Below are 72,089 nucleotides of genomic sequence, written 5' to 3'. Positions count from 1 at the left end.
AGCTTTGTCTTGAGACTTGTTTAAAAATAATGGTTACTAGAGAGTGGAAGGCTGTTTAGATAGTTGTCTTGGGTTGGTTTAAGTGGACTTGCATGTATGTGCAAGTGAATGGAAATAAGCCATTCTAAATTTAAATGTGAATCTGTATAGAAATTTAAGTGAAACCACTCTCACTTTTGTAAGCAGTACTTAGAAACTTCTATGTCTTCTTCCTTTTGGTTCCCATTCTCCCTGCATGTGTAGCCTTTTGAACCATTTTCCAACTGTGATCCCTGTCATTTTTTTTTTTTAAGTGCAGCTGAAGCTTCTTCTTGGTGTAAGCTATGATGACATTACATGATAGGTGGCAAAATCTTTACATCTATAAACTAAGTTGCAGATCTCTAATCATATCATTACTGCTCTAATCCTCACGTACACAGCAACACACTTGCTGCAATCATGTAGGCAAACTCCCGGTACTGGAAGGACACACAGTTAGAGGGCCATAAATTAAATGTTTATTCTTTCTGACAGCATTTAGAGAATTATCCCCACGTCATAGACAAGTGTCAAAGCTTGCTCTTCTCCCAAGTGAATCTTCTTTTAGCAGAAGCGTTAATGTGATGATGTTATGCAAACCTAACACATTTGCTACCCATTTCCACAGCCATGTGTAGGTGCATCAGGGAGTACATTTTTACACTAAACACCGTTTATGCTGTGATGTATCTAAAAGGAGCTCTTTATTTACTGTTTATTATGGGCCCCAGTCAAATATAAACAGTCCATTTGGCTTAGCTTGAAAAAAATTTCTACCCCAGTTTGTAGAGTATAATGCTACAAAATAGAGCTGCTCTACTCAGCAGACTGTGGATCTTACATGTACAGAAAACAGTCATGACTTTAATTGTGTAATTAAATTTCAAGAAAGAGCCCTTTACAAGTGAGAAACAAATATTTCTAACACCCTGACTGTCACTGCTGCTAGCAGCTTTTTTTGTTTGCCTATTAGTGACAGCTTCCAAATGTCGATTCTTGCGCTCACTGACTTATCCCTGTTTACCCACTCTCTCACCTTTCCCATCTTTCACATATCAAGTATTTTACTTTCTAATGAAAAGGAGATGAAACAATTGCAATACAGAGGTAAGATCATTGCCAGGCAGTTTGTTGTGTGTGTTTATTTTATGAATGGCATGCATGGTTACTGTGTAGAGGCTACTATTGATTCTCTGGCTTCCTCCTTGTTATTCTTTCTGCTCTGATTTTTTCCTGCTATTGGTAGCCACATGTCTTCCAGTTTTGTCAGATTTATAGTTAAGTGTTGATGACACTTGGAGCAAACTGCTGTGAGAAGAAAGGAGGTGCAATACACCTTTGTAGGAGTTGCCAGCACACTGTTTTGACAGCTAGAATAACCGTATCCTGAGGAATGTCTCTTGGCTATCTGTGTGACCCTAGTTTCAACCATGTGCAGTTGGTGCTAACCTCACGCCTGCCAAGGCACACTGTGACTGACTGTCATACTTAACCTGAGGTGTTTTGGAAAGGGAAGTGCAAACCTTGCTCCACAAACCTGACTACAGTCAGACAGGAAGAAATGCAAGGCCATTTTTGAAATCTGCTATCCTTGTACATGGGCAAGGTGAAGGAAACCCAAAGTCTAATTCAGTATAATTTTTGTAGATGAAAAATTGGGCATGAGCTGACAATGTGTGCTTGTAGCCTGGAAAGCCAACCATATCCTGGGCTGCATCAAAGGAAGTGGGGCCAGCAGGTCAAGGGAGGTGATTCTCCTCCTCTACTCTGCTCTTATGAGACCCACCTGGTATGCTGCCTCCAGCTCTGGGGTCCCCAGTACAGTAAAGGCATTGACTTGTCAGATTGGGTCCAGAGGAGGGCCACAGGTCAGAAGGCTGAACATCTCTCCTGTGAGGAAAGGCTGAGAGAGTTGGGTTGTTCAGTCTGGAGAAGAGAAGGCTCCTGGGAACACCTTATTGTGGGGTTTCAGTACTTGAAGGGGGCTGGTAGGAAAGACTGGAACATACTTTTTAGTAGTGCCTGTTGTGATAGGAAAAGGAGTAATGATTTTAAACTAAAAAAGGGTTGATTCAGACTAGATATAAGGAAGATTGTTTTTTCGAGAGTGGTGAAACATTAGAACACGTTTCCTGGAGAGGTGGTAGATGCCCCATCCCTGGAAGTGTTCAAGATTACATTGGACAGGGCTCTGAGAAACCTGATCTAGCTGAGGATGTCCCTGCTCATTGCAGGGGGGTTGGACTACATTACCTTTAAAGGTCCCTTCCAACCTAAGCCATTTTGTGTTTCTTCTATGATTCTAATTAAATTGGCAAGGTTTGCTATTTGTCCATCTGAATTGCTCCCATCCAGACTCTCCAAATTAAAATGCTGTTTTTCATCCAGCCACCCTTTTCAAAAAATTCGTGCCAATCAGTTGTGGAGCAGCAGCACTACCATGTGATATAGACAAAACCATTCTTCTAAGAATTAAATGCAACTCTGTATTACTTCATGTTTTCCTTGATGTCCTGGTTTCAGCTGGGATAGAGTTAATTTTCTTCTTAGTAGATAGTACAGTGCTGTGTTTTGGATTTGGTGTGAGAACAATGCTGACAGCACGTGGATGGGTTTGGTTGTTGCTGGATGATGTTTATACCAAGTCAAGGACTTTTCAGTTTCTTGGGCCCTGCCAGCGAGAGGGCTGGAGGGCATGGGACATTGGGAGGGGACACAGCTGGGACAGGTGACCTAAACTAGCCAAAGAGATATTCCATGCCATGGGACGTCACGCTGAATATATAAGCTGGGGGGGCAAGAAGGAACTGGTGAACATGCAGCATTATGGTGTTTGTCTTCCCAAGTAACTGTTATGCATGATGGAGCCTGGCTTTCCTGGGGATGGCTGAACACCTGTCCGCTGAAGGGAAGCAGTGAATGAATTCCTTGTTTTGCTTTGCTTGTGGGCACGGCTTTTGCTTTACTTATTAAATTGTTCTTATCTCAACCCTGGAGTTTTACATTCCTTTCTGATTCTCCTCCACATCCCTCTGGGTGAGGGGGAGTGGGGGATCATCTGCGTGGTGCTTGGTTACCAGCTGGGGTTAAACCACGACACGTGATGTGAACAAATCATATGTATTCTGCCAGTTTTGTAATGTGTGCACACAAACTACCTTTTTCTGAACAATGTGCCATTTTTTTAAGAAGTCTGTCCATTGACAACTTAAAACCAGAAGTATGATTTGAATTTAATGAATGTATATTGCTAGAAATACTCAGGGCTACTACCTCACCACTGTCTCACTTCTTTATTGATACCGTTTATTATTATTATTACTATGTTTTCAGCTCCTGTTTTCTTCAGTGTCTTTGACTACAGTAATGAAATAAAGATTTCATAACTGTTTAACATAGTCACATAGATTGCATTAATCTTTTGAATATCTCAAAACTTCCTTATACAGATGGAAGAAAGACTAGTACTCTATAGTAGGGGAATCTCATTTGAATCCGATTGTACTAAATAGTTTGGTAGATGGCATTGTCAGAACTTTTTCCATATGTACAAAATGCATTGCAAAGCAATTATAACTCTGTACTAACAATATAACTAAACTAGTTTCTATTGAAAAAGAGCACTGATTTCTGCTATACTTTAAACATTATTTTTGGAATTATTTGGTAATTTTGGAGCAATTTGAAAATTGGAGTCTAAGAAAAAATAAGGTGTTGTAAAACCAAAATAAGTGTTGACATGGGAAGCATATTGCTATATTTGTAGAAGTACTATTGGCAGATATTTTCTTATTAAGAATCACAAATCTCTGATGAGGAAGCTATATTGAAGGCTAAATTAAATCCTGATATGGTTATAACATCAATAGATGAAAACTTCCCTATCATCAATGACTTTGTGTCATGTTCTAATTTAACCAGTATCTTAAAAATAGTGAAGACTCTTCTTGGGGCTTGTATAACTTCTGTTCAGCCTGCTGCAATCTTTTTTCCCCGTGTAGTTATTTCATTTGTCATGTATGTGCAAATAGCTTGCTCTGGTGTATCTATATCAAGTGAAACTCAAATTGTACTGGCACCACTGGGCTTAATTAATCTTCTTTCTTCTCTTTTAAAGAAGATGAAGAGCAGTAATATGGGAAATAAATATTGTGGAAGCAGATTTATTTCCCAAGTGAGAGAAAATAGACTAGCTATCTCTAAGGGAGGAGTTAAGTCTGTGGTCTGTAAAACTTGCAAGCGAGGTGATGGCCATGGACAAAATAAAAACAAGGTACAGGAGGAAAAATAGAAAAGCCAGGCTCAGTATAAAAATACTTAATTATACTTCTTTACTCCTCCCTAGTCAGTGCCTCTTTTTATAGTCATCAGTTTAATACAGGATGCAGAAGTGACAGTTATGCCAAGCAAGCAGAAAAAAGCAGAAAGGGGTGGAATCTTAACAAAATCCACATAGGTTGGATTGACTGAAGGGAAACCTGAAATGTGCTTTAGAATGTTACACTGTCCTAGGCAGCCTGTAGGAACTAGTAAGAGGAAAAACAATAGATAAAGTTGCACCATGGTCACTGCAGGGCTTGAATGAGAATCCATCACTTTGGGGTCATAGTGTCTTGCTTGTTTGGCATTCTGCTAGCCAGAACTTTATCATTTTAATCTATTCTAAACTAGTAGAGAAAGGAACTTCTCTGCAAACTTCTATATGATAGTTTTAGATTGTCTTGGGTTTGTATTTTAGATTTAATCAGAAGTCCACATTTTATAATAACTTCCTTATGTCTGTTGCTCTAATTTGCTGTTTCCTATGGGCAAGTGAAAAAAACATAGTTTTAATTTCCCTCTTTTAAAAATTAAGATTTAATGAAGCATATATTGTTAGTACTATAAAACTATACATGATGGAATTTTATTAGCTCATATGGTAATGCCCAGATTTTTTACCTTTTTTATAGAAAAGTATATATTTTTATGTATGTTGAAGGTTATACACTGGGTTAAAGGAGGAAGTGAAAGGTTGTTTCAAACAAAAAGGAAACATTTAAGTATTATGTATTTTGTGTGTAGGAGAATGGTAAAATGTGCTGGTAACACTTGAAAAGAATGAAATTCACATGTCATTATATCATCCAATGGATTCTAATGACAACAGAAAATGCACTCGTTGTGGGTTAACCCCAGCAGGGAGCCAAACCTCACCCAGCTGCTTGCTCAACACCACTGCAAACAGCAGCATGGGGGTGTGAATCGGAAGGGTGAAAGTGTGAAAACTCATAGGTTGAGAAAAAAGACACTTTAATAGGGAAAGAAAAAGCTCTGTGCACAAGCAAAGCAAAATAAGGAATTCATTCACTACTTCCCATGGACAAGCAGGTGTTCAGCCATTTCCAGGAAAGCAGGGCTCCATCATGGGTAGCTTTTACTTGGGAAGACAAATGCTGTAACTCCAAATGTCCTGCCTACCTTTTTCTTCCCTGTGGCTTTTATTGTTGAGCATGATGTCATATGGTGTGGGATGTCCCTTAGGTCAGTTGTGTTCAGCTGTCCCAGCTGTGTCACCTTCCAGCTTCTTGTGCACCCCCAGCCTCCACACACCCCACTACTACTGGTGGGGTGGGGTGAGAAGTGGGAAGGGCTTTGATGGTGTGCAAGCACTGCTCAGCTGTAACTAGAACATCAGTGTGTTAACAACACTGTTTTGGTTGCAAATCCAAAACAAAGCACCACACTATGAAGAAAACTAATGCTGTTCCAGCCAAACACACTACAACACTTCTGTGTATTTTTCTTTTCACAGTTCTGGCAAATGTTATGCATTCAGGTCTTCAAGCTGCATACCCTGCGCTTTGATAGTGCACTGAAAATGGATCCTAAATGAGACCTTTAGGCCTCACCTAAATATGGGTATTGAATAGCAGTGATAAATTATAAAACTGAGGAGCCCACTTTGATTTGCAGGCAGTTATTAATACTTGTATGTAAATAGGAAAAGAACAAAAATCTGAGGAACAAAGCTTCTGTCGTCTGGAGGATCTGGTATGCCCAAGAACTTTTCATGGATGTGATTTGTTGAGTAGCCATAGACAATTACAATCACAAAGGACTTGGCTCAAAGTCATTTTATGTAAATGTGGGTGGGTGGGTGCTGAGGCTGGGGTTTTTTCTCTTTTTTTTCCCCTAGAGGCTTCTATCATCAGTTACACAGTGCAAACTGGATGAAGGATGCTGCCCTGGGGACACGCTGCACTAAGTTTGTCCAGCACAGTAACCAGGGTGATGTAGAATCAGACCTGCATACCTCAATGAGCAGAGTCTAAATCTGAAGATTAATGAACTTTGGCATTTACTATGGAAGCTTACAACTTTTCTCTGCTTCCTGTAATAGGCTGAATTAGAAGTGTGTATCCACGTAGCTAGAAGTGTTAGGGAAATTTCATTTCAGACCTGAATTTTACAGTTAAGTGTTATCCGTAATGTATGTGCCACAAGGTTCTCAGTGTCCAGTAAGCCCACACGTTCATAAATCTTCAGAACAATTCAGAACTGATCCCTTTTAGCCATCTTTGCTTTAATGAATCCTTAGGCTGTGAAATTCACCTAAATTGTGAGGACTAAGTTTATTTAAGAAGCTTTTTTAGTTTCTCCCCAGCAAACAAAATGTGATTAAAGTTTTTTAAAAGCTTTCCAAGACACTTCTCTAAGGGGCACATAGGAGAAGAAAAAAAAAAGTATTTTAGTGCCTAAAAATATATAAAATGGATATACTGTTCTCCACCAAGAATGGTTTTCAGGCTGCCTGATTGGTGGGCTGTTCTGGTAGTGGAAATGGTTGATGTCTTGTATTCAGGATGCCTGAAGGGATATCTTGAAATTAGAGCTGATGCAGCCCTGAATAGCCAAGGATCTGTGAGGTCCACTGTGAAGCAAGACATATGATCTAAATATAGCTTAAAGCCAAGTCTATTATTTTACCACACAGTGTCAAAAGGAAAAAAAATAAAACCACAAAGAAAATGATCGTAGTCATGTAAAAATTAAAACAGATGTATCGTTTTGGTCTAGTGACCCAAGGAGAGTACTAATGAGGCAAACTCTGAATAAGAATCACCAATAAAAACCTTTTTATAAGGTGATTGATTTAATTTGCCTATAGAACTTAGCTAGTAACCACACTATTAACACTTGAAATTCAAATTGTTCAACAAAATTTTTAAGCCCATACATGAGCTGCATGGCATTCTAAGGGACAAAGCTTGCCTGTAAGCTGCTTCTGGAATAGAAAAAGGTGAAAGCAGTTTTGGGCAAATATTGAATGGTTTTGTTCCATTGCTATTCTCACTGAAGAGAGAATCTTTGCTTGAATTCCAAGTTGCTGGTTAGTTAAAAAAATATGATTTCTTCCCAAATTCAGACAACATTTTTAAGTATACAGCTTTTTCTTTCACTAATGATATTTTCATTTTTTTTAATATTAGAATTACTTACACATTTTAAATAGTTAAAGAGGACCTTTAGCAGCCTAAATTGTGTACAGCTGTATTATTTTAGGTGCATGAGACACATGTCTTATAAAACTGTCTCTTATGTCTTAGGGCACCAAAATAGTCTGGTCAACTAGTACATGTAAATTTATGATATAGGTACTTACCTTAAGAAGATCAGAGATGTTGAAAAGCTGAATATGAGCCTATTTAGGAAAAGGACCATATGAACATCTTAATAAGAATACTCAATAAACTGTAAGTATTATGATTAATATTAATTTTTGCCATTGATATTAAAGGGAGAAAAAGAACTTTAAATGGATTTAAGGGGAAATTCCAAATGAAAGAAAAACATACTAGTAAAGTGTGGAATATGACCTGTAATCTTCAGTGGTCATCCACATTGCTTTCCTTTTTGACAGTCCTTCCTCTTGCTTCTGCTTTGTTTTTATGCTGCAAACTCTTTAGAAAGAGGAATCTTAAGTTCACACCTGTCTCTATTTCTGCCACTGTATTTAAACAAAACAAAAAAAAAAAAAGAAAAGAAAAAGGAAAAACTGATATTAAGTTGCAATGCAAGTATGTATTTTATTATCTGAAGTGATTACTACCTTTAGAAGAAGGACTTATGTTACTAGAGAAACCAAAAGTTTAAGGCTGATTTTTTTTGAAGACAACATTATTGAATTTCTCTGTGCTGAGGAACTGATCCATTAATCACTACTGTTAGTACATCATCTTTTTTTATAATAGTAATTCTACTGACTCAAATTAAGTATTTTGGGTATGCTGTTCTTGTACTGGAAACTTAGAGTGAGCCTGTTCCTTTATTTATCTGTTTATTGTCCCCCTTGCAGTGGACCAAAATTTTTCTAGACTGTGTAGGCATAAGACATTTGCTACCCTACTGTAGTGGGAAATTTAACTGGCGATTCTATCAGTTTAAGTAGGTATTACATTTGAAATATTCTTCCTTTAAATAACCAAATTATTCCAATTTTCATGCTTATAGTCATGTTGTACTGTTTGATTTCAAGATGTTAATTAATCTGTCAGAAATGTCAGACAGTGCTGCTGCCACCATTGTTTGCCAGCCTGTGTCTGTGCTGGGCTGCACGAATGCATGATTTGTAAGGAGGTGGGAGTTGTGGGGGAAGGTAGCATGACTGCTTTGTGCATTGTGAATGGGACTTGTAATTTGTAATGTCAACTAATTTAATATTTGTAGATTTGACTCAGCAACTGATGAGGAGAGTGACTTGAAAGACAAATAATGGTGTTTACGTTCTTGTAGCTTCAACATTGCCGTCAGAGTCCCATGAGTTCAAGCGTATAGGATTATCTAACCTCAGAAGCTGGACTTCTTAACTATGTCAGTAAAAAAGAAGCGGTACAACCTCTCATTCATTTAAGAAGTGTTTAAAAAGGTGTTTTGTGTTTGCACAGCTTCGGTAATACAAGTTACCTTCAGGATAAATGAATGATTCTGTTGGAACTAAAAGCAAATGGGATCAAAGATGCCCTTTGCCTGCTTCCTCTTGCCATTTCTGTAACTCTTGCAGGGGTTTCTATTCCCACACTTCTGCTGATGTATCTACATATTGCATTGCTTATTGAAATGAATTTGTGAAATGAAATGATATGTGTAGAAAGCAACAAGTATTTAGGTGGGGTTTTTTTAAACAGTTTTTGTTTCCCTTAACCTAGATCATTTCACAGATCTGGCTTAGGGAAGGGTTATACAGTTGTGTCAGTGTAACTGGCAGGAGAGAAGTGCAGGAACAAACAGTTGACAGTGGGTGAGAGATGGTAATGATTTAAACCAGACCTGCTGCTGAGAAGTCTCTAATGTAAGTCCTTGATGTAACCAGACTGCTGTATTCCAAAGAAGGGAAAATAAAAAATTTTGGAGATGATGTCAGTATTCAATAAAACTAGAATTTCATATTTATACAAGCTCAGTAGCAAACTGAGTTTAGTTAGCCTGAAATCCACTGAAGTCAATTGTATGGAGTAGTCAATAGATACTTTCTGCCTTTTTAGTATCAGATACTACATTATACCTTATGTGGTGTAAATGTGAACTGTGTTAAAGGACACTACCTCCCTTCTTCCACTCCTGCCTTTTGGCTGCATCTGCATGTCCATGTATTTCCCTTGAGTCAGATTCAGTTACAGAAATCTAGCCCACCACTAAAAGTATAAACCCAAACCAAAAAAACCCTACTTTTCCATTAGACTGAGTTGCTCAAGTGACTCATCCTGCAGCTGTGGATTATTATGGATGTTACAGCTGATGCAAGGGACTGAAACAGCATCTGAGGCTGGGAAAGAGACCACCCTGGTCAGTGACAGCTCATGGTTTCTCCAAACTTGTCATGTTCTCCAAGAAGCCGTCTCACTCTCCTGCCCACTTCCCTCCCCTCCTGTCAGCATGAACATCTCTGCATGGCAATAATGTGGAGCTGAAGAACTGACCAGTGGTATTACTAGCCTGGATCAAGTTTACTAAATAGTGATTCAAACCCAGATATTGCCATAAGGGAAAGAATAGTGCAGAACAGGGTTTAGTGGCCAGGACTAAAGTGAGACTGCTTTTAACAACAGGGATGTTTGCTTAAAGTAAGTGCAAAGCTTTGCATTTAGGATATGCTCTAAGGCATCTTAATCTAATCTCAAACACGCCTTGTGTACTCATGCTGCATCTTCCATTTCTGTCCTTTACATCTGGGGCATTATTCTTGTCATGTGATGATGGCAATCAAGTTCAGAGAAGTACTTGGTCAAAACCTAAATCCATGTTAAAAATGTCTTTTTTTGACCATATGACTTCTCAAATCACCTTGTTGCTTGATCAGGTGAATAGCAATGGAAACAGAAGAAACTCTGGTTGTGGTAGCCCTGATTTTAGACAGCTACTGTATTTCATCCTTAAACGTAGCTACCGTGGGCTGATGCAAGTAAGAAGCAATGCAAATCTGGTGCTTCCCTGATGTCCCAAGTGAGAACAACCCTATGATGTTAGTACTTTCATTAGGGAGAGAAAGAAAGTCTTGACTAGTTTTTTCCCTTTTAGTATTTCTCTTTTTTAGACACAATTTTAGTCCTGTATTGCTGATAGGTGATAATAAAACTGGAACAATGTTAATCATCCTTGTGCTATTTCCAAGACCAACACGGTGGAAAAAAATCAGTGATCAGAATCTACATTAGTGGAAGAAATATTTTTTCTTCCTGGTATGATTTCTTTCTGCAGCCAAGGATAGGGCATAGAAATGGGTTTCCTGATAACAAAGACGATCAAAAGAATGATTCTATTGTAATTGCAGCTGTGAAAAGCTAGTTGTCTATTACAAAAAGGAGGCTTTGTGTTTCTTAATTGTTTGAATTATTTCTGGATAAATTTGTGCAACTCATTTTGGAGGGTAGATGAACTTGTAAATTGGCTGTGAAAATATTCAGTTTGAGCTTTCAGCATGCCACGTGCTTATAAATTCTCTTGCCTTTTCGATCTGCCAAAAAGTTTCAGACCCTCTGAGAGAAAAAAAAAATGCATATATATAAAAATATAATTCCTTTTACTACCACCAATTAAAGACTTTTTGTATCAGGACAATGAATCTGAAGATCCTTACCTTTCTGTATCATGATGATGCAAGGCTTTTTCAAGGAAAAGCCTCCAAAGAATGAGGAGTTCAGACTCTGGGCCTGGCGGCCACAGCCAAAAGGATAGTTCATACTCTGGTTCAGAAATTCTTGGTGGCTGAGAAAGATGGTAGTGTGTTGTCTTTGGTGGAATATATGACTGTGGCTGGTAGGTGTTGCTAACAGTCCCAGAGGGCTGAGGAAGGCTTCCCCTTAGCCAGCAGATCATCATTTTGCTGTCTGTAGGCTGATGCATTTCATTGCCTTTCCTTTTCTCTCTCTTAATGCTTCTCCTGAGATTTTCCTGTCCTATTTTTACAGAAGGCAGAAATACAAAACCGAGTTTGGTGAGAATGGACCATGTGCATGTTGCAGTTCGAAGGCTGAGGTGGCATTGCAGATTGGATTCAGGGTCAAGGGCAAATTAGAAGTAGAAAAGAGCTCCCTATTTAAGAAAATACCATTTACCCCCAGAGCTCCAAGGCAAGGCTGTTTTAACAATGCTAGGGACCCTGACAGGGATCAGTTTTTCCCACGACATGTACCTTGACGTGTCCTGCACTGGTCTAGCTGCACACTGACTGATCGGCCTGGGCAATACTTTCAAACCTGGGGTTAGAGAGTGTGAATGTTTTTTTTCAGAGAAACATCAAAAATAACAAGTTGTATTTAAAAAACTCTACTTGAAATTCTTCCTTTGATCCAAACTGACACATTTTGTTTTGTAGGTATAAGATCGCATTTTAACCTGTATTTTAAATTTCTTTCCTATTTTAAACAAAAATGACTCTTTGAAGCAAAACATGTAAGAATGTGTTTTTATTTGAAATTGCACTCATTCAGAAAATTTTGATAGTAAAAATGTTATACCTATATTTAATTTTTTCCCCCACTGAAACTGTTGCCTAAAATAAATCCAAGTTAATGATTAATTTGAGGTCTCTGAAGCTCTGTTTTTTCAGCAAAATTCATGATTTTCTGCAATTCTCTATACTGTTCCTTAGGTAATTCATGTAGCACAAATATGTAATTGTAGAAAAGCAGGCTGGTCTCCAGTGTGTTTCATCCTTGTTCCAGGAAGAAATGTTTGTGTAGGCATTTGTGGGAATGTAGCTGGGAAACTTCTCCCCCGGTTTCTTTCCTAAGTGATCTTGTGACCGGTTTTTCTTTATGGAGTGGTGAAAATAGGTTTTGTATGTGCAATCGTTAAAATAACAAAACTAAAACTTTCTTCCATGATTTGATGAATTGATTCACAATCAGTATAATGTGCAAGTAAAAATGTATTATGCTGATCTATCTTATAAGTTTATACATTTCTCTCACTGAGAGTTCTAGTCTTCATATTTTACTTTCTTCTGTTATAATCTAAACCAAACATTTTCAAAATATGAAAAATCTCCAATGCCTTTTTGGTGCTCTTTTAGTTACAGAAATGAATTGCATACTAATTTTACTGTCTGCTCCTGGACCTTCACTCAACAAACTCTGGTATCGCATTCCCAAATCTAGGATGTGAATAGATCTATTGAAGTTAATGGCAAGGAGTTTTTCAGAGTTGTTCGTTGTTGACCTGCCTTTGCTCCTGTACTAATTTCAGCTGAAGCAAAGTGAAACTATGCTAAGCATTTTTGGAAATCCTTCCTCTCAGAGGAAGCAAATAGGTAGGTTGAGATAGTAGTGTTTTCATAAAATTGCACATTAAAAAAAAAAAAAAAAAACCCTCATCTGCAAATTCTACTGAATATTTGGTTTTGTGACTCCCCTGAATGGAAGGATGAATAATAACTTCAGGATTTCGCCCTGTGTATTTTTTTTCTTTGATCTTACATTATTACATTCTGGTGATATTTATCCTTTTTTATTTTGGCTTCCTTTGGTAAATGAATATATCTGGAGCTTTTAAAAATTGCTTCAGTGGAGCTAGTAGAAAGGGAATTACACAAAACCATTCTTTCTCCCAAATAACAAACCCCATGAAAGAGCTAATTATTGTCATGATTGTGGGCATCCTCTGCATTAAGACTTTTCTGAACTCCCACGGTTCTAGACTGTCTTGGTTTCGGACCTCCCAAGTAAAAAATCTAGTGGAAATGCAATGTCAAAACACTTTTCCTTGATCTTTCTGAAAAGGACCTTTCTTGTTATAGTTTCAAGTTCCTCAATTGCAAATCTATTAATTACAAAACAGATAATTAGGTCTATATAAAAGCTACTAAAAACCCCAGACTTTGAAATCACCTCAAAACAGCAACAGACACTAGATCTCTTTGTATATTCACTAATGCTAGTAAAGAATTGTTACAAAGTATTCAAGCATAGTATTTATTTTTATCTGGAAAATAAAAAAAAGTATAATTCTATATATTGTCTTTTGGACACTTCATAGTGGCAGAAAGAATTTCTTTTTCTTTTTCTTTTTCTTTTTCTTTTTCTTTTTCTTTTTCTTTTGCTTTTTCTTTTTCTTTTTCTTTTTCTTTTTCTTTTTCTTTTTCTTTTTCTTTTTCTTTTTCTTTTTCTTTTTCTTTTTCTTTTGCTTTTGCTTTTGCTTTTGCTTTTGCTTTTTCTTTTTCTTTTTCTTTTTCTTTTTCTTTTGCTTTTTCTTTTTCTTTTTCTTTTTTCTTTTTCTTTTTCTTTTTCTTTTTCTTTTTCTTTTTCTTTTTCTTCTTTTTCTTTTTCTTTTTCTTTTTCTTTTTGGGGAGGGGGTTGTTGTCTAAAGTTGTAAGGACAGATTTTAAAAATTCCCAGAATGGCTGAAAATACCGCTGAAAAGAGGCTGCCTCTGTCTGTTGTACACCATTCCCTTCAAGTGTTTGTACACATAGATGAGATCTGCCCTGAACCTCCTGCTCTCAGCTCTAAGCTTTCTCAGTCTTTTCTCACAGGACAGATACGCAATCATCTTCATGGCCCTTTGTGGGACTCCCTCCAGTATGTCCACGTCTCTCATACTGGGGAGCCTAGAACTGGACACAGGACTTCCAATGTGGCCTCACCATCTCCCTTCACCTGCTGCTGATACTTTGGTTAATGCAGCCCAGGACATCACTTGCCTTTTCTGCCACAAGGGATAATTGGTGGCTCACGTTCAACTTGGTGTCCACCAGGACTCCCAGGTCCTTTTCTCCAAGCTGCTTTCCAGATGGGTGGCCCTCTGCACACATTGGTACACAAGGTTGTTCCCCCCAAAAGAGCAAGACTTTGCGCTTCTCCTTGTTGAAATTAATGAGGTTCCTGTCAGCCCATTTCTCCAGAAGTTAAGGTCATCCAGCTTTGCATGGCTAATATGATCATTTTGCTCCTCCTCACCTAGTATAATATAAATGATGAGATTATGTTTGCTTCTCTTGAAGCCTGTCTCCAAATCAGAGTATATTTGTTCAGTCAGGATGAGTCTATTGGTCTGTAACCATGTATTTCTTTTTCTTAAGTCAGCTGTGGATATTTAAAGTAAAAAGTAGGTCTTGAGCTCTAATCCTTCTAATTCTAGGATATTTTGTATATTTATTGAAACTACGTATATATAACAGTTTGCAAAGGCAAATTGGCCTACTTTTGCTATGTCTAATATCTTTCTGTCTAATACATTCAATGTCATTAAATGTAAAACTCCATAAGAATAAGAAATAATGATTTTAAACAATCTCTTTCTGGGCAAATACTGGACTAATATCTAAATGATTGTATTCTAGATTACCATAAAGCCATGTGTGTCAGAACAAAGATAAAACCCTATTTCTGTTTTAAAATGGGAACAGTTTATCAGTGTTATGTGATAAATATTATAAGCCTCATTTATTGTATTTCCATGGCTCAACAAATTACATTACTTTTCTTATCCTGTTTTAACAGTCATTTTGAGAATAGGTGTAGTCATTTGCAGAACTAATAAAGGAATTAATTTTTCTGAAAGGCTTTGGTAAGAGTGTCTATTTCAAAACCTTGTATGGGGCTGTTTTGAAAATGTTCCTTCAATAATTTTATTCTGAAACGAAGTCCTAGACTTCTAAATTCACCTTAGTAATTGTGATAAAATAGTACTAAGCGGGCTTTTTAACCTTTGCTTCTAAGGTACATGAAATGCTGGCTTATGGTTGAACATAAATAATGTTATTAGGAATTTATAGTAGTTACCACTGCTGGTGATACTGAAGTGAAAGTTTTTTTAACACTGCAGTCTTTAACATGGCTAGACCACCACGACCCTCTGACCCCTCCTGTACAATCTTTAACCTTGCCAGAGGCCTAATATACTCAATAAAATTCCAAATAATGTAAGGAAAATGAAGTAATGAAAGTCTTTTCAATGGCTATCAACTCCTCTGTTCTTCTGTCTTACTCAGAGTTCACCTGTGTTAGTTTTTCCCCTGAACCCTGTTCCCAGACACTGTCAGGTGCTTCACTCCCTGTAAGAATCCTGTCTTATACATTACAACATGGAGAATAATTCTTCAGTACATCAACACAGATAGATTATTTTTCCTCCTCTTCCCCCCCCCCCTTTTTTTTTGTTTTTGTCTTAAATGGATGTGATTTTCTACAGGATTTTGATTTTTGACTAACATTTCTGCCCATATTTCCAAGCTTTTATACCCATGAATCTGTATGTATAGTCACTGAGTTATTAATATCTATTTTTCTAAAACGTTGGAAAATAGCTATTTTCTCTCTAAAAAAACCAAACAACCCACCCCAAAAAACAACACCCAAACCCCCAAACCCCCAAAAATCGGGGCGGGGGGGGGGGGGGGGACACACGGACGGATGGGGACACGAACGACGACACACAACCCAGCTTCTTTATGAGTAGAGCAAAAACCGATATTTTGAATTGTTATTCTGGATGAGCTTAATAGCTTGAGACACCAGAATGTTCAGTACGGAGTTGTTCTGAAGAGTGCCATCCAAGAATCACAGCCGTTCCCACAGCCCAGGCGGTAGTCAGCTGTTCCCACAGGGTGTATTAGCAAAACCTTTCCATGGCAGGGACGTCTGTAGATCAGATTTCAGTCCTCCAAAAGTTATCTGACACCATGGCTGCAAAACATCTTACATAACTGAGAGTGCATTTGCACGTATAGGGCTGTAATTTGTGTTTTCAGGAAAAGTACATAAAATCTCAATGCACAAAAACAACACACAGTGGCAAAAAAAATAGATGTATCTGAAAGGGGAACACCTTCCTGTGGCTTTCCTCTATCAAAATAAGGCTAAATCTAAACCGACCATGCAAAGATATGTAATGTTTAGGTGAGGATCCAGAATATCAGTTGGTGCAGTTCTCACGGGTATGTACTGGCACCACAAGAACTGAAGGGTGGCTGGGGGGAGGATGAAGGCACTCTGGGCTATCTAAGAAAAAAGTTCTGGAAATAACACCAACACCTTCTCCTCCAGTTTTATATCAAACTTGCTGATCACAACTTATATCCTGTAGAATTTTAAAAAAAAGCTTTTCCTTGTTCAAATCTGGCTTCTTAACAATGCGTGACGTGTGACTCCAGTGACTATGACAGGCCAATTTCTGAATGGAGGTGAAAGGTAGTCATCTATCTGCTTTTGTAATGTACTTGTGTTGCCTAAACTCCTGAATAATTGAACTCTGATTTAGTGTTTAACTATATGTTAAACAAGCATGTGCACAAAGTTTAGGTCAAGCTGACACACCTTCCCAATTCATCAAAACTGGTGAATGAAAGGACTTCCAATCAAGGGACTCAACACTGGGAAACTGGCAATGAAAAGAAACACCCTTATCTAAACTATGCAGAAAGAAGCTTCCAAGTAAGAAAGTTCTGACCATAAGAGGAGACAAGCTGATAAGGTGTTGCAATCCACAGAAAATTAGTTGAAAGTAGGACAAAGTTAATTGTGGTAATGGGAGATCATGACCTCCAACTCAAACAGCCTCTGCCCTGAAAGAGGGCAAAACCCCTCTTGGGGAGCATGTGTACCTAGTAAAAATCTTCAGTAGTGCTGTCTGAGGATGAGCACTAATTTGCATTAAAAGTGAGAAACTTGTAACCAATTCTGTGTGTGAATGAAAATGAGTATGTAATGTATTATGAATATGCAGGTACTCTGCTGTAAATAACGCACCTCAAGTAGCTGGGTGTACGTGTTAGGAGGAAAGATCCCCCATGCACACAACACTGCAAGAAACCAATGTTGGCTTTCTAAACTGTCAGTTGTTAAATTTATTAATTTCTCAGAATTTATACACAAATTAGGTATGCTGTTTGTTTTTTTTTTATCTAATGTAAGTCAAAGGAAGTCCATCAAATTAAACTAAAGTCTTACTTTTTTAAAGACTAAAGTCTTTATTAAAGTGAAGGCTTACTTATTTATCTTCACAGTCCTGTCCAAAATATATATTGCCTCCTGCATGCTTAGCTCATTAAAAAAAAAAAAATATTAAGTAAAATTTATAACACATTACTAGACAAATTCTGTATCATGTCTGCATATTCTGCAGAATGCAGTATGAATTTGTCTTTATTTGTAAATGAGTTTCCATTCTGATATTACCTAAGTTCTCGGGGAATTTGTGTCACCTTGTAACTTGCCATTCCTTGTATCACATTGGTTTTTTTACTGCTGTTTGTTTTTCATTTTCAGTTTAAGCATCACTTATGGTAGGGAAGTGAAATGAAACATTCAGATCTGATAATTCAACAGACTTTGGGTCTGGATATATTAGGCTTGACACAAACCTAAAGCTTTATGTATTCCATAGTATGTCTAGGTCTTCCTTTGTTGTAAATGCCTGTCTGTAGAAGAATGAAGCTGCGTTAATTAGCATTGATAACATACAGCTGTGGTTGGCTTCAGAGGCAGCAGGTTGGCCAATGTAGATAAGGTGCAGGTGTGGCTGGTTCTGTTAAGGGGTTGAGAGCCAGTGAAGGAAGAGCAGCCGAGGAAGAAGAGGTGAGAGAGCAAGAAGCAAGAGAAGGGAGAGCGTGCCCTGAATGAGGTGAGATGAGGAGAAGGCAGCAGAAGGGCTGGTATGAAGAGTATGTTGGTATGAGATGGGAAAAGAACTTGTTGCAGCTTGATAGTTTGGAGAGTGCTGTGACACCTGTCTTCCAGACATTTAATAATTTTGGACTGCAAGTGCTCTTCTGAAAATACAAAACAGTGAAAATGAAAATATGAACCACCATTACTACAGCAGTAGTAATTTGCAAAAAAATACACTGAAACAGTAAGTGTGAGTGGTATCCATTTCTGTATTGTGCTGTTGTTCTGAAACTTTGCAACAGCAAGAGAAATGTCCATCTTGCTTACAGTTTCTGTTCCAAATGTTTGAGCAGAAGATTCCAGCTAGCATGCTTATCTATCAATTGCAAGCTGTTTTCCCTGCTTTTTCAGGTGCCAAAATTTCCAGCTGCCCAATATCCTATGGTGAAAATCTTCAACTTCCCCTGGCAGCTTTTATGAAACAGCGAACATCATCGTTATAAAAACCTTATAGCAGATCTTAAGCTGAAAATGCTGGAGACAATCTAAATCCAACTGAATAAAAACTTAGGGGATGGCTGCTGGTTTGAGTATTCATGTTCTTTCTCATTTAAGGAGAATTCTTTTTTTCCTTAAAAGATCTGTGGTGGGTTTTTGTTTTTTTTTCCAGAGTTGGTAGAATTGCGAAGCCTCAATTGCACTGAGGACGTTTCACTTCAACGGCCCCAGGCTTGGCTGTAAGTATTTGTCTTTAGGAAAAGCGACAACAGAACCCAATGTGGTGGTGTTGGCTTCAGGAATGTTAGGAACTGGGGAATTTACCAAATTTCTCAACTCTAATAATAATAATAATGTAAACAACACCTGTAAAGACAAGGATACAAAATATGCATGGAGGGGTTGTTTGTTTCCTGTTTGGTTGGTTTCTGTTATTTCTAGGCTGCTTGCACAGGGGATTTCTCTCCAGTGGCTGAGCTCATCAGGTTTCTATGCACACAGAACTCCAATTCTGAGTCACTTATGAGCTATTTGAACTAAATAGAAATTGTTTTTTATTACTGACCAAGCAGAACTGTTTCCATTGTCAAATACGCAACATCTAATTGCAGAAAAGCTCTTTGTACTATGCTGTTTATGTGCTTAAACCCCGGCATTTTATTTTATTCTCTGTTACTCACTCTCTCACTTTGATTCTCAAATAACATTTTGAAACACATGAACTTTGGACATATGATGGCACTGTTGTGCCTAAACTAACTCTGATGATTACATGCCCCTTGCCACGTGTGGTTTTAAGAAAACTCCAAAAAGGAGTCTTTATAGATTTTTAAAGACAAGTTTTCCCAATAGTTCTTCTATTTTCACCTCATCAATGACTTCCAACCTCATTTATCAACAAATGGCTTGATCTCTTAATTTTTTAATATTTTCATTCATTTCGGGCACTGCTTTTTCTTATCTGTGTTTTCGAAAGTGTAGGATGAAGTACTTGATATATTTTTTCTTGTTTTTAATTGTTTGCTCTCAGCATAACTTATTTCTGATGACTCATGGAGGCTGATTCCAAAGCCAATATTCCTAAATTTGTTTTAGCAGAACTGTGGGCCTGCAAGTTTGTGTGTACAACCCAGTGAGTCTTTTGTAGCCCCTGGGGGCCCATAAAATTTTCAGTCCATCACTCAAGAACGATAATAGAGGTATATCCTGCAGGAAGCCAGATAGAAGGTTTCCTGCCTCCTATACCGGATCAGTAAATGGGATGCAAAAGGTCAGGGGATCTGGGAAGGACAAGCGAAAGGAAGCTGTGCCTTTTCATTTTCTAGCTAGCTGAAGCTGGAAGAGTTTGAATGGATTGTTTTTGCTTCACAGTCCTTGTTTGAAAATAAAAGCCAGCTTAAAATAAAAAAGTTTGAGGATTAATGGCTCTCAGAAACTTTTGCTCGGTTCTTTGAGTCAGTTCATATGACTTCTGGTTTGCAGAGTCAATGGCAGTAACAGGCAGAGATGACTCAGTTTGCAGCAGTTTGCTGTTTGTTTTGCTCCGGAGAAACAAGAGGCAAGTATAAATAGTGCTTCTTTCCTCTTTAGTTCCTCATTAACTTCATGTAAAACTTTTTTTTATATTATTATTTTTCTACTCATGGAATACCCATCATCCTCTAGAAGCTTATCCTAGTGTTTTAGACATCTATAACTTTCCTGTGTTCCTCCTGTCCCTCCCTCATCACATGTAAAATTGCAGTATATGCCTACCTGGTAGGTTGTTGTGGAAAGTCCAGATCACTAGGATAATTTATATCTGTAACCACTGGAGTGTCATTGTCTGGCCAATGTGTTTTATCTGGTATCACATTGCTTGGCTGTAATATGACACAAACGATTACTCTTATAAAACTATCATGGAATTACAGAATGAGCCAGATATGAGTAACAGCTTCTCAGGAAGCAGTTAAAGTTACAGAGGACTACAAAGCAAACAAGAGTCAGCAATCTCATGATTCTGAAAGATGCCAGAGAACAGGAAGCATAAGTAGAAAAATGGCTTATAAGTGATCCTTCCACTCTTCCGAGCCAAAATACTGTGTCCATGTTTGAGAGCTGTGGTTAAAGGAAGGGAGACCAGCTGCAGGGTATCTAGATAAAAGGCACAGAAGTGATCACAGAGGAGGGATCACTTGTATTGAGTACAAAACAAAAATCTTTGCAGTTGTTTAGCAAAGGCTTACAGAAAAATATAAAAAACCCAGATTCTAGAAAAAGGAAAAGCTCTACATGTTTGGTTTCTGTGGTAGATTATAAACCAATTGGAAATATGGCACTCCCCTCTTGTCACCTGTAGTTTTTTGGTTGTGTCTGTATTCAGCCACTGCTGCCTGCTTGGCCCTCCAATTCTGGTTTCAACCGGGAATGACTGAAGTAGCTGTACACGTGTGATTCTCTGAGAAAAAGACCTGAAATGGAGGGAAAATTGCGTATCACCATCTTAACAACTGTCAACAATTCTCAATGAAGAACAAGGACTGATGCTTTTCAGAAACTGTTGTGACGAAAGACAGACAGTCCCCAACACACAATCCATTCAAGCAGGAGCTTGTGCTGGTCACTTTTATTCTGCAGCTGAGTGGAAAGAAGCAAAGGCAGCACACCTCAGTTGTTCCATCTGGAACATGGTGGAAAGTTCAGTTCCATCAAGTATAGTAATTCTTCCTATGTGTGAATCCATTTTCCACTTTCTTTCATTTTCTGTTTTACTTTTTCTTTTTATCCTCTAATATAGTGCAGTGTTTTAGGTAACCATGACCTTTATTAAAAGAGTAGCATGGCCTCTGTATGGCAGAGATCTGCTTTAATCTTTACTCCCTGAAATATTTTATTACAACAATGACTTCTATTTTGGATAGGAAATTCCCACCCTACAAAATAAAAACACAAAACACCTGTTGTTGAATTACACCACTTTCCTTGAGAATTTTTTTCTTTGTCATCTGTACATGTGCTGTTTCAGTGTGGTGTTAGATTTGCATATCTGTATTGTGGACAGGTTGTAGTCTTTATTTTAAGACTGTGTCTAAGCAGGGTGCACTAGATTCGTTTCTCAGAGATGTGCTGGCAACATTCCTAAATGCATTTCATTTGATATTTAATCTCCTGCAGTTCCTGTGAAATTGAAAGATTTTTGCTCTCTCCACTTATTTTCTTAGTGATATGAGTACCTTTTTCAATATGCTTCAAGCTTTTAGATTTCACTACGTGCAAAGAAGCTATTTTAGTATCCTGTTTAACCTCCTCTATGGAGGATAGCCCTTGCTTCTTAACACAGCCATATCGGTTTTAAGAGCAGCTTTTCTCACTTCTCCAGTTTTGCTTCAATTAACAAGCAATTTAATGGTGCAGAAATGGAAAAGTTAACTCTTCATTAAAGTTAACGCTCATCAAGTGAATTTCTTTTCCTAGGCTTCCCAGCCATGTCAGGTCAAGAGCTCCTCTGTAATACTTATTTTGATTTGACTTGTTTCCTTGTATTGTGTCTGAGCTCTGAGTAAGGCTTCAAAGTCACATTCACAGTATTTCTTTCCATTCAGGTTAAGCTCTGTGATAATCATTCTTAAATGTGTGGAAATGTAACTTTATCTCTCTGCAATGTTTTCTACTTACATGGTGAAAAAGAACACTAACGAGTTTCCTGTAGCTTTCAGAGATTAGTTATCATCTCAAAGCTTATCACTGGATACAAAGTGCCCAAACAATCTTGGCACAGTAGCCTCTATCTCTTTTTCTCAACAACCCAGAATTTCACAAAAAATGTAGTAGTGCAGTAAGAATTGTGAGGCTTTGGCCAAACAATATGAAAAAAAGGCCTTTTCTAATTCTTCCTAAACACGCTGGGATGCCAAGCCAGTATGGAACTGCTCAGTTCATTAAAAAATCTGAAGGAAAATATACCTGTAAGTATCAAGTTATTAAATCTTCTAGCCAAATATTTTTTTCCATTTGGGACCATCACATTGTACTATAACTGAGCTGTGTGGTTTTATTTTCAGCCTGGTTTCCCAAAGAACCAGTGCTTACGGGAATGAACTCTGTGCCTTTTGGTTCTTCATGCTAAGTTTTAAATCTGTTGGCCAATCTTAGGTAATTTATTAGGCAGGTAGTGAGAAAGACATGACATTTCTGCATTGCTATTTTTCGTCTCTGGTACCCCCTTTGGTTGCCATAACACATATCAGAAAATGCAATTTTTTTTTTTTTTTGGGGGTGGGGGAAGTATCTGTTCATTTATTTGGTATACTACCTGATCTTTTGCTCACTTGACAGAGAAATAATGACTACAATGTTCTATAATGACCATAACATTCCAAAGATAAGATTTTAGGCAAACAATGAGTTATTTTGGGGTGTCTGCACTAAAACAGACTTTTGAAAATCACAGTGTTCAGAGGGAACTGAATATCAGCCTTCTGATAGCCAGTCCTCAATAAATGTAACATTTAGAATTGCTAGAAACAATCTAAAAGTCTTAGCCAATGTTTGTAGAATACAATGCTGTAGAAATGTATAGAATTGATCCTTGTAACATTTTGCAAGCCTTTTTATAAAACAAGACTTCAGTGTTTTCAGTATTGCCAGAGCTGTTACCAGGCAGGAGTTCTCTCAGGCTTATTCTTTACCTTTCCTGTTTGCACTGTTAAATTGCTGACCCCGAGATATGAATGATTACAAAATTTTAGGATGGGTTTTGATTATTAATTTTAAGGACCTGTTCTGTCTTAAGTATCTTTCGTGAATGTTTTAGGCAATGCAAATAAGAGCAATAGGATTTAACATTGACTTACCTCTTACTACTTGACGATAGGAAATACTAGGGAATTATTCACAGCAGAATTAGCTCTTTAAAATTCCTAATTAGAGCCTTCTGAGTAAATTTGTAGTCTTTTTATATCTGATCAGTATCCATAATTTTATTCTGTAATTGTGAGGCTAGTTCTAAGATATACATTTTTAATGCAACTACTCTCCTTGTGCTAGATACTTAGTTAAATGTTTTACAAAGACTCAGAAAGGTGACTGGTTTTGATAATTTTTTTCAGGTTTTATACCTATAGTATTTTTTTCTAAATGCTATTTTTCTAGGTTTATATAATGTAAAGAAATGAGTAGAAATCTCATGCATATTGCAAATTCTAATTTAAAAAGTGTCTTTTAACGAGTTTTGTAATCAGAGAGATAAAAGAAGAACCTCAAAATGCCATATTAATGTATTGCTCAGTAGTAGTCTTGCCTGTTTCAGTAAAAGAATAAAAATACTGCCTATTTTTCAATTAAGAGTGATTAGCTAAATAATATTAAAAGAATGGCTTAAATAATGGACAAAATGAATAATTTCTGCTGAAGTAGCTGAAGCTTGAATAAAAAGTCAGGCTAGTTGCAGTAGAGGACTTCTGACTAACATCTTGGTATTGTATCTGACACTTGCACATAATTATCCTGGAAACTCAACAATGTCACTGCACTAAATGAAATTTATAAACTGCAGAGTAGATATAGGTCTATGATCTGATAAGTTCATGGAGGTTTGGGGATTTAGTCTTTAAGGGACACCCAAAAAAGTATTGTGAAAACAACAATGAAACAAAGTGCAAGGCACTCTTAATGTTCAGTTAGAGATGCAGTCTGATGATAAATCTGACAGCTCCTGAAAGATGTGGAAGTATAATGGTTTAGTTTTGAGAGCTGAAATGACCGGAATGTGGTATTTAATAATGTTTCCTTAAAATTTGGCTCAAGCAATAAAAAAATTCTTTCCTATTAAACATTTGTTTGTTTTTTGGTTTTGTTTTCTTTTTTTAATTTATGTTAATGTCATGTTCTAGAGCTTTGAGAACTTTGATCCACAGCACTGCTCTCTTTACCTCCACATTACTAGTCAGTCCTCCTCTTTGGATGGCATATCCAAGTCTGTAGTTTGAAGGCTACTTGTTTTGTCTTAGTATGATACTTTTTTGGTTTTGTATTAGTAGTGTTCTCCAACTCTACTTCTTCCATGACTTGGCGAATGTCTTTATTGGCACTGTACACTCAGGGATTTTTTTTCTTAATATTGTTCATGTTGTGTTTTTCATATATTTCTCTATGCATGACATTTTTGCATTTTAATTATGAACTTGAGTGTTGAATGTTTTTTCTTGACTTACATTTTCAAATAATCTACTTAAATAGTACAGAACACACATTTTGTAAAAAACCAGACAAAATCCCAAACAACATTTTATTTTTCTTTTTGAAGTAAAATATGCTACTACATTGTTACAGATCTGCTAATAAGTTGGGATTAACTTCATTTGATTTTATAAAATCATTTTAATAGAAATATAGAGGAATAAGAAATATATTTTAATGAAACTAGTAGTTGCACGACAAAAGCTGCAATGAAATCCTCTATACAGCCCTGCATCAAGGCTAAAAGAATAGGTCAGGATCACCTAGTAGGAATAATTAGAACTTAGACAATAGACTCAAGATTCAAGATAATTGGATACAGTATTTACAGGTAGACTGGGAGACGACATTGAAATGTCAGAATGTAGAATTAATGGGAACTGGGGAGAGTCAACTGGAACAACTTATAGTTACCTGCCAAGAAACCGTGAACTTTAGTAAAAGGTAATTCCGGCAGGGGGAGATTGCGACCACCGACTCATATACCACCTACCCAAATTGTACCCCAGACCCATTTATAGACTTTTCAAACCTTTACTGCACAGAATCGGATATGGGAGGAGGGTATGTTAATGATTTTCGGGGAATATTATTATTATGCATGAATATTTAATGAATATGAATAAGTTCTATATATGGTATATGATTTTGAAGCTTGGTGTGCGTTGATCGTGAGAGGACTCACTCTCGCACCCGGCCGTCAATAAAGAAGTGTCTGCTTATCTGCATCACATTGGTGTCGATAAGTTCTTCATTCCGAGATTTCGGTAACAACATTACATAGTGTGAACTACTGAAAACACATTTAAACCTAATTTTTGGCTTAGTCCTTTCTTAATAAGCAAAACTAACAGACATCTTCCAGTAAATTAATCCAGCCTCCCTAAACCAGGGTCCCTGCTTCAGCAGAATTCTCAAGTGTCTGCCTAATTCTAAGTGCTGACAATTCACATGTCCTCAGTTATACATCTTGTTATAGACCTACCTGGGTGAGGGGCCAGCTGAGGTCTTGCTGTCGAGTTTTGTCTAGTCTGTTAAAGGCAACAGAAGGGACTACAGTATATGGTTTCTTGAGAAGGAAAAATTCAAGTACCTGCTTGTTCCCCATACAGCATTGGCCAATTTACAGGCTTATGCATCAGAAAGATTTCTGCTTAGTCTTCTGCTTTGGATGATATGATATAAATATGCATTTTTAAATAAGCTGATAACAGTAATTTTGTGACTGAAGTGAACTGAAAAAAATTATGTTTACTTGGTTTAAGGTAATTTTGTAATTGATTATTATATGTTAAAATATTGTATTCCACTCTGCCACATTCACAAATTCTGTCGTTAAAACCTCTTGCAATTATTTATGCAAATATTTTAATAAAAAAAGTAAATTTTGTTAGTCAAATTGTTATTCAAGAACCACATTACCGTTTTAACAATCATTTGTTACAGTCATGAATAACAAGCAGTTTAATCATATGGTGAGTTGGAATACTTACCTACTGTCTTACTTAGTGAACGTGTTTTGTTAGTGTTACTTGATATCTGATACTCCTCAGAAAAAATCAAAGCAAATCAAACTTCTGATTCTATTCTTTGTAAATTATTTGCCTTTCTGCTTCAAGCTAGCTAGCTCTATTCTTAATCTCAGAGTAACTACTGCATAAAAAAAAATAAACCACGAGGAGTCAATATGCTTTGTTGCATATTTGTGGTCACTCTCAAAATAATTTCTTGCAGAAGCATAACCATAATGAAATCCTACGCAATTGCTTACTAATGACTTCCCAGTAAAAACTTCTGGGAAGATCATAAGTGTAAAGGTTATTTCCAGCAAGTATTTCTTTATTTAAAGTTGACATAAGAGACTATTTTTCTTGTTTCCATCCTGCCTTTTTGGTGCATTTTGTTTGTTTGTTTTAACATGTTCTCTGGCTAAGAAAAAATGTTATAATTTTACAGACTGCAAGAAATTCATTTCAATGTGTAAAAGGGCCAGAAGGCCTACTATATATGTCTTAAGCCACACTTTTGTCTTCCTGTGAGTGATTAATGAGGCAGTGAGAGGTAGACTTTCTGCCCTAGCTCCTATGTACAGTGTATTCACCATTAGCAGGTGATTCTATGTAAACAAATCAATGGTTGTTGCAGTATTTACCTAGTCTTGTCCCTAAGCACTTGAAAAGAGGGCTGGGCATGTAGTTTCTGTTGTTTTCTGTGTTAGCCTGTTTCAGAATGATAGAAAAGTAAGCCAGGGAAGGACATTAAGAGGTCATGTAGTTCATGCCAGATGGCAGGATTAAGTATACTTAGGTCATACCACAGTATGTATAACCTTTTGCTAAAAAACTCAAAGAGAGATTTCGTAGTGCCTCTAGAATACCTATTGCTACATTTCAGGGAGGGAAAAATTCTCCATGCTATCTAACATAAATCTTTTTTATTAATAATTATGCTGATTCCTTCTCGTTCTACTTCCAGGTACTTGGAAAACAATTGATTGTCCTTCTCTTAATGACAGCCACTTAGAAGATTGTTTAGTCTATCAAAGAAAAGACTGAGGAAGGAAGGACATTGATAACAAAGTCCTTCAACTTCCTTAGAGGTCATTTTTCTAAAAGTCTAACTGTTCTTCTAATGTCTTCCATGGAATCTTTCCAATTTGCTCTTCTTTGTATTAAAATCCCAAATCTGGAATATAGACCTCAGTTGTTCTCTATAGCCCTATTACTTTACTACCAATTCTCAATTTTATTTTTGTCTGGTTTATTTCTTCTTATTTTTAAGTAAACAGAATTACTTAATTTCAATCAATTTGTGAATTTCATATTCTAAAAGATTAGTATTATTCTATTAGCATACTTCCAGACTCTAAACTTGTTCCTCAAAGTGTTCTCTTTCTTTTGGTTTAGTAATCTCTTGACTTTGTTAGAACTGCAGCCGCGATTGACTACTAATTTTAAGACAAAATCTCCACTCTGTCTATGTGTATTTTTTAGTGAAGAAAGAAAAGGGAGAGAGTTACAGCTCTCTGAACTGCACAAAGTTGAACGTGGTGAACATCAAAGCAGCTGATAAGCTTTGTATGTCATGTTTGGAGGGTAAAGAGAGCAAAGATCTGTTTTGTAACTTTACTTTTGTGCTTCTGGTGTGTTAATAGTATTTAACTCATCCCATTTTCAATCCTAAGAGGAGTCTTGAGAAATGAAGATCGGGGTCCACAATATTCATATCTTCCATAATTTTATAAAGAATTTATTTTTATTTGGTTTTGCCAATATGGGTCTGAAAGCATAATTTTCAATATGTAAAGCATCCAGACTGAAAATTTTGACTTGAAAGATGAAAATTCATCTTTGTTCCATATTTAAATGACAGTGTAGGGCTGTGTTAAGTTTGGGGTTTTTGCTGCTTGGTATATACTTTTTCCTGCTTTTTAAAAGTTTTAATGTTTGTACACTTATCTTTCAGAGCACTGCTTTTGTTCACTAATTTTTTTGCTCTTAGTCTAACCTTTTGCACCATGAGTACTATCAGAGCACACTGTTATACAAATTCTGGTGTCTAACTATAAAATCTAATATTATTTAATTAACTTAAAATCAGAGTACTGAAATAATTTTCTCATGATCTGATCTCTGAGACTGATGAAGTACCATCATATTTGCATGAGATGTCACAGTTATCTTATGCAGTAGAGCTTTGTGGTATTTTACTTTCCTAACGTGGACTTTTCTGTGTCCTTCTCTGCCATATTGGCATATAGTAAACAAGTCAAGATCTGCTGAATGTATGTTCCCCTTTTTATTGGTAGATTTTCCATTACATTTATATTTCATATTTGGATTAATTTATTGTACTTAATGTTAGTTGCTTAGTGCTCACATCTGCATGTGAGCTAGTCCCTCCGGGCTAGATTTATAGTATCTGTAGAGAGTGGAGTGTTTGGCTGAGTCGAAGTAATTTGTCTAATCCTAAAGCAAATACCCAGAACGGGTTAAATGTCCAAACCTTAAAACTGCCCATCTTTCAAAATTAAGTGGGGTGAACCCTAACCATTTTTGGGTTTTGTATCTCTGGATTCACGTCATGTCATCTAATAGCTTATTTGTTGCATAGTCAGTGAATATATGTTCAGATTTCTCATTACAAGGGAAGAAATAACATGAGCCATATTCTGAAAACTAGTCCAAGGAAGGATTGTCACTATACCTGTCAAAGAGAAGGAACTCCCCTTTATCTTGTTGCTTTAAGGGGAATAGGAGAAGAAAGGGAAAGGGTAACAGGGAGATAAGCCTTAGTGAAAATCCCTTTACATTTTGACCCTGTTTTCCTCAGGCAAGGAAATATTGAAATTTGCATTTATACTGATTAATCAAATTATTCCACGTAAATCCCTGTTTAACCTCAAAGAATCCGTAGTGCTCTAAAGAAGTGCTGACACAAGCTGATTATAAGTAGTTTCTCAATATGTTGTCAAAGTAATTTTTGTATAGATATATCATAAAGACAATTTTTCCCAGCTTCCTTGCAACATCAGACAAATGTTTTTAAAATCATAGAATCATAAAATCATTTAGGTTGGAAAAGACCTTTGAGATCATCAAGCCCAACCATTAACCCAGCACTGCCAAGTCCATCGCTAAACCATGTCTTTAAGCACCACATCTATGTGTTTTTTAAACACCTCCAGGGATGGTGATTAAAGGCAAGGTAATCCTGCCTTGTTAGCATGTATCTTGCCTTGATAAAAGGGGTCCTGATAAACACTAGATATATGATCACAACTATTTCTTCCATAAAGATTAGGTTTGTTTAATATGATTGTTCTTGGCAAATCAGTGGTTTTTGTTGTTCATCTCTTTTTAAAATTAATATGTTTAGGGGAATATGAGGCATACATTAGGGAATCTGGTTTTCTGGAATTGTTGTCAAGATTTGCATTATCATTCATTAGGCAGGCACTTGTTTACAGAGGCCTATAGCGAGCTGACTGCTCTACTGAAACTCTGCTCAACAATTAAAGTTTGGACTGAAGGTTCAACTGTCCAGACTGATTTCTTGTAGCAGTCTTATTGCCTAGCCCAATTGCTTCTTTTCACAGAGTAGCCAGTCATGCTGTCTTACACTGTTCAAGGAATGGGTGTTGGCTGAGCCTCTTTTTTTCTCTTCTTATTTAAATTATTCACAAGTATAATTTTTGGAATGTTAAGAGCAGAGTGAATTCTGGAGGACACCAGTTAATGGTCCTTTGTTATATGTAGATGTTGTAGAAAAACATGGTGTTAGCTTAAGTTTGACAAAGATAGCTTTTTGCATCCTGGGTGCACTCTACAGTGATCTCCAGGAGAGAAAAGTCCTTTTGGATTTCCCAGATGTTGGGAAAGCCCTGTAAACTTCAGGGTTGTATTTTGAAATATATGCTATAAGAAGAACTTTTAAATATGAAATATGTAACAATTATTCCATAATTATTATTAAAAAATATTTCCAAGATAACGCACCTGTTGCAATCTCTTTAAATCTCTTCAGTGGGGAAAAAATAGCATACGCATATTGTGGTAAAAATATATTCACTGATGTGCCTTCTACTTTACCAATAAAATAAATATCTGGAAAAAAATGAGATCCCAGAATTGATAAATTAATCAAACATAAAAACAGTATGATAAGACAAGTGTTTCAGCCATAAATTGGAGAATTCACTGGAATCCCTGTGGAAAGATGTCTTTTCTCTCAAACTTGTGCAATACAAATTTAAAACCTTTCTACTGATATTTCACCCTCTTGAAAAAACTTACTAGGGGAAGGGATGCAAGTTATTAACTGGTAAACAATAGAATAGGTAAACATTCTTAGTAATTTCTAAAAGCAATAGGATTCCAGGAAGGGAACATTAGCATCTGCTATATCAGTCTTATTGGTACATTAAACAAGTGGTTTTTTGCCCTTGGCTACTTAAAGCAAAACTGCCCAATTTTGTCAACTGCAAAATGAAATTGTCTATTTTTTTATTGATTCAGAAATTTAACAAAACTTTGTATGCTTTTTAAAACTATCACAGACATCACAACTGTGTATTGAAATTTCACACATTACTTTTACATGAAGATCTTCAGAGTTATGATTTATGATGTTTAACTTAGATGAAGTTTGCCGTGATTATTTCAGTAACCCCACTTTGTAGTCCAGCAAACTTGTTACTCAAGCTGTACCCAAGAGAAAGATTTCCGAGCAAAATGTAAAATGCTTGGAGGATTTGCTAGTGATTTTCCCCCCCTATGTGGTCAGGTACTGTTTCCCTGAGAAAAGGACACAAGTCCACTATATGGAAGGTGTTGTTCAGTTTTGATTTATTTCTGAGGAGATTTGGACCATCCTTTTGCTCAGAAGAGAGCCCATGCCGTCAGGCTACAGACTCTTTGGGGGCCGTGAAGAAAGAAGAGGCATGGAAGTGATACAAAGAATGCCTCTTGGTTTCCACAGCTGCTGTTGCTCTATTTTTATATGAATAATAAAACTCTCAGGAACATAAAATGTCATTCTCCCTGCTGAGAAAATGTTTTAACTATAAAACTGAATTGATATACTTTGTCTTAGGCTCACAATATTTAGGGAGTCTTTCCTGTAAAATAGGACTCAAAGGAAGGGAACATAAGGAGATTTTCTTTCAGTCTAACGTCATACACCTGGTAAATGAAAGAAAATCCAAACGGTAAGTTTGAGTCAGCAGAGGATGCTTTTGAAACAGTATCTGATACTGTTATCCTAATTTCCCTGCCAGTAGAATGTGTTTTATTCAGTCTGACCTTTTCACTTTCTATGAATTTTTTGCATTTCACTGAGCTAGATATCAAAAATATGGAGACTCACTGCTTGGTATGAGGGAGCCCTGGAATCTAGTCCTGTGGTACCAACTGCTTGGTGGTTTATTCAAAGCAAAATAGAATCGTGCAGGGAAATTGATCTCCTAACAACAGTCTAAAGGCCTAATGACATGATGACTAGAGAACTCTCCTGGCATGTTGAAATTGTAGGTTTAAATGATTTGATGGACAAGTGGCACGAACACAGAAAACCAAACCTTCTTCTTGGTGAGCATCTTTCTTCTTAAGAGTGCAGAGGATCAAAATGCTGTCTCATATCGGATCAAAACATTCAGTAGGGAGAGTTCAACATGTCAAATTCAGAACCAAACAATTTCAGAACAGGAAAATAGAACAGAAAAATATTCAGGTCTCGTTACCCTGCTACAAGGCAGCACAGATTGACCTGAAGTGCACCTTGCTTTTTCATAAGACTCAGAATAGTGACAGACCCACTTTCAGTCAGTCTGTCTCAATCAGCTTTATTGTAAAATATTTTTCCCAAACATGAGGACAGGTCATGGAGGAAAACAAATGAACGTTAGAGAGAGATTTGGCCTCTTTATTTTGAATGCCACATGTTGTTCTAGCATTATTAATTATTTACTTCTCTGATTATAAAACTTCCTTTCTTCATGCCCACTGACGCATCTCTCCATCCAGAAAGAAACCTGTCAGTATTTCAACAAACAAGAAATATTACATTTAAATACCTTCAGCTGTACAAGACATAGCCCAGCAGCCAGAAATAATGTATTGTTTCTATAATACACATTACTTTTTATTTGTGTCTTAAGGAGGAAAAATTAAGAAAGGATTATTACAGACACACTTTTCAACTCTAGTAAAAGGACCCTTTTAAGGGTTTATAAGATAACGAAAGGGAAGTAGCCTCTTCTCTGTTATTTGAAATATCTGTTACTGTTTGTTTGCTACTTAAATACTCACCCTTCCATGGAAAATTGTCCTCCTTTTCAGCAGTTTGCAGCCAGTATTCAGTCATCCAATTTCTATTAATGTCTCAAAAATGGAAATATTTTCAAGGTAGCTTTTTATACTGAATTAAAAGAATTAATACACAAATAGTATCATATAATGGTTTAGGTTGGGAAGGACCTTTGAAGATCTTTTAGTCCAGCCCCCCTGGCAGAGACATCTTTCACTAGGTCAGGTTGCTTAAAGCCCCATCCAATTCCAATGAAAATCTGAAAGTACTGCCTATTAGTGCATCCTAAGCCTGAGGGTGTGAGATGTTGACCACCTGCAACCTACCAGTTCTTCTGCCTTTTTCCTACCTGCTTGGGTCTGACTTCTGATCTGATAAACTATTAATAAGCAGGAACCAATCTGTTTCACTTTACTGGTGTCCACACTCTGAAACCTCTCTACTTTTGTTAATGGAAGCCTTGATTTGTTGAAAGTTGCACAGTTTTAGTGGCAATATGCTTCTCTGGGAGTTCAGAGATTGCTGTCTGGTAGTTTGAATGGGAAAGGAACCCACAGCTGCTGGCTGCTCCTTCCTGGCCTAAAGACGAGGTATGTCCCATGCATTCCTTACAAATGCACGTGGCATGACTTCCTTTCTGGGTGGAAGACAGCTCAGAAAGGATAGATACTCAATTATCACTAAAAAGGGTGTGACTGAACAAAAATTCTGATGTGCACTGAAAAAAATCCTCACTTTTCTCTCCAAACTAAATTGTGCAGTTTACTCTCTCCTTTGGGAGAGCAGCCAGAGAAAAGGGAGGTGTATCTCCCCCTCAGTCTTATCTCCCCAAAAGCCTTACCTTTTTTCACCCTTTCCCATTCCTCTTTCAGTTACTATTCCTGGCCATGGAAGAGGCAGAAGGAGAAAAGGCTTTTTGTGGGGAAGGCAAAAGATCAAGAAATAGGGAGGAGGAATATAAATCATGGGTGTAATTGTTCTGGGGATGGTGTTGAACTGTAGTGTGTGTACATTTTTTAATTCTTCCTCTCTGACCTACAACATTTTTCTTTACTGTCACCCATAAACTCAAGACAGATGTTTGAGTGTATATGCTCAAACAAGAAAATATGTACTTGATTCATTCTTATGACCTGCCCATGGACACTGATTAATATGAAATGGTATCTTATAATGAAATACAGCTGCAAAAGAAGTGTAAATAAGTAATGATAAATTAATATTTTCAATGTCTTTTTTTACTGTCTGCCTCTAAAAAAGTCAGATTCAAGACTGTAAAATGTGAACTAGTGAGTGATGAGAAAGAATGAAGAATTACTGGGAAGGCCATGCCATCAAAAGTTTCAGCTAACCAGCTTCAGAGGCAGAAATGTGTAAGAGCTGATCTCTGAAGACAATTGCATTTAATATTTGTGAAGCATATATCTAATACATATATTATGGTAATCCTTTAAAAATTGGTAATTCCATACTTATTGCAGAATGTGGATGGTATGTGTTGTAAACAACACATGGATCATCACTGAATGGTAATAAACCGAAGCGTTTCCAGCAGCATGCCTACTAGGTACTGAATGAAATGAAAGGTCCTGCGAGAAATAATGTTATACTATAAATGAAAGTCTTCAATTGCATGACATTAATTACCTTTAAGCTATGTTTTGCATAGAAAAGCTTGAATCAAGGCTGCCTGGGAAGCCTGAATTTTTGTTTTCTAATGTTTTGATGCTTGAATTGCCGTGAATATGTTGCAAGAATGCAAATACGTTTCATTACACTTACTAAAAAATTTAATCTGTAACTATGCTAACATCAGAGTTAAGGCTGTCACATGGAAATTGCTACCTCAGATTTATAAATGGGTTCTCCACGGAAGAGCGTACAAAAATAAAAGTAATTTCCAAATTAATCTTAACTCTGTGTTCTTGCTTAAGAATGGCTGTAGAAGCTACATATCTAGCTGTGTAAGTATTCTGATTACATATTAATTTTAAATAATGTTTTGGGCTATAACTTTATAGGAAAACTAGAAGCCTGAATATTCACTGCTTATGTATGAAAAGGGGACAGGAACAGAAGCAAAGCAGCTAAAATTGGTAGTCACTGTGGTCTGTAGTCAGTGTCTCCTGTGGTGTGAATTGCCAGTACGATTTGGTTTACAGCAGAGGAAATAGGATAAGCAATGGTATTCAGTCAGAGATAGTTCTGCTATGCTAAGGTAGTGATTTACTCACTGGGGAGAGATGAGAAGATTACAGCAGCAAGTGGAATTGGGGATTTATATTAATGTAGAATCCATACTGCACTACAAACTCAAAATTCATTGGACTGAGAATTGAGCATTTTCTCAAATTTTAGGAATTACCTCTTGTAAACAGTTTGCCTATGAAGTATTTTGATTATATTTAATGCTCTTGGTCTACTGAACCATGCCATCATATAAAATCAGTGTGACATACTGTGTAGCATCATTATAATACTGTCTAAGGCAGCTCACATCTATCTTTGATAAAAAGCTACAATTATCATCCTGCTCAGCAACACCAGTGGTTGTAGTGGGTAATGTGAGAGCAAGAACACCTGATACTACAATTGTATTCACAAGAGTGGACCCTTGAGCAAATTGCTAACCCTGCAGTTTTTAAATCTTCACCAGAATAGATTTTACTGCATATTTGAGGCTACAACATACAAAGGGCTTGCAATCCATCTGTATACAGGCAGTACTGCAGTAAACTGCAAATATTTGTTTATTGTTATTTATTCTTAAGCTCTTTACAGCTCAGCTTCATTATAAAGTATCAGTTTGTTTGACCCGATACCCACAGCAAGCCTATAATCTAAGCGGCACATTTTCTTTCAAAAGATTTCTTTCAAGATCTTCTAATCTAGCGTGGCAGCTTTTGGTACAGCCAGAATCCTGTGTTTAGATTGAGTATGTTTGCAGATAAAGTATTTTCTCAGCTTCTTAGTTTTCTATAATCAGGCTATTAGATGAACTCATTTGCTTAGTGTTGGAATATTAAATATTTCTACATCTGTTGTTCATATGTGCACATGAAGCCTTTTTTCTGTTATGGAAAGTAGCCATGAGCTCTCCCTTTCTCTTATGCTTTCTCTCCCTCCCCTCACTTTACATATGTTATGTATGTGAATATTTGGCAGAATGAGCCTAAAAACCATGTCAATGGAAAAAAGTGTTCCATTCCAAAGATATACAAAGTAGTACTATTATTTTGCAGGGAGGAAAACTTGAGGCTTCCTTCAGAAAAGAACCGTGAGTGCCTTACACAGCAGGAAGACTTATTTATTCTCACTGCTTTGCATTTAGAGACAGGTAATGGCTCCAGGTAAAACCTGTGACCCATCATTATAATATTTTTCCAGTTCTACAGTTGTTGCAAGGAGTTTTATTAATTCATATTATATATAAAACCATGCCTTTATCCTTGTGCCTCTCCCCTCCTTATATTTTCTATTTTGCTGGATTCTGTACATTAATTCTGCAGAAAGCCCTAGTTGTCAGTGCTTCTAGGGGCAGAGGGGCAACTGTATGATATCAGTACTTAAAAATACCCAACAAAACAAACAGAAGAACCTGTAACATTTTCAGAAACAGAGGTGGAAAGGATCCTTTGGGTGACTTGTGCTACTTAGCCAAACAGCAAACTATGGATTGAAACATGAATGTGGTCTAGATCCTAATTAGACAGTTCCTCCTATACTTGCTCTCTAGAAAATGAGCAATAAAATCAATACAGTAGTTTGAACACTATTTGTTTCTATATTACATTTGTTTTACCCCTCAAAAATAATAAATCTATCTTTCCAGCTTTTAGCATGCCACCAAGTTTTGACACAACTGAACTGAGCTGACTGGAAAGCAAACATTTTAATGCATGACAGGGGGGCTTACATAAAACTAAGATATTTGACTGCTATGCATGTGTTACTGGTTTGTTGGAGGTGATTGAAAACAGAGACTCTTTAAATGTCAAGAGTCAAAGGCTTTACATATTACAGTTAGCAGCCCAGTCAGATGACAGGGATGCTTTTCATCTGACAGGTCTCTAGACAGGAATGTTCTGTCACCCACAGTTACAAGCAGGTGAGTGCTGGAGGGTATAGATGATCTGCAGCCTTTGATACAGAAGGACTTGCTGATATGACTAGTCAGAAGCCATGAAAAATTAGCAGCAGGATACTTTATAGAAAACTCTGTTACAGAGTTTTCTGTTTCATCTATGGCCCAGGCTCTGGGCCTAAACGTGCACTTGCAAATGTGAGATCAAGTTATAGTATTACTTTTTTGCACTTGTAGGATCATGGACTGACACAAAAACTAGGAGAGTTATCTGTGGCTGGTGGTAATGGACACTATGTAGGGTAAGGATTGTAAAAGGAGCAAGTTCAGCTGTGAATGGTGTACTCAGTGCAAGTAGTTGAGGTCTCCGGTAGCAGAGCAACCTAGTCTCATTCATTGCTGCTCATATCTGCTTTTCATTCTGTACACACATCAAATAACAAAAAAAATCCCTCCTTATGTGGCAACTTATAATGCCTAGAGAACCCATTTATGTCTTGGTGACTGACTGAGATGCTCTTCAAGATGTTAGCTTTGATGTACTGTCGTTTGCAAATGAGTATTCTGGGGTGGAGTGCATGGCAGAGTCTATGAGTAATGGGGATAGGTTTTAGTGTCTCTGTGTGTCTTCTAATCCTTATTATTGTAGTACTCAAATATTTTATGATCAGGAAATGGCCTAAAATCTGTGGCCCTTCAGCCTGACAAAAGTGTTCCCTCAGAGCACGCATTCCTGCTTAGACCTGCTAGATGTCCTGCTGTGGAAGATGCTGGCTATGTCCACACCATTAAACAAAAAAGAGGACCATGAGCTAATTTCTGATGCTTATTAGCTCTTACCCTGATAACTGGTAGCTGTAGCAAAATTTTATTGGAAATTGTTGCCTGAAGTAGTCCAGAGTAGGGTCAGGGGTGGGTTAACTACTAAGCCATATGGGTGGTAAGGGGATCAGTGTCTGAGCTTGTTCCCTGAGCCTTTATCTAGAAATGTAGGTATGTCCCTGGATTCTGTCAGGGGATATTGACAAGGATACTAGAACCTGACCTGATCTGACCTGTACATGCATATGAATGCTTTTTTGTTGCTTTTGTTTTCTTTTGTTTTACCATTTTCATGTTTTTAACTTTTAATAACTCAAGCCAAATGTAGGTAGCCAGCAAGCTATTACACATTCTTTCCACTTTTTTGCTTTTAGACACAAATGTGCTTCCAGTATGAGCTAATACATTTAAAATTTATGTATTCCTAAAATGAATATTTTTTCAATTATAAATTTAGCAAATATTGTCTAAAATATTTTTTAAATGGTGTGTACTGCAATATTCAAAATATTCAAAAAGATGAGCAATTTTTATGTTACCAGCAACTCATTTTGTAGCAGGAATAGCCTTGGTTTTGTTTGATTTTCGCTTGGCAAATATTTGGCAAGAAAGATGCATCTGGATACAGTCAGTTTGAAATTAACCCTTAGTAGCTGTATGGCCTAAGCATATCCCTATGAAACTTCCTATGAGATCTTTCTGGATGTTGACAAAAGGTAATAAAAAATTCCTGTACTGTATGTTACCCCTAAATCTTCATAGGAATACACGACACTATGAGAAACTTAAAGATATAATTAGAATATGAAATTAGATAAGAACATTAAAAGATAAAAATTTAATACAAGAAAAAGCACAAAGGCAAAGGATTAAGAAATCTTTTCACAAGTGCCTTCATGTTTTTCCTGTCCATGAATATATGGGAAAGGTAATACTCAAGAAAATGTGATTACTCAGATAAGAGAAGTTCTCTCCTTCAGCTCTAAACGTGGGATTACTACTTCAAATCTAGATATAAACCATACTAATAATAATGTAACTATGATCAATTTATAACACAGCTTTCCACTGAAGTTGTAAAAACAAACCCAAAAGCACTAAGAACTTTTGTCTGCTCTGCTTTGTCATTCTCAAAGTTCTAAAACTCTCAGAAATCATTTTAAATTTAAGAGTCAAAAAGATAATTTTGGCTTGTCTTTTAAAAAAAATTACTTCTGTTTCAGCACATTTTTTTGTTTATGTTGCATCTGTAATCTCTTCACTGACACTGGTGAACTGTTTTTTTGTGTTTATCCTTTTGAACTGAAAACTCAAACTCATTCACTTGCCTTCCAAGAGCTGAGCTTTTACCTATATATGGCAAAAGATGTTAAGCTATCGATGAAAGACTAAGAGTTCATAACATCTGGAAATAGAAATTTGAGTATTATCAATGCTGTTTATGAAGGTACGAAGTGGACCAAATTGGAAATTCAGAAGTCAACTCGTAAAAGTATAGAATTCCAGTATGAAACCTAATTAACTGACTTGCAGCTTGCTTCAGAAAAAAAAAAGTCTGTATGCATGTTTGATCTTCTGGCAAGTGCTGCAGTATTAGATTGCTTTGACCACTGTATGGAACTGGGGTAGCTGCATATAGCTATGTATAGGTACAAACACACCTGTATAGAAAGCTAAATGGAAAATTATCGCATCTCCATTAAAATAAATATTGGGGTTAGTTACTTTTCATAAAGATGAAGTTGTGTTCTGACATGACATTCAGATGTTAGAAGCAAAATCCAGGTCAGCTAGATAAATGCTGGAGTGCATGCCTTTTTTTTGTTGTTGTTAAAAGTTTGACTAAAACAACCAATATATTTTGGGTTTTGAAACTCAGAGAAGAACTGATTTGATTCAAAGCCTGCTGTTTTCAATAGCAATGTCTCCAGTGAGCCCTATGGCTTGAAAGATGATTTGATATAAAAGTCCAGCTGAAGGAATTTTTACCAATATCAGGATAACACACAAAAAATATTTACTATTTCTTTCCAAAGCATTTTTTTGCATGTAAGACTTGATGGTATTCTTTAGGCAAGATTTTTATAAAAATAAGGAAATTGTTGAAACTTCATCCATTGCCTTTGTAGAACTAATCTTGAAGCTTATGTTGCCTTCTGTCAAGTTAACTTAGCAATGCTAAAGGTATTTCACATGCAAGAAATACTGGAAAGCAGACTAGCAGGAATGTTCTCTCTCTCGTGAAATTTACCTGCAGAAGTTTTGTTTCCTACCTACTGTATTACAAAGTTAATCCGGGATTCATTTGTATTTAAATCAGTGTACCTAGCTCAAATCAGACAGAAAAGACAAGACCTTCCACAGCTTCTAGGCTACCTCTGAGATTTCTGTTCCATGGGTGCTGAACACAAATCCTAGATACTTGGTCTGATAGTCACAATTTACAACCAACAGGCTCTCATCTCTTCTGGTTCAAATCCAGTGTGACTTTATGGGTACAGCACCTGACCATTCATGTTCAGGAGAGCTGCTTTCTGCCACCAGCTCTGATGCTGTCTCACTTGGTGACTACAGCCAGCTGTGTGCTGTAGTATTCCCACCTATAGAAGAGAAATAAAAATACTTAATTCCAAAGTGAAATAATTTCCTGCTACTATGTTTTTAGCTAAAAATGAACAGAATATTCTTTATTTTGGAAGCTTTCTTCCATAATTACAAGCGATAATTTTCAATAGCTGATGTAGATGTACCACTTCAGCTACTGAACATCTGTTCGAAACCTACAGGATTTAGTGGTTACTGAGGGGAATGGAAAATAAATGTAGACACTTGTGTATTAACAAAGCATGTGTAAAGTATTATAAAGTATATATAAATTTTTGCAGTCAAGTTTTCATTGACTCTGAACTGTTCCTCATACACATTTGGAAATGCAGGATGGTGCTTTTGAAAGTACTGAATACTCCACAGAAAAAAAATAATTTGCAGGATAGTAAATTATCATATTCACAAACTTCTTATTTCAGGAGGAAAACAGACAGTTTTCCAGAATTCTTTTGATAAAATCAAATATGCGTTTTGAAACAGGTTTTGCGTAATTTCAAATGGCCCTATGGGTAATACAGGTTAGCTATCACAAAAACATGAAAACTTCCTCTCAGTCTCCCCTTCTTCACCTTCCCTTCTTTCCCCCCTGCTTCCAAGAAGATTCACTTTCTGTGTTAGATTACAGTAAAAATTGTAGAATATGTAGAATCATAGAATGCTTTGGGTTGGAAGGGCTTTTAAAGATAATTTAGTTCCAACACCCTGCTATGGGCAGGGACACCTTCCATCATACCAGGCTCCTCAAAGCCCCATCCAGTCTGGCCTTGAACATTTTCAGGGATTGGGCATCCACAACTTCTCTGGGCACTCTGTTCCAGTGTCTCTTCACCTTCACCGTAAGGAAATTCTTCCTAATATCTAATCTAAATCTGCCCTCTTTTAGTTTAAGACCATTGTCCCTTGCCCTATCACTGCACACACTTGTAAAAAGTCCCTCTCCAGGTTTCTTGCAGACCCCCGTTATGTAGCAGGGGCTGCTGTAAGGTCTCCTCAGAGACTTCTCCAGGCTGAACAACCCCAGCTCTCTCAGTCTGTCTTCATAGGAGAGGTGCTCCAGACCTCTGATCATTTCTGAGGCCCTCCTCTGGACCCAATCTAACAGGTCCATGTGTTTATTGTACTGGGGACCCCAGAGCTGGAGACAGCATGCAAGGTGGGGTCTTACCAGAGCAGAGGGGGAGAATCACCTCCCTTGAGCTGCCAGCCACGCTTCCTCTTTTGCAGCCCAGGAGACAGTTGGCTTTCTGGGCTGCAAGCACACATTGTAGGGCCATATTGACCTTTTTGTCCACCAACACCCTGAAGTCCTTCTCCTCAGGGCTGCTTTCAATCCATTCTCTGCCCAGCCTGTATTGGGGGTTGCCCTAACGCAGGTGCAGGGCTTTGTGTTTGGCCTTGTTGAACTTTACAAGCTTTGCTCCGGCACAGCTCTCAAGCCTGTCAAGGTCCCTCTGGATGGCTTTCCTTCCCTTCAATGTGTTGACCGCACCACACAGCTTGATGTTGTCGGCAAACTTGCTGAGGGTGCACTCGATTCCCACTGTCCATGTCATCAACAAAGTTGTTGAACAGCACTGGTGCCAGTATATACATTGATCTGTTGACCACAACTCTTTGAGTGTAACCATCCAGTCATCTCCTTATCCACTAAGTGGTCCACCTGTCAAATCCATGTCTCCACTTTGGAGACATCCACAAGGATGTCATGCAGGACAGTGTCAAAAGCTTTGCACAATTCCATGTAGATGAAGTCAGTCACTCTTCCCTTATCCATCAATGCCGTAACCTCACCATAGAAGGCCTCAAATTTTTCAGGCATGACTTGCCCTTAGTAAAGACTTGTTAACTATCACCAATCACTTATTTCCCACGTGCCTTAGCATAGTTTCCAGAGGATCTGCTCCATGATCTTGCTGGGCCCTGAGGTGAGACAGACTGACTGGCTGGTAGTTTCCTCAGTCTTCCTTTTTTCCCTTTTTAAAATGGGAGTTACTTTTCCCAAAATAAGGGTTACACTTCCCCCATACAGAGGCTAAATGTGCATTTGTTTAACTATCTTATTTTTCCCAAGATTTAGGTTTTATCCACCAATGTGTTGACTGTGTGATGTATGGCTCTTAAAGTACAAGAGCATTATATGTTAGTATTAATGGTTTTCCTCTCAATGTAAAATACAAAGCAACTTTAGGAGCAGTAAGAACAGATGCAACACAAAAGGAAAGATTTTTAATTGTTTAAAGAGAAATTTAAATATGGTTTTAACTAAGGTTTTACATGAAGTTCTAAAAGTGTACAGGAACGTACTTTCTCATAACAGAAGGTAAATTGGTATGCCCATACCTATACCTGTAAATAGCTAGATAGCTCTTTTATTCATTTGATAGTAATGAATCTTCCATGTATGTCACAATTTTCCTTAGTGTGTTATTAGATATTTCATTAGGACAAATATTTCAACTAATTTGATTTTCTTAGAAGCAAAATTTTTGCAAGGGACTGTCACCATGTCTCAGAGTAGAGCCTATTGGATATAATTGAATGAGACCTACTTTTCTGCAAGCTTTGACAAGAACTGCCATGATATCAAATAATTATAGTCAATCACAGACACATCCATAAACTCTCTATTTGCCCCTGCTAAGCTCCAGTTCTAAGTGTACTCTTTGAGCTGAGATTATATGCAACCCCGCACTAGTATGATTCAAGACCAAGATTTTCTGCAGAAAAACTGAGAGAGTAAGCATCCAGGTTAAAAAAAAAAATATATGAAAAAAAAGCTGCTCGATGGAAAGGATGGCATTGAACAGAGCAGAATAATTTGAGACTTTACAGACTAGAAGAATAAAAGGCACTAAGTCCTAGAAAACTGGACGCCCTACAGTGTATTTCTTTTTAACTGTATGAAGATCTGAAATGCTTCTCTAAGAAGTTTGGAAAATTTCATTTTTCCTGGACTGAAACCTTGGGTGGGGAGACATATGACATGACAACGGGGCAACCTCATCTTCTTGCTCTTTTGCCCTCTACCAGTATCAGCTTCCCTTACCAGCCTTAACAGTAACAATATTTTATTATTCTAGACAAATTTCCTATCTAGGTACATCCAAATACAGATGTACATGTCTCATTTTGTTTAGTACATTAATGATCTAACTAGTGGACGAAATTCTTTAAATCCCAGTTGTCACTATATTTGCTAGAGAGACCACTGAGAACTAGTATGTTTGCGAAGTAGAACGCAAAGTAGATTTTAACAAGCCTGTGGAGGTATCAAAGCAGTCCAGTTTTTATGTCACAGAGCTCACTACAAGCTATCTTGAGCATCCACACACCACAGTGCAGACGTGCCCTTAACTAATGTTTGTATGTATAATATACTTTGTTAACACATGTTGTGCTGTATGCCATAGCTAGAGCAATTCCATTTCATAACAACATTAATATCTGTTTTCATTCCACCTTGGAACATGACCAAAACCTTTTGGAACACTGCAGTAGACACAGATTTATCTGAATCAATGTTTATGTGTCAAAATGTGGCTGTCATTAGGGAATTGGCCTGACATGGGGAAACCCAGCTTCGATTACACTGTTCCGTATGAACCAGGATAGACCGTTTTCTTGCTAGAACATGCTGGATCAGGCAGACTAAGGATCTGAACCTCTAGTTCCTTTAATAATCAGTATAATCCTCCCTCTTTCATTAAACTTGCTATTTCTTTGCAAAGCATTTTCTCTTGACTAAAAAGCTCATTTGATGAAATGTCATACAGTGAAAATGTGTTCCAGCCAAAATTACTCACCATACTCATAGCTTAGCTTGCAAATATGGCAGCTTCCACTTTACAAATACAGAAATTCATTGTCAGGTGTCAGGTGATATGCACAGAATCATGATAAAACTCGGTGACAAAAGCTGGTTTAGGACTGAGATTTGCTTGTGCTTTATATACTAGACCACAGTGTTATACGGATGAGCTATGTACTTATTCAGACCTTCTGTTTTTCCATTTTGTAACACATTAACAATGGAATGCATGAAATATGAAAACAATCAATACAAATAATAGAAATTATTACTTTAACTTCCCATATCAGAGGTATTACCATGATCACACGGAATGGGGTTGCTCACATAAGCCAAGGAACTCAAAAGCATGTGTGCCTCTCTCCTAAAGTAAGCCCTGAATTATATTTGGCAGTAAAAGTCTTTCCTGAAGTTTGGATTCTTGGCCCAAAACCCACTCCTAGATTCAAGTGCCCAAGCTGTCCTTCTTATATAATAGACTACAATCACTCTTCAGTTGGAAAGAGAAAAAAGACAGAGTAGGGATTAGGGATTTAGTAGGGATTAGATTTGTGGCTTGAGCACTCACTGAAAAAACAAGAACACCTTTATTGTATTCAGACTGGAGAGGTCTGGACCACAGTTCCCAGATCCCCAGTAAACCCAGAAACCACTAACCTGGAAGAGATACTAGGGGAATGCTGTCTTCATTTTCTCTGTTGATTGATACTTGACCACTACAGAAAGAAAATAATTGTTATGAAAGAGTAAGCAAGGAAAATGGAAAGGATGGCTTGCTTAAGCAAGAGAGGGTAGGAATTGGCAGTGTGAAAAATCCTGGGTTCTGCCTAAGCTTCTAATCATCTTTATTTAATTATAATTTTTTTAGTGCCTTGCTGCTGCAACAGGCTGTTAACCAATACAATTAACTTTTCTTCAGGAAAAAACATTAAATAAAAGTTTAGTTGATTAAATACGCTTTCTCAATTATTGTGAGAACAGATTTTTATTTTTTATCCCCAATACACTTTCCTGAAAAGAGTTCATCTTGCAGTGAAATATACCAGGAAGATGATCAGTTTGTTGTGCTTGGTTGCCCTACAGAAACCTCTGGGTCCTTTCAGCTGCTGTGAAAGTGCATAGTAACTGCTGGTCTTTTCTTGTTGGTATCTTCAGTCACACATAGAACCCAGCTTGGAGGAATTCTGAAATGGTACGTTGGATGATTTGCAAATGAGAACATTGACTTGCTGGTGGGGGAAAAAAAAAAAAAAAGAAAAGGAGTTTAATGAATGTTAGAAAACAGCTATATATTAGAAGGGTGAAATCTGCTTTGTTACGCCGGGTCAACTAGGGTCAGATATGTTACATATTTGGTAACTTTGGTCAGGACTAGATATCTCATTTAACCATTAGTGACACATTTCATCACACAAAAGCTGAGGTCTCTGATCTTTCTTAAACTGATCAAAGGGGTTCCATGTATAGGTACAAGTCTGGAAATGCATTTATTGTTGTTGATGCTTGCTTTCGTTATTTCAAAAGGAGGAACAAATTTCTTTATAAATACATATATATATATGTATTTATAAATATATATATACACACATATAAATAAATAAAAATAGAGACTTCTGATAAATAACTCACAGCTTCCTAAAGAGTTCATTAGAGGCAGTTATTCCTTAATCTAATTGATCGCGGCTTTAAAGATGTGGCTAATTTTGCTTCAGCAGCCTCTCTAAATGTAAGAAAATCAGGCTTGGTCTTGGTTTTGTCTGAGATATTTTTCTAAGTCTATGACACAGCACTAACAAAATGACGATAACTATCAGGTAAATTCCCGTGTGCTGGAGGACTACTGCTGTGCTGCATAATGCTGGGTGACAGTGGTGGTGCAGATGCAGGGGTGCTGCATCAGCAGCCAAGGGGCCATTTGTTCAACTTGCCCAAGCTTGCCTTATACACAATAGTATATATAATACTCAGTTCAGAAGTGCATGCCAGTCTTGCTGCAAATGCATGGTAAGGAGGCAGATGCCAAATGACACAATTCTGATGCTGGGGAAGGCGACTTATGTGCAAGACAAACTGGGTACGTAAAAGCCTAGAGCCAAAGGATTGAGACAACTCCTATGTGCAGTGATTTCTGAATGGGGTTCTACATGTTATTTATCAAAATCATCTGCAATGTCAGAATAAATTACCCTCATCATAAGAAAGCTTACAATCCACAAGTGAAGTGGATATAAGCTTGGAAAAGGAGGTTACCTTCCTTGGTGTGAATGAATGTGTTTATAAATGATGGTTAATGGTAGTTTTCCTCATTTACCTGCATATAGGCAGGTTTAATCGTCTGCTTCTTTGTTGTTTAGGCTTTTTGATCCCGACACTCTTTGTGTGTTTTCTTCTGGATACATTCAAAAAGCTATTCTGTCCCCTGCTAATGGGCAGATAAGATTTTGGGTGGCATACCATCTTAGGCAAAAAAGGCTGGAATCTCATATGATGATTATAGTTACATTAACTACTATAATAACAATAATTACTTTACTTCAGGTGAAAATCTGTTCATGGACTTTTTGAAGATGGATTCCTTGAAAAATTGTTTGAAAACATTCTTTAAAATCGTAGTCTTCAGATTTGTTTCAATATTTTATTTTTATTTATCTTTCTTTTTCTTTTTGACAATTTATCTTTTTGTTGTGTGTCTTCCATTAGTAGAATTGCAACACTGTGTTGTGTGTTGGTCTGAAAAGTCGTCCTAGGTAACATCAGCTTATTCATATTGGTGTTACATATTAATTTTTTACTACTGTCACAAATGCATTTTCTCTTAATATACGTAAATTTCCTTGTTTGGTAGAAATTTTACCCATTCACAGAATATCAGAAAGATAAAGCTTTTTCTTAGGCTATTTTCTGAACAGAATCTATAAGCATTGTTGAATTTGTTTCTTTTCATTGTTTAGTAATGAAATGGGTCTTTAATAATTCATAGGAGATTTTCAGGTACTATGTGCTGAGTAAAAATAAAAAATGTTGTGTACATATGTGTGCACAGTAATGCATGAGTTACACTCAGGTTTTTCCTTCAGAACTTAGAGAGTACACCCTGATGAGAAAGTGGAGGAAAAAAATCCATGTACTTAATGAATTTTTGAGTGAATATTTTTTAATTGTTCTTGTTTGTATTACAAATAGTTACATTTTTCAAACAGTGATTCCAAATGAGTAAGGCTTTTGATCCTTCCTCCCATGACATCCTCCTTGGCAAACTGATGAATTGTGGGCTAGACAAATCAACAGTGATGTAGAACAAAAACTGACTGAACTGCTGGGCTTAAAGTCTGAGATTTCTTGAGAGAAATCAACTCCTGCAAGTCCGCGGGATCTGATGATCTGCTTAATCTCTTTACCAGTATTCTCCTGGAGAAGGAAAGAGAATGCACACCTGTCAAAATGCAGCTGAGGCCACACTGGGTGAATGTGGCCAATACACTTGAGGGCAGGGCCACCATTCAGTGGACTGTGACGAGCTAGCAGAATGGGACAATGGTAATCTGATTAAATTCTGCAATGACAGATGAAGTCCTGTGTCCAAGAAAGACAACTTTAGCCCCAATCAAGTTTGGAATCCACTTTTGGCCTCTGCAATATACAAAAAGGATGTTGATCAACTGAATTTATAACTAATGGAAGCATTCTTTAGTGGCTTTTCCACGGACAGATACAGTTGGGGGCAAACAAAAAAAATAATATTTAGTTTTACTTATCATTAAAACACATTATAACATGAAGCTTACAGATAAAACAGAGACGTCTTAATTTATCTCAGTAGAATCCACAGTGAATAATATTAATTAATGAATTTATTAAATTCTTATGTATTTTATATATATGGAAATAATTTTCATACAGACAGTTCAAACACTTAGGTAAAGGCATCATTCCATATATCAGGACAATGGAAATGTATAGCCAGTGAATTCCTAAAAATGTTTTAATGAATCATTATCAAATATAATGAATCTTATCAAATAGGACACATTGGATCATTCTTGATCATTGAGAAACTTTCCATAGATTATTTTTACTGAAAGTCAGTTAAGTTTACAACATGACTTCCCAAATTGTTATATTGGCAAGTAAGGCAGTGAATGCTGTGACAGGTGCCAGAGCAAGTGGCTTGGGAGGAGGAGCTTCTCCTCATGTGATAACTCCTGTTCACAGGAGCTACAAGAAAGGATCAGTTTTAGAGTACAGGATCTCAAGATCCATCTAAGCCGAGACTGAAGCCAGTTGTGTTGAATTACTCAAGCGAAGTACTTTTTCATGTCAGCCTGTCTCAGTGCATTTTCTGTTGAACGTATGATTTAGGGTTTCCTTTGGATGAATGTCCTTGGAATGATGTTTTCTCCCTAGTGGACTCAGCAAGCCTTCAAATTTAGATGACTGTGGGTGAACATACGGATATAATGGAACTGTGCCCTGTCCCAGAAAGGGACAGTTATTTCTTTGCTAAATAAGAATTTAAGTGCTTTATAATATGTAATTTCAGCACTGTTTTATAACCGTACACAGCTGAACAATAAATGTGGCCCTTTACTAACTTCAAATAAAGACCAGGCATGAAAGTAATAGATCAACCTTAGGAAAGTAGCATTTTAATCACTGACTTCTAACCGTGAGCTATGATTTAGACGTGACACCAGCTTAACCTAAGATATTAGAAGCAAGAAACATTACTTTCTTGTGAAAGGAAAGCGAAGTTTAATTTAATGGCAGTACATTTAAATTAACAATTCTCATTTAGGTGTCAAATTCCATTGTAAATATTCATTTTCTGGTGCTAGGCAATAGCAGCACTTTTATTTACTGTACACAATACTCAGTGCTGTACGATATTTAGTCTGATGTGTTTACATTCTCATAATGTGCCCCACTGATTTTCCAATAAATGGGAAATATCACCATCATGCAGCAGTCTCAGGAATAGACCTGCTCTAGAACTGACCTTCTGGATAGTCTACGTGCTGCTTAGAAGTGAATGTTTTCAGTTTTATAACTGTATTTTACTATAGCATTAGCAGGCTGTGGTAAGTATAGGTATTATCTGGATTGTTCTATTGGCTCAGCTTTGAAATGTAAATCCAATATTGTTTTGTGAGGTTTAATTTTCTTTTTCTCAATTAACTTAATTTTCCATTTTCTCTAGATGTGTTTTATTACAGAGTATTTCAATATTGTAGTAAATATACTTGCCTTTCCCTAGTGGAACTAGTAACCTTGAGACAGTTGTGTCCAGGTTAGTCAGGCTAGACTAGTCAGTTAAGTGTCTGTAAATCAACTATGGGAGGAACTTTTATTAGTGTTAGTGCTACATACTTCAGCAGCAAAGCTGGTTTAAAAAGCTCTGTCTGGGGCAATTTGTAACCTTGTGACAAGGATTGACCGTCTCCATCAGTAGGTCTGAGATACTTGGTTTGGGTGCCAGATAAACTAGATTCAGAAATGATTCAGAGGAATTGGATTTTTTAAAATATTATCAAGAGAACAGGATTTGTTTATCCTTTAGAAAAGAATACTGGAAACACACATGATAGGTCTTAAAATACATAAACCAGAACTTCATAGATGAAGGAAACAATTCTCCACAACCATAGTTCATAGAATAAGATATAATGAGCTTTAATTGTAGCAAGAGTGTATTAAATTGCACATTATGGAAAAAATTTAAACTGACAGAAGAGGAAGCACACATTGTTCTGTGGAGACTGCGGAAATTCCACCTCTGAATTTTTCAAGCAACTAGTTCAGACAAACATTTACCAAAGAAAGTTGATGTTTTGAAGAAAACTGCCTTCGGCAGAGATTTGGATTAAATGGCCTCTGTAAGATTTTCTTTAGCTTTTTTTTTGTTTGTTTGTTGTGTCCCCCCTGCCCTGCCCCTTTACAGTTCTGTGAGGATTCTGATACCGTGGTGGAGATTATTGTCACACTTAGAATTAATGTTCTGCCTCCTACCATTTAACTGCTTTCCTAATATTTCATGAAAGCCTTTCCTGCTCAATGAATTAACATTAGGAATAACTGCATACCGATCTATTCCAAATAAATGGAATTTATTTGGATACCAACCGTATTGGTATATAGTTATACCAATACGAAAGACTAGTATACAGTTACACATATACAAAAAAGACATGACAGAATATATAATCTTGGTAATTAAAAAGCACATACTCAGAACATCTCCTTTCCTTTCCATGTCCGTCTTTTCCTATGTACTTACTATGTTTTATTTAAGATCTTTACTGAAAGCTCAGAATGAAAATTTCTTAGCTTATGAAATTTGGGGGTGGGGGAACAGTGTTGGTTTTCTGCTTTCTAAGCAGGATGAAATATCATGAAGTATAAATTAAACTTTACATGGTGTATATGAAAAAAAAATCCCACACCTCTGAAGTATTTCAATCTGATTTATTGCTGTAGTGCTTAATAATAATGCCCAAAAGTGAAATTTACAAATGGAAGCAAAATGATTTGTGAGAACTGTAACATCCTAAATAAACTAAAATTCTTTTAATTAATACCATCCTACAACTTCAAAACTATCAATTTCCTATATTTTGCCCATCTCCTCCTCCTGGAAAGAGAAATTACTTGACACACAGACAAAGATAAGCAGTTCTTTGTCAACTTTCACACAATGCTGTTGTGGTTTGTTAACATCAGAGGTACCTCCATTGCCTCTTGGAGACCTCAAAACACTTTGTTAATGATGACAGTTAAATCCAGGATTGTTTATATCAGGATGATAAATTTACTCTCTATCTTTCAGAAATTATGCTTTGTCTACTACAGCTCTTACACAAAATATTCAAACATATTCTCCCTCCCTTGTATAAGAGGGAAAAGGAGCGTGATTTAGAGGAACCTTGTTTTGGGTATAACTAAAACTGTTCATATGGATTTTTCCAAATATGACTGATTTTTCAGTTCACAGAGTTTTGTTTTGTGAGATCTGGTCAAGTACTGAGTATGAACTCTGTATTGGAGACAGCTATTTTCATCAAGTGTGTGTGTATTGTTCTCTTGCTCTTTTTTAAGTAGTTGAGTTGTTTTTCCTTTCTTTTTTGTCTTTTGTACTCCTCAGTTTCAGCCTGCACTCCTTTCACTTAATCTACCTAGGTTTGGAGGCTTTTTTTAGCTACAAAAAAAGCTCAAGCTGTTGTAGCATACAGAACACACCTCATTAGCAACAAAGACTGATGTGAACACTCTACTTTGTGGCTGTGTTGGCTTCCTGCTCACTTCAAAGCAGTGTTCAAAGCCCTGATCCTAATAAAAGCACTAATGGCAAGATTGCAGAAGTGTTCAGTGCACTCAGCAAAGGCCAGTTTTTTTAACACACTCTATTCCCATTTAGGTGACAGATAAGTAGATAAATTCTCAGAGGGGCTCACTGTGTCAGCTAGTAAGCTGTTGAAAATCTGGAGATTAATGCCACTGGATCCTGAGCAATTCTGAGTACCTGACATTTATTCAGGGGTCTGTATGGGAGCTGAAACCTTGTGAAAATTGAATCCCTTCTTATAATTTTACCAGGTAATCTCTCAAGGCCCTTTCAGACCCACTTTCTATTATTTCTATGGTGTGTGGAAATCTAGTTTGGAAATGAAAATTGGTCTAAACTGATTGGAATCTGCTTGGATTTATGATTTTTTTTTTTTTTTTGTATAAAGTATTTTCTGTTTTGTAGATGTAAATCCTTGATAATCAATTCTTTCTTGCAATTTTTGTCTATAACACAGTGGTTTATACTCAAGATTTTTCCTCCTCAGTATAATCCAAATGTTTTTCACTTCAATATTGCTACACTGATGATTATTTAGGTGAGGTCTGACTTTGACCCGTCTTGAGACATACAATATAATATACCTCTACTGTTTTCTATTACAATTGTCAAATTAAGATCCCACTGGAGATTAATCAGTGCTCCCTTCCCCAATTCTGCTCCAGATCACTTGAGCTCTAGATAAAAATGGGCTTTAGAAGATTCTACCTAAATGTAAGTGGCAAGTTATCTCCTGCATCTGCATATGTATCTTTGCTTTAATTTTGCACTTTTCATGTAACAGCTGAAAACCAAGTTTGTGATTCTCATACTTGATTGCTAGCCTTTCTGTCAGTTCTTACATGGGTGAGGAATCATCAGTGGACTGGACGTTTTTTGTAAATGAGATAATGAGAGTCAGAACAATTTTAAAATAAAAGGACAGGGAGGGCAACACTCCAGTAACCACTGTGTGAGCAATAGAAATGCGCAGCTGATTCAGGTCGCTTGGCTTTGGCACAGGGCTCATTAGTTTAGTCGCTGTGCTATTGACTGTGCATGTGGTGCTTCTTGAGCAAGCACAGCTCTGGCAGGGCATTGGCAGACCTGGACTGGCTGTAGCAGTAAGTATAAGCCTTTGGGTCCTGCCAGAAAGAAGCCATAGGACAGCGCTAGGGTCTAGAACCAGTCCAAAAATAATTACCTGAACTCCAGTTGTACCATACATTTATATAGTTCCTTTTCTTGGATTTGTTATGTTGCCTAATGGAAAACTGACTTCATCTGACACATGTACATAAAAACATAGATATAATTCTTCACTGTTCAGAATTATATTCTTGAGCTCTGTGCATCAGAGCTGAAGAACAAGAGGCCACATGAGATGCAGGGTGGTGGGTCTCATTTTAGCCAGCTTGTGGCTTAGAGCTAGGCAACTAAAATCTACATTTTCTAAGAATATCAAAAGTGGCAGTCAAAGACAGGCAGATGCTTTAGCCAGTTGCCAGATGTTAGTACTGATAGCATAAATGTGTTATTAAAAATCTTTAAAATATCAGTGCCAAAACAGGACAGAACCCACATATAAATACTATACTGGAGGGAGGAAAATCCCCAAACACCCGCCACATACCCCCATAAACCTCATGAATCAAAATTATAAATCAGATGTCATTTTTTGTAGATGTGAGTTTGGAGTGTCTGCCCAGATGTTAGATTGCCCTCAAACACCTATGGGTAGGTGCCTGGATGCTATTGGGATGACTTGGAGAAATGAAAGTTGTGCAGAAGTTCCTTTACAGCATATAGGCTAGGCTAGGTGTTTCTGGCACCCATGAGACATACATAGATAATTTTGTGTGTAATATGGATTTAAGCAGTGAATTTAAGTATTCCTTCAAATGAGGGGTTACATCTTGCCATCGTCTGATGAAAAAGGACATCTTCAGAGCTGAAAAGCACTTAGACTGAGGGCTTTCTGGATCTGTGGAGATAGGCTTAAATTTTGCCTTGGTTTTTGATATCAGAAAAAGCTTTCATGATCAATCTAAAAATGCTTATGCAAGGAGATAATATTTGTACAGCCGCATACATCCACATTTATTCTGTTCAGGAACTAGCAGTGATTTTCAGTTTAGTTTTATTTTTTTGAAAATTCTTCATCAGCACTTCTTACTAATATTTTTTTTTACTGTAAATAAAATAGCTATCTGATAATTCATTTAACAAGAGCCAAACTGTTATCTTTGCATCTCCCTATTAGCTGTATAAATAAGATACCACAGTGACACTCAAGAAAAAATTCAGTCAGTGATAAATTAAAATGGAATGGAATGGAATAAAATAGAGTAGAATAGAAGAGAATAGAATATTTCAATTGGAAGGGACCTACAAAGATCATAAAGTCAAACTGCCTGACCATTTCAGGGCTGACCAGAAGTTAAAGCATATTTTTAAGGCATTATCCAAATGCCTTTTAAACACCGACAGACCTGGGGCATTGATCACCTCTCTAGGAAGCCAGTTATTTACTTAAAGTAGCACTAAAGCCTGCTGTAGCAGATATTTATGTACATTGTCTAAATCCAACATTTAATTAACATAGGTAAGAATTCAGTAGTGAGTTGCTGTGTTTAAATCTTTCATTAGTTACTTAGAATTTTGTGATGCAATGTTACTGAAGAAACCTAGTCACAGGAGATCAAGAGAATACAGAACCTTTGTCAATCATGTTAAAGAAAACCACAAATAAACTGTAGTTGTTGAATAGGTCCCCCATAATGATTGTTCCTTAGAAAATATTTGTTACTCATTATTTACCAAAATATTTTATATCTTTCTAGCTATTTGGTAATTATTTCTAACATGGAATATAAGGAATTGCTTTTTCTAATCAATCTGAAAATAACTTAAGTTGATGAAATTGAAATATGTAAAGAGACATATTATGCAGTCTTGAACACAAGAATTGTTACAGGATTTTGGTGGAATAAAAATAAGGAGCTATCAAAGCTAAAGCATGTGTGTAAAAGCACACCATTACTGCAGTGATGAGTACAGAACTTTGTTCTGATAACAAAGTAGTATGTATTTATAAAATATTTATAGTATATAGAATATTTTTATTGATTAAAATGCCTTTAAAGTCAGACAGTGCCATGAAATCTCTGATTATTTGAAGAAAGCAGATCCCTTACGAAATAGGTACTAATCAGAGATAAAATCTGTGTAGGAAGTAAGAACACCTGGGACGAACTGAGGCTGAAAGGGGGTTTAATTTTTTACAAGGTTAACTGTAGGCATGTCGAGCTAGGTTTCAAGCCATTTCTAAAGTGGTGGAAATCATGAGAAGAAAAATATGTTGAAGTCTAGTAAGGCATAATCTCCTCATTCAAGAGTTCCCACACTGCAGTGCATGTACTAGAGTAATCATCTGCCCTAGTGATGCTCATTAAAATTTCTAAGGTGGTGTGCTGAGTACTTCTGAGTGTCTCAGGGCCTGAAAATTGCTTAGCTGATTATGAATTTGTCGTGTAGTGAAGATTTTGTGAGATGTTTTTAATTTGAAATACCTCACATTTGTAAAGTGGAAGGGAAGGCGATAATTCCAAGAACAATTTGACTGCAGGGAAAAAACCAAACCCCCTAAACATCTGGGGTGTAAGTGATAGTACTGTAAACTTTAGATTCCTGTTCTAAAGCAAAGACTTCAGGAAGTCATTAGCTAGCCTTGTCCTACAGTTTAGCATGATATGTGATGAACTGTGGTAACTAGAAATATAAATTTCTTTTCTCCTCCTGTAACCAAGTTTTTTTCATAATCTTGGGAAAGTGTTTTAAATTTTCAGGTGCTGTTTTCCTATTTATAAAATAGCCTTTCTGAATAAACTTTGGACTTACAGAAGAATAATTATAAAACAATACGTAAGATTTTATTGCTGTGATTCTTTCAGAGGAAAAAGCCTTCTCCTAATAAAAAAATGTTAGAAAAAATGGTCAGATGCAGGAAATAAGATAGAAAGTTGCATAAAATAAGTTGATATTGCAATTGGTGCTTACAGTTTGAAGCAGCAAGAATACTCACAAAAGAACGATGTGGATTTTTGGAAAATCAGTTTATATAGAACTTAATATTCTTTGCTACCTTCTATCGCTGTTTCTTAACCTTAGCCTATTTATATAATTTTATTGATTTGTAGAACATTAAAAAGTTATGTAACCTACAGAACTGAAAAATATAACTATATTAAAAACACTAATACATGCTCCTCCACACAAGCAAGGAAACAAACAAAACAGAGAAAAATAAAGCTATAAAGATTAAAATTTAACCTAATTTTTGTGTGTTTGCAAGTGAGAAGCATTATAGCAATGCTTCACAAGAGAAGCTTTCAATTGTTTGAGGATAGTAAAATTATTTTTGATGCCTTGTCCTCATCCCCTTTCCCTGGTCTTTTCCCTTTATTCCCTTCCCCTTGTCCTCTTCCCTTTCCTTCTCCCTGAAAGAGAAGGCATTGTTTAGCTTTAATTTTATTATAGAATGGAATTCGTATGTCTATTGCCCAAGTAGATGCCTGTGAAGTTAACTTCTATGGGTACTGTGGAAGGTTTGGCCTATGAATGACAGGAAATGTTTTTGGGGTTTTTGCTGTCTAAGCCAGTTATATACTCATCAGAATGTGAAGAAGTGGGGTTTTTTTCAGGTGTTTGGACTGAATTGCTGTGTGTAGAAAGAGAGCAGAGAATTATGCGTATAGTGATAAGCTACAGATAAGGGATATCAAAATGTGAGGGCTAGAAGGATTAAATAAAAAGTTTCAAATAGGCTTGTTCTGCCTTATGTTTGGTTTGCACCACAGCAGAACTCTGGAGCTTGCAGTTATGTAAAGATGTTACTAAATCCTTCTTTAGAAAGTTGGTAGAGCCAAAGGGAGAGGGAACTGGCAGCCTGATCTGGTCCCTGGGAATTCTTCCAGGGTGGAGAGTACTTTCAGGTGATAAAGACCCTCTCAAGCCTTAGCTTACAGAGCGTGGTCAGAGGAGAGGGTTCGTGGCTGTGTTTCAACCATAGCCTGATGTTTTTTGGGGGACAGAATTAGCCATTTTGTTTTGAACAAATGGTAAGTTTTACAGCAATTTCAAGGCTGCTATAAATTACACTAGAAATCAGAGTGGAACAATATAATCACAAGAACAGCTGTGCCTTAAAAATGTTTTCAAAACAGATACAACAAAAAGGATGAACACCTGAATATTTCTGTCTAGGTAAGATACACTTTCTGAAAATGAATTGTAGCTGCAAATGTTTGGAGTGTATTAATATAGTTCCCTACCTACTTCAAGCAGAATTGCCTTCTGGACCTGTAATGTGAATGGGACTATACCCATGATCTCAGCGAACGTTTGATCAGGCCTTCATTCCCTGTAGATTCAACATTGTGACTTGATTTCTTAAATATGCATACAACTGTGACTATGTATGTAATTCCTGCTGAAGTGTGGCTGTGTTGTGTACATATTAAATGAGAGCTGAGCTTGTTTTATTTTTTTAACTTTATTTCTATATTTGCTTGTGCTCTTTCATTTTTCTTTATCAAAACAGAACTTATTCTTTGCTTCTGTCAGTGAAGCTCCTCTTATTTCTCATCTTTACTTATAACTGGATGTAACTTTTCCCTCTGTTAAATAGTTTAATGCAGATCAGTCCTCTGTTTGTAATCTGAGAGGTTTGCTGCTGTTCCCACCCTTCCTCTTCCGCTCTGTAGCTGTCAAAGGATGGCTTTAAACTTAATGAATCCAAGACAGCAGGACCCAAATTTTGCTGAAGGTAACTTTCTGTCTTAATTCTAAACTGTGTTGGAAAATATTCTTATATTACCTGTTGCAAAGCAGACTGATTTACAATGTGAGCAGGTCAAATCTATGTTTCAGCAATCAAAAGCAGTTATTCCCTAGTGAGCCTTTGTTGACTGTATACAAAGTAGGATTAGGTTAATTTTTATTCTTTTTTCATATGCACAAGAATAACAGAGGAGTTATCTACTGTAGTGAATACATGTTTCAGATAGAATGATTAAATTATGGAGGATAATCTACTTCCCTCTATACCTGTGGATTGAATCAAAAGTCTGTAAATGCCCATCAAGCAATGAGATTTAGAATGATCAACATTTTCAACCTGAAAATAACTGGTATGTAACTGCTGACACCGGGAACTGTCCAAGATGGGCACAGTGTGATAAGAAGACTAAGAGCCCTTGTAGCATATAGGGAAGAATCCCCAATAAAGTCTCAGAGGTAGGACACTACTCAAATGCCCACTCGCATGTGTGCACTTGTCTCAAGGCAGGGATGTGCCAAGTATCCACAAAACTCCCTCAACTCAATGGATGTTCCAGATGTTGAGTAACTTCAGAACTTGATGTTACATGCTAACATCTGCCCACTTCAGGGAGTATGATAAGGAAAAAAATGGAGAAGTAATTAAGTGTGCATACTATTGACTGCATCCCATATGATATCATGTAATATTAAAAATTAGTTGTCAATACTTACAGAAACATCTAGAAATTTCTTTGAATTGGACACATGCTCTATCTTATAAAACAGTCATGAAATTGAAATTCCTTTTTTTTTGGCTCATTACTACCGTATTATAAACATCCAAGTGAAGTCATCCTAGTTTTCATATAATTTTGACGCATAGTTGGCATATTGCAACTCTGCACTACTTTAAAGTTCCAGCTCTATCAAATGGTATACACATGAACTTGAAATGCGATTTCCTTTCCCAGCCAAAGGCACTCATATTTTAATCTTTATTATGCAGTTTTCTCACATTCCAGTATCTGGATGGATAAAAAAAATCCAAAAATCCAACATACTGTACTGCTGATTTTTTTTTAACCTCAGTTCTGGCCTCAGTTGATTTCTATTTTTATATAGCCATTTCAATTTTTTTTCCACTTTACATTTTCTAACATTTTTCCTTGAATTTTTATTATATATATCTACATACATATACATATGTGTTGCTGCAGACTGGCTTCCAGAGTAAGATCTCGGGGACTGTGATACCTTTAACCTAGACGTGCTGCAAACAGGGAGGTGTGCAGTTCCTCGCTGCAGTCACAGCGATAGCCCTAATTTAGTCTGGAAGCGGTGGCTATCTACCTGTTACCTGTTTATTTTTTTTTAAAGACTTGAGCAGATATTGCTGGAAGATTTTGTGTGTTCCAGGACTCATCATGAGGTTTGGCATTGTCTGATTCCTCCATGAGAAAATCCCTATTGAGCACAAAGAAAAACAGGGGCAAGGCTCTGTTCTATTAGCAGACTTGTCCAGGCCAAACAGAGGTGCAGTTTGCTACTGAAAATCCTTTAATAATTAAATCTCTGAAGATAGAACTCGATCATATGTGTACACTTAAGCAAAGCTTAACCTTTCTGGCTCCAGGATAAAAAAAAAAAAAAAAAACCAAAAAAACACAAAACCTGAAACAAAAACGGTGTTATCACTGCTTTGCAGCTTTGTGTAGTTTTCACTGTTTTGCATCTTCAATACTCCATATGGAATATTTTCTCCCGAAAGATGATCTTTAAGGGTCAAGGTGGTTCAGATGGATTCAGAAAATTGGGATTTATACTCTTTGCCTTCCATTCTAGCATAAAAAGGATGAGAACTACCCCTTCGGTAAAGGACTTAGAGATTGATTGATAACATGGGCTATATAAGTTACAGTATTATTGCAAAGTGCTAAGTTCTGTTCTGATCTAAAGCATAAGTTATCTTCATTTTATTTTGGTTTTAGTTGAGTCATGTGTCACAGCAGGAGCTCAGAAATTAATGTAAAATTCAAAGTGTGATTGCACTGTAATTCATAAATCAGGACTTTTCATGCCAGTCTGTTATAGTATGTGGCTTTTGAAATCTCAGAAATGGATTGACCTATTTTAATGTTCATTTCACATCGTGAAACTATTTTTCAAACATGCCATTAGGCTTTAAGAGTTCTTGGATGTGGTCTGACTGTATAAAAGTCATACTTTTCACTCACACACCTTATACAGTTTTACTCAATACAGAAAGTGTGGCGTTTGAAGTTACAGTTCTTTCCTCTTCCCCAGATTTGTTGAACATTTCAGAGCAAGAAGCTACCTTCTGTAGTTCACACAGAGATTGGCATTTAATTCATCAGCCTATGAAAAATGCTCTCTGATTCTAGAGTAGTTCTATGCACTATGCTGTCATTATTTTTTCCTTATAAAATTCAGATCTCAGATGCATGCTCAAATTACTACTGTTTAACATTTTCCCTCTGTTGAGTGAAGTCATGGCATCTGTATGCAGTGTTAGCTAAGGACTGCATTCATTTCAGACTTAGTTTGCAAGAAGACAGGTTTCGATAACTCCATAGCTGTGGGCCATGTCTGTAGATTAAAGCAGTTACATCCACTCTTCTGGTGGTGGTAGTGAGCCTACTGAACTTCATGATACTTTAAGCCTCAGATAAAATGAAGACTGCTGAACTTGAACAAGTATAATTTATGATTTTTTTAATTCTGCAAATATTTTCTTGACCTTTCATCCACTAATATGAGATATGTGTTATTCTCGGTTACTAAACTTGCCAAAATACATGAGGATTTATTTTATTAATCTGTTGGTGTTTTTTACAATTTTCCTATTCCAGGAGGCTGTGACCCCAAGGGCAGCCCATGCTGGAGCAGCTCCTGGCAGGACCTGTGGCCCCATGGAGAGGAGCCCAGGCTGGGGCAGGTTTGCTGGCCGGGCTTGTGGCCCCATGGGAGATCCACACTGGAGCTGGCTGTGCCTGAAGGAAGGCACCTGGTGGGGGGGGACCCACGCTGGGGCAGTTCATGGATAACTGTAGCCTGTGGGAAGGATCCATGATGGAAAAGCTGGTGAAGAACTGTCTCCCGTGGGAGGGACCCCAGGCTGCAGCAGGGCAGAGTGAGGGACTGACTGGACCCCCATTCCCTGTCCCCCTCTGCTGCTGTGGGTGAGAAGGCAGGGAAAATTGGGAGTTAAGTTAAACCTGGGAAGAAGTGTGTGTGGGGGGGAGGTGCGTGGGTGGCAGGGAACTGTTTTTAAGATCTGGTTTTACTTCTCATTACCCTACTCTAATTTGATTGGTAATAAATTAAACTTACTTCTCCAAGTCAAATTTGTTTTGCCCGTGATGGTAACTGGTGAGTGAACTCCCTGTCCTTATCTAGAACCATGAGCCTTTCATTACATTTTCTCTCCCCTGTCCAGTTGACGAGGGGAGTGAGAGAGTGGCTTTGGTGGGCACCTGGTGTCCAGCCAGGGTCAAACCACCACAAGCTCACATAATGCTTCAAGTTGTAGGTATTTAAGAAGTCACTAAGCAACCAGAGATAAAGGGCAGGTCTTACCTGAAATCTTGAAAACTGCATTCTAATGGCAAATCACGTCTCCTGTGACACCTGAAATATTTTTTCCGTGAATGCATGTGATGTCACAAGTGAGACGTGGGATAAATATTTTTCATTAATAAAAGATTATAGTTTAGTGCCATTGTCCTTGGTAATAATGTCAAGGTAAAAAAACCTCAACTGAATCAAGTATCTTTCATGAAAGCTGTCTGCAATTTCTATAAAGTAAGAGTGGAACCCAGTATTTTAAAATGTCTCTTTCAAAGGAGCTTTTTTTTTCCCCTACAGACTCTATTATACTACTAGTATTTAAATACCACATACTACTAATTTCAAAGAGAACTTAGGCTTCATGGCTGTTGACGAGGTATGGTTCAGAATCAAGGGAATTTTAGAAACCCTTTTACGTGTCAAAATGTGTACTTATTAGTTACCTGATGAACTGTGATCAGAGTCATGCTGTCTGTTACAGCCCTGGCAACTAGTCTCCTTCTCAAATAGGAGTCCAACTGGTTGCTCTGCCAGGTTTCAGTTTTAATTTTAGAGCCCTGAGCTTTTCAGCTGTCTAAGCTGGGGGTGTGCTTTGTCTTCAAAACATTTGTAGAAATTTCAGCTTTATTTAAAGTTCATTTTTTTCAGGCAGTAGCTAAGAAATACACAGACTGTGTAAGGGTTTGATAATCATTTGCTATTTTACCCAGTACAAGACATTAGCAGGCCAAGACAAATTAATGCAACATACTTCAATTTTTTTTTTTCTTGCTTTGATTTCCCTCAGCTTCTTAATGTGCTTTGACCTTCATATCAGGATCCCTAATGGAATCCAGGGGTCTGCCTGTTTTCCAATAAATTCTCCTTAAAATCTCGGGGCAGGCATCCATACATCTATATCTTTCTATCTTCCTTTTTAAGCTTCTAGCATGTCTATTGAGAAACTTCTCCCTTATTATTTTCAGCTACATAATTCAAAGATTCCTTGCTCAGCTGTGTCATGTAATTGGAGTCCCACACTAGATGATGTGGGACAGCTCAGTTACCTCCTTTACAGACTTAAAAAACTGGATAGCCAATTATTTACCTTAGGAAGCCCCAGTTGATTGAAACAACATAAAAAATTAATGATTTTCCCACTGTTAATTGTGCCCAAGGTGTGAGAATTGTTCTTTTGGATTTATTTCAGTTTAGAGACCAAATTGGGTAGGGAAGGCAACCACATATTATGCTTAAGATGAAGTATACAACCTAAGTATAAGTTGTTTTTTTCCAAACAGTTCAGTGTGACTGTAAAATCTTTTGTTTGTTTGTCTGTTGTTGTAGAACTGTTGAATACCTAGCAATATTTTCACTGGGAAAAGAAAACTTTTTTTTTTTCATTCAAGATGGTCCTTAGATAACAAACATTTTGCCTACACTTGATCCATAATGTTTCAAGCAATTCAGGTGCCTGGTCTAAATGCCCATGTCTTAGCTTATCCTTGAAAGAGAATTAAAAACTCTGGTTTTGCAGGTCAATTTCCAGTTTAGTTGTCAATATAATTTATGAAAATTAATGTCCTAATATATGCCTAATTATTTGTATTAGTCATTAATATTAACTGGCACTTTGTCAAGTAGGTACAACCTCTGAAAGTTGGGCACATTAACTACCTTACTAGATGAACAAGAAAAAGGTGTATCCCAGGAGAAAACCCTGCACGTATGAAATATAAAGTCTGATGAATGTTGAAAGGTAGAGATCCAAACTGACTTTTACAGTTAAAAAAAACCTTGTCACAGGAAAAACAGAGTTCAGTTTGTATGGAAGTTTGTAACCACATGGTATGACTGGTTTTCTTAAACCATTCCTTTATAATACACCAGATTCATGTTAAAAAAAGTGCAGTTGCAGCTCAGAGAATTTAAAAAGTAAAAAAATAAATATATACTATATGCCAAAGCCATTAAATTTAACCTAGATGCTTCTGTGCATAAGGTGAGAAGGAAATCTATTCATGAATGTATAATAGAATATCACCCTTATTATGGTACCTTTGTAAACTATTCCTTGTTCATCAATTTAAACTTAGTCATACCTCTGCTTCTCTTCAGAAAATGTCTGTGCAAGCATTTTACAGTGGCATGCAGACATTTCTGAACAGTGATTCTGGCATGTGTTAATAACTGCAGCCCATGAAGCCGTGGGCAGTCTGTATTTAAAACAGTTGTAGCCCTCCACAGTAGCACTTTTAATGCAAAACACAGATACAAGAATGGAGTTAAAATCATTTCAGCTTATTTTAGTGTGTTTCAAATGGACCCAAGCAGCAAGGTAGGGTCTTTGAAAAACAAAATTCCCAGTCTTGATAGACTTAAAGTAAGGGGAAAAAGCATACATTTTTTTCACAACTGTGGACTTCTGCCATGATCTATGAGCTGTCTTGTCCAGGGATTCCTAAAACTTGAAATTTGTTTCTGGATTTGTCCATAGAATGCCATGTATCCTTGAGGTTATACTTGGTTTTGCCTTTCTATGCCTCCAACTTTGTCTTGTTTTAGAGCAAGACCTGTCTTAAGGCTTTCTTTAACTAGGGATTTTTGATAGTGGAGTTGTGACCAAAATAATGTCCCTGATCTTGGCTACAATCTCTGATTCAAATATGCATTTAATAATAGAAAAGACTGTCAACATTTGCATAATCATATAACTGTAAGCCTTTATTTATTTTTAATATAAATTTTTTCTGTCACAGGTATTATAGAATTAAAAAAATTTGCAAAATTATATACAATTAAATTAATTTCTTAGCGGACATTTGTAGGCTTAGAGTCTAAATCACTAGATTTTTCATATATATATATATATAATCTAGGATTGTTAGAATAAATAGAAATTGTTTCATAGAATCATAGGTTGGAAGGTACCTTGAAAGATCACCTGGTCCAACCTTTCATGGAAAAGGGAGACTATATGAGGTTATCCGGCACCCTGTCCAGTCAAATCTTGAAAACCTGCAGTGATGGGGACTCTTACCACCTCTCTAGGGAGGATCCAGTGAATGATTGCTCTCACTGTAAAAAATTTGTTTCTCATATTAAGATGAAATCTTTCCTGGTACAACTTGTACCCATTGCCCCTTGTCTTCTCCATGTGGCTTCTTGTGAAGAGAGTATCCACCCTCTTTGTAACTGTCCTTCAAGTATTGGAATACTGTGGTGATGTCCCCCTGAGCCTTCTATTCTCCAGGGAGAAAAAACCCTAAATCCTCAGTCTTTCCTCTTAGGGCAGCTTCTCTAGCCCTTTGATGATCCTTGTGGCCCAAATTTTAACCTTTTCCAACCTGTTTGCCCCTTCCTTGAATTGTGGGGACCAGAACTGGAGACAGAACTTGAGGTGTAGCCTGACAGGTGCTGGGTGGGATGATCATGTCTTTACCTCTGCTAGTAATGCCTCTGCAGATGCAGCCCAGGATCCGATATGCTTTGTTGCTGCAGCAGCGTGCTGCTGACTCACGTTCAGCTTGTTGTTGTCCACCAGGACCCGCAGGCCCCTTTCAGTAAGGCTACTCTACAGCCATGCAAATTCTAGCCTGTACTGGGCTCTTTGGTTATGTCGTCCCAGCTGCAGGACGGAGCACTTGTCTTTGTTAAACGTCATACTTCTTGTCAGCCCATTCTTCCAGCCTGTCCAGGTCCCTCTGTAAGATGGCTCTCCCTTCTGACATGTTTACCTCGCCACCTCATTTAGTGTCATCAGCAAACAAGATGAGGGTGCTTTCAATCCCATCATCCAGTTAATTTATGAAGATACTGGACAGTGTAGGGTCCAGTATTTATACCTGGGGGACCCTACTTCTGACAGACTGCCAACCTCAATAAAAAACACTGACCACCACTCTCTGAGTATGTCCTGTCAGCCAATTTCCTGGCCATCTTGCAGACCACATGTCTAATCTTTACCTTACCAGTGTGTCTGGTTTGTCTATTTCTGCCATATGCAGTCACACCATTGAAAGTAAGGACAATGGCTTCTTCAGTTGAGACATTAGCTGTAATACAAATAAGGCAAGCCTTTTTTTTTTTTTTCCCCCATATTAAAATTATCTAATATAACTTATTTTCTTGAAAACTCTGAAACCCCCCTAATAGTCACATTCCATATTTGTAGAGTTTTTAACAATGCTTTGCTTTGGGTAGCTGCCCAACACCTCATTTAGGAATTTGCAGCTTAAATATTTAGCAAATTCTTTGTATAATTTATATATTAGACCGTTAGAATTTGATTATTAGCAACATAAAGCCTAGAAAACTGAAATCATTTCACTAGTATCTTTTGCAAATTCTGACAATTAGTTCAGACGCTTTCTGCATTAGTAGGTTTTTATCAGTTCATTGCATTCAAGTTACAAAATAGGCTGCTTGAACGCCTACTGGTTTGTTAAACTAAAAAATCTTGTTATGGGCAAGAGGAACACATTTTATAAGCAAAGCCAAGAATTTATTGCTAGCTTTATTAGAGTCTTAATAGTCTAATCAATGAATTGTTACTAGTCCAGTTATAATGATACCATCATTTACAGTTCAGTTCATACGCAGTTAAGATGATATATGAACAACATTTCTGGTATTTGTCCCTCTTGCTGGTGTTACTCAGTCTTATAAAGTTGGTGATTTCGGTCAGGCAGGGGGGTTGTGGTGTACAGGAGAATCGTCAGCCACCCAGGACCTTTGTCTGCAGCAGAGTGATGTTGATTTTTATAGCTTCTTCTTCTTCACTGAAGGACCACTTGGGGCCATTTCCATGTGTTCTACATGAAAACATAAAACATGAAAATGAAAACATGCTCTACATTTTGCTCTTTCTTCACTGGTTTGTAATGTCTTTGTTAATCAATGTGGTATGCTTTGCATATGTCTTTGGGGTTTTGTTCCTTCTAAAACTAGTTTTATCCAGTTTCCATGGTTGCATTTTTTTGATGACCAATAATTGCCCACTGGTGTATTATTAATACCCATGGGGCCCTAATATCATCTACTACATAGTCAAGGCCTCTGCTGTCATCACATGCATTTACTTCCTGGTGCAGTGTTTTACTCTAGTATCATATCAGTTCATTCTGCACAAAATAACTACTTGTTTCTACTACCTACTTGTTACAAAATTATATATATAGCAATTACCTCAAACTATTATACAACACTAAACAAAAGCTAGACCAAATCAGATATTAGTTACCTAGAGTTTAAGTTACTTCTGTTGCAAACTAAAAAAATTGCCCAGGTAAACCAAGACAGCTTCTAGTCTCCAGGTGTAATGGCCACTGATGAACCTACCCCACGTTACTTAATGTAACTCCTCTTGGAACTCATATTTTTGCTCTCCACTCTGTTCTGTAGAGAGTAATTCCACAACTTAATTACATACTGTAAAAACAGACTCCTTTCTGTTTTGTTCCACTGTTGTGCTTTCTACATATTGACTAGTGAATAATAGTATATAAATGATCCCCAATGAATTCACTATAACATTGATTTATTTTTTTTATATATACAAATATCCTTTTGTTCAAATAAAACCCCTAGCCTACTAAATTCATTTCAGGAGCCTATTCATACCTCTGTTTGCTTTGCTTCCTTTATGCTTTATCTTTTTTTTTTTTTTTGATAAAACTGTACTCTGCATTCAGGATGTGGGCATACCATGTAATATTTTCTGCCTTGTTTTCAATGATTTTTCTAATACTTTTCAGCTTCTTATTTGTGTTTTAGCCACTGCCTAGCATCCATCTGTGATTTGTAGAGAACATCTTTTCTCTTCGATTCTTTACAACTACCTCCAACTCTCTAACCAGTTTCATGCCTCTGCTGGTTTTAAAAAGGTTTTATCATGAGCAGTTATGCTTCTAATAAGCAGTCCTTAGAATGTTTCTGGCCATGAGGCTTTCAAAATCTCTTTACTGAAATTCAGTGGTTATTTCAGATGATGTTATTGTGACTGAACAGTCAGATTTATTTTTGTATGAATTATTTTCTATTTAGTGATATAGAGTTTACTCTGAGCACCTTTTATGTCATCAGCAAACTTTGCTGATTCATTTTTGACTCCTTCTCCAAGATCACTCATACATACGTTAAGCGTCACAGACCCTGTATGTCCCCTTGGGTAGCCCTTTCTCTGGTTTAAATTCTAACTACCATTTCCCTGTTTCCTTACAACTGTGAATTCAAAAGGACTTTCTTTTTATTTCACCGTGATTTAATTTCCTTAAGAGCTTTCAATGAAGCAACTTCTTGAAATCTTTTTGAAAACCCAAGTATATTTCATTGATTACAACATCTTTGTACACCTGCTTTTTGAGTAAAAAGAAATATGAAGCAAGACTACCCTTTCCTTAGGGAAACAGTCCCCAGTATACTTTGTTTATACACATACCTCCTCATTCTATTCTTTATGACATTGATCTGTCTCGTATGAAGGTCAGCCTTCCCGGGCTATCATTCTTTGATCTCTCCTAGGAGATTTTTATGAGATTGTGTCACATTTGCTACCTCTTGGTATGGAGGCTGACTTAAATGATAAGCCGTACACTGCAGCAATTTCACATCTGAGTTCTTTTAGAGCTCTTGAGTGAATACCATCTGTTCCTGGCGGTTTGTCACTATTTAGCTTGTTCTAAATCCTCCTCTATTGACAAACCAGTCAGAGATGATTCCTCAGTCTCCCCTCCTGTAAAGAATGAGTCTGCTATGGAAACCTCAGGTCCAGGCCTTGCGAGGCCTTGCTTTCCTGGAATCCTTCTTTTATATTCTGCTAAGGTGATCCTTTCTATGTTGTGATTGCCAGTTAGCTTCACTGGGTATGTCTACACTGGCGAGGAGTTCAGACCAATCTATACATATATGTATATGTATACATATGCAATACAGCTGCTGCTGAGGACCTGCTACTCCACTATCCATATTTCACAAGACTTTATACATATGTATGTATGTGTGTGCATATATATGCATGTATGTATTTTTTATATATATATACACACAGTGTCTACTTCTCAGCTAGTTCCATGGACTGAACACCTACCTGGCATTTATTAGGTGCACTCCCTTCCAGTTTAGTTCCATTTGAAAGTAATCTAGTTCACACACTCCAAGATTGCTGCTCAGCCTGGAACAAAGGATGGTGAAACCAGTTCATATTCACAAAGATTTCTCCATGGGGTATGTAGCTGATGTCATTGACTCAAACAGGGAAAGTTACTTCTGGTGATAAATTAAACAAAAGGAGACAGAGTGGCAGAGGGAGAGGTGGGGGAAAAGGGAAAGAGATACTCTGCTAAGTAGATGTCTGGGAAAGAAAATGATGAGGGAGTCACAAGGCAAACATACTCCCTGGGCATCCTCTCTAATGCAGCAGGGTCCCCAGTAACGCTTTGGCTATGGTAAATATGTAGTTTTTGTCAGGACTTACTCAGGCTTCCTACCATTTGGGGTGGGGTTTTTGTTTTTTTGGGTTTTTTTTTTGTTTGTTTGTTTGTTTTTTTGTTTTGTTTTGGTTTTTTTTCTGCTTATAATGGTATCAGCACTGATTGGAACACATTTTTATCAGGGACAGTTTCATGCTAACTGGGTGTTAAGCTTTGTGCATGCATCTTGTTGGGTAATGTAAATTAAATGTAAACCATAATGCTGAAGCTACAACCCAAAGGGTAGAAAATAGGAGAAAGAGGTGATTCTCATGTGAGTGCCAGTTGCTTCCCCTGAGAACTAGCCATAGGAATAATATTGGGATTTATAAGTCAAAGGCCATAGCAATAACAGCATGAGAACCACAGGGAAAAATACTACCCAGAAGCACTGGAAAACAGTGCCACAACACTTTGGCTAGAAGAGTAAAGAGATGCAGGGGAAAGGCAAGCTACTGAGCTGCAACCACAAGGCCATGAAGTACAACAGCACTGAAGGCACTGCGCCCACTGGGAATGGGAATGGTACAGAGGAACTGCACTCTTGATCCAAACTGCAACCTACCAAGGCATGTCCAGCATTTCTGTCTCTAGGCAACATCCTGACCCTATTGTTTCTGAAAAAAGCGTTGCAATGGAAAAATAATTTGAAACAAGACACACTAATTTTTATTTTAACTTGACATAATTAGCAGTATTTTTATTTTTCCCACTTAGAAATTAATTGGTTTTTTATCAATGTCTTTTTACTCCTCTTAGCTTTTCACTTTTCTAATGAACATTATTGCTTTATATTATTTTGAAATCTTTTTTTATTTCTGACATATATTTTTAATTTTTAGTAATAATTTTGTATATAAATATTATGTCTTTTGATCAAATACTTTTAATGCCCTTTTAACTTAGCTTTGTTTGTCTGAATTTTCCCTTTTAGAAGGTAAAGATGCATTGCTGCCCCAGGTTTCTTTCCTTTACAAGTTGGAGTACATATAATATGAGGCGACATATGGTGTAGTAGTGAGTTGTATTCAGAAAGACATACACAGAGGTACAATTAGTTTCCAGCTCCCATTTGAAAGTCAGTGATAACTGGCTGCTTCTAGCTGTTTCCTCCCCCCCCCACCCCCCCAGCTTTGGGAATCACCTACCTTGTGTTTAAGCAGCATGACACACAACCTGTGAAGCATATTATAGTCCTTCCTACCTAGACATAGGGCTAAATTAAATCACTTGGTTTCTGCTGACTGTTTTGTAATCTAATTTGCCATAAATCACACAAAGTATTTTCAGATCTGTGAGATATATTTTCCAAACAGAAAATTAGTTTATTTGTAATCACTGGGAATGAAATAGTGTGTGCTCCGAAAAGCTATTCAGAAAGAGTAATTCTTTTAAATGTTAATTATTTTCCTATAATTTTTGAAACAGAAACTAACTCATAAGGACTCACATAAAAAAGGCCATTTCATACTTGAAAGGCTCCAAAATGTGATAGTGTCTGTTTCTGTGCCCATAAAACAGTTTAGGGTAGTGCATATCTGACATATGCATCTTTCTTGGTATCTCCCTTGGGTTTTCTGACATTAAAGGACACAGTGCCTGGTACACTTCTCACCAGCTGGAATTACTTACTGCTAATAAAGAGATGCCAAGGAAATATAGTAGTGTTCTTTAAATAAATTTGCTGAAAAGATAGAAAATAAAATGTAAGTAATGGATTTTTCTCCATTTGATGCATTCACTGCATTATATATTCATTTCTGCCTTATTTGTATGCTATTTCTATCAGACTGATAAGTAAGTTAAGTAAGAAAGCAAGAAAGACCCTTGATTTTCACTGAATAGTTTACAGACTTACTAACAAAGCAGAAGAAATGTGATAAACCTCCAAGGAAATTAGTCATCTTTTCTTTCTTCCTTTTCTTTTTCAGTTAGTCAATGCTGGTCTTCAATTGCTTGTCAATTTTTGTATTTATAAAGCAGCACAGGAGCAAACCATGAAGGCAGCACATGTTGACCCAACTGAAAAAGTGCTATGTGTCCTTGGAAGCTTTTTTTTTTTTTTTTCCTTAGGTAATTGAAAAAAGTAGTGCAGTTGTCCACAGAGGGGATGGGTGTGGCTTTGTTGGTGTATTCCAACACAGCAGAGACAGCAAAGCTCTTTCTCTGCCTCTCAGCTACTGAAAGTTCCTTGACCTTTTTTGGTCAGTAACATTTTACAGAATGATGATGACTAGATGTTAGATTGGCATTTCATTTAGCTGAGGACTGACAAAAATTATTTGAATCTAGACCACTATAAAAATGTCAATATAACTTTGCTTAAAGGTATCTGTTATAATCTTTGAGGAAGTAGAATTCTTATTTTCTGAATTTTTCCCACTTTACCTACTGACCCTACTCAGTGTTGTTACATTTGGCCTGGAGAGCTGTGCATCATATTTTACACATAAGTTCCTCCACTATTTCTTAGTGATGGTTCTAATTATGCTAGGCAAGATAGTAAATTAGTAGAACACCAGAACCAAAACAGGCAAGTTAATAAATTCAAGGATGTATTTACATTCTTTCAGTAAAAACAAAACCTTAAAGAATTCCAATGATAAAATATGATATACATAATGACTGTTCACTGTTGCTGTTTTATACTTTTTTGCTCACTGGCATATCTCAGTACTATTTTGCATTTTTTACTCCTATGTGTTGTCTGTTGTTTCCAGTAGCGACTGAACAAACATCAAGTCAATCAAAATTGATGGAAACTGATATATTTATTCACATTCAGGTGTCTCAAAGTTAAGGATGGTTTGAAAATCTCTTTAATTGCAATGATGTGTAGCTAGCATAGTATCATCTGCAACAGAAATGTAGCATTAATAAAATAAATTAATATTCTACATGGTATATCCTAAGAGTGAGCTTCAGAGCGTAATGGTGTCTGTATTACCTTATTCACAGTCTTTTTACACTGTAAGTCTGGTGGGAAATGTCACAAAAGTAAACAGGATTTTCAGCATTTCTAGCATTAGGCTGAAATTCTGTGCTAACAGATTTTCTTTCCTTGTGAATGTCATGAAAGGAGAAAAAGCTGGGAAGGGCAGGGAAGTATGTGTGTGTTGGGGGGAAATTTGTGAGTCAGTCTACAGTTTTCAGAAAGGCTTTCACTCAATTTGAATTTTAATTGAATGTCTGAGGTACTTCATTTTTTAGGATCAAATTGCCTCTTTAAGAAATAACATTTTTAAAACAAAGCAACACAATGTGTGTTAGAAAATGTACTTGAAATAATGTTGACGAGCTCAAAAGAGGTGAACTGCAAAGTTTCAGACCCCATTGCTAGCTTTTAGACCCTTGGGAAGAGCTGCAAAGGTTTTCAGGAGAAGCAACAAAGCAGGCCATAAACTCTGAGAGATATGGGCCCCAAAAAGAACTTGTGCACCAACATGTGATATCCACTAAGCTTTTTGATCTGTGCACTTTGAAAACTGATGGCATCTGAAACTGGATAGGAAAAACTTACATGCATTTATGTTATCAGGTGTGATTTCCAAGCAACAGGTGACAATGCTATATCCAAATGAAAAATAGATAATTTTAATCTCTAACCTACAGACTGTGAGGCATTTTCACTGCACAGCTTCAGCAGGTATCTAGGGAAGTTATAAGCTCATAAACATTCTCTGTACCTGGGCTCTGTACCTCTTCAATCATTATAAAAGGCTCTAACTGGGTAAACAGATAACTTAAGGTGTTACCACAGCTGAATTTAACCCTCGGAGAATGAACTTGAGCTGCATCCAGAATGGAAAGCTGTGGTTCTCAAGATAAGTTAGTGGGATTTGCACCCTATTTGTACTCTGAGATTGCTGAAAGTAAGTCTCTCATTACAGTTTCTCACTAGAAATCTTTTCAGGTTAATTTTGTGTCATAGGACATTTTACTTTTGCTCCTTCAGGCTTAG

General features: G+C 37.0%; 1 long non-coding RNA gene across 1 annotated transcript; it reads left to right on the top strand.

The window, feature by feature from the left end:
- The first annotated feature begins 18,026 nt into the window (after nucleotides 1–18,026).
- On the top strand, nucleotides 18,027–45,137 carry LOC129784173 (uncharacterized). Its single transcript, XR_008746617.1, has 3 exons — nucleotides 18,027–18,120; nucleotides 18,780–18,844; nucleotides 45,035–45,137. It is a non-coding gene; the product is annotated as an uncharacterized LOC129784173 (long non-coding RNA).
- The last annotated feature ends 26,952 nt before the right edge of the window (nucleotides 45,138–72,089 follow it).

Source organism: Falco peregrinus, chromosome 3 (genome assembly GCF_023634155.1).
Source record: "Falco peregrinus isolate bFalPer1 chromosome 3, bFalPer1.pri, whole genome shotgun sequence".
Lineage (NCBI taxonomy): Eukaryota > Metazoa > Chordata > Aves > Falconiformes > Falconidae > Falco > Falco peregrinus.
The sequence above is the reverse complement of the archived record's forward strand: the minus strand, read 5'-3'. Positions and strand labels throughout refer to the sequence as shown.